The sequence below is a fragment of the Peromyscus leucopus genome, chromosome 10 (genome assembly GCF_004664715.2).
Source record: "Peromyscus leucopus breed LL Stock chromosome 10, UCI_PerLeu_2.1, whole genome shotgun sequence".
In the NCBI taxonomy this organism is placed as follows: domain Eukaryota; kingdom Metazoa; phylum Chordata; class Mammalia; order Rodentia; family Cricetidae; genus Peromyscus; species Peromyscus leucopus.
Window position 1 is genome coordinate 89,632,348 of NC_051071.1, and position 72,089 is coordinate 89,704,436.

General features: G+C 40.2%; 1 protein-coding gene across 3 annotated transcripts; it reads right to left on the reverse strand.

Moving 5' to 3' along the window:
* Positions 1-3,437: 3,437 nt before the first annotated feature.
* Positions 3,438-58,964, reverse strand: LOC114691801 (ATP-binding cassette sub-family G member 3-like). 3 transcript variants are annotated; one of them, XM_037209251.1, is made up of 17 exons: positions 58,578-58,964; positions 58,426-58,488; positions 49,019-49,240; positions 47,376-47,435; positions 46,619-46,733; positions 45,976-46,128; positions 43,001-43,137; positions 38,602-38,753; positions 35,883-35,984; positions 34,685-34,935; positions 31,924-32,006; positions 21,814-21,903; positions 20,307-20,431; positions 16,500-16,654; positions 7,355-7,444; positions 6,465-6,550; positions 3,438-4,589 (listed from the first exon to the last, which is right to left on the reverse strand). In XM_037209251.1, exons 3-17 carry the CDS (start codon positions 49,219-49,221, stop codon positions 4,436-4,438), a joined length of 1,956 nt encoding a protein of 651 aa, XP_037065146.1. In that variant the 5' UTR covers positions 49,222-49,240; positions 58,426-58,488; positions 58,578-58,964; the 3' UTR covers positions 3,438-4,435. The 3 variants fall into 3 exon arrangements, with proteins under 3 accessions (XP_037065146.1, XP_028723160.1, XP_037065147.1); XM_028867327.2 differs by lacking the exon at positions 58,426-58,488; XM_037209252.1 differs by lacking the exons at positions 3,438-4,589; positions 6,465-6,550; positions 58,426-58,488 and having other exon boundaries at positions 6,566-7,444.
* Between the last annotated feature and the right edge of the window lie 13,125 nt (positions 58,965-72,089).

The window sequence follows — 72,089 nt, forward strand, 5'->3', positions numbered from 1 at the left end:
AGAAACACAAGGGAAATAAAGACCTGTAAAAGGTGCAGATACAGCAGCATAGTCTGTAATCTCTAGGACTGCAAAGGATCTTGGGAATTAGAAGATCTAGGAATAGGCAAGTATTCCAAGAACCAGTTTCTACAGATACTGATGTTCAAGGCAGGACCCCAACATCTGTGTCTCAGCAATGTTCTTGTCAAATCCTGTACCACTGAGTTAACCTGGAGCTTAAGTGACTTTCTAATCAAAGTCCCCCTGAAATGTCACAAGGGCTATTTCATATAACAAGAACCCTGTCTTCATATCGCAACTATAGCCAAAGCCCCCAGTCAAGACTCCTGAGCCATTATTTCTTACCACAGAGAAGTATCCACCTGTCTGGGCTAGGTTTATGACAAGTTAACACAAACCAGAGTCATCAAAGATGAAGGAGCCTCAGTTGAGGAAATGCCTCCATAAGATCCAGTCGTAAGGCATGTTATGTCTTCTATAAGAAAGAGGCTGAGCAAGCTACAATGAGCAAGCAAATAAGCAGTACTCCTTCATGGCCTCTGCAATTAGCTCCTGCCCCCAGGCTCCTGCCCCGACTTCTTGTCGTGATAAGGAGTGATGTAGAAGTATAACCCAAACAAGCCCTTTCCTCCCCAGCTTGCTTTTTGGCCATTGTGTTTCATTAAAGCAATAGAAACTCTAAGACACTATCCATAAATCTTATTTAATGAGCTCATCAAAGACATTTTAATAGTCATTCATTTTGTGTGGGGTTTTTTGTTTCCTTCTTTCTTTCTTTCTTTCTTTCTTTCTTTCTTTCTTTCTTTCTTTCTCTCTTTCTTTCTTTCTTTCTTTGTTTTTTGTTTTGTTTTGTTTTGAGGTTGTGTCTTTTTTAGCCCAGGTTAGTGTCAAACATATGATCTACCTGAGGATGACTTTGAACTCCTGATCTTTCCACCTCCTAAGTGATGACAGTATAAGCATGCTCCACCACACCAAGTTCACTGATCTGTTTTAACCCTAGAAGTAACATAGTTTTTTTAAACATATTTTAGAACCATGCTTTTAAAACAGAATAAATATATTTTTAAGGACCAGATAATGGCCAATGATGGATTCATTGGCTATTACATTTGGTGGATGGTTGCTTATGTTCTCACTGTAAAGATGAAGATACAAAAATGTAAAGAATATAAGATTTTCTGGGACAAATTCTCCTTTTCCAAGAAAAAGAAATTTGATCGATTTCCTCTCATGATTATTATCAATGAGATGAAGTAACATGCAATATTTAATAACATTACTTTGGAGATTAGACTCTTTTCCTTATAATTTGGTTTGTTAATATCTTGTGAATTTAAAAAATATAACCATTGCTGATTTACAGAATAAAAGAAACCAAGTAGAAAAAAGTCATTAGATACTCTACACAAGAAGTTCCTTTTTTGTATTCATAATTTTTATTTTAAAAACTTGACAATTCCATATATGTATAAAATGCATTTCAGCCATTCTCCCTCCCTCCCACCTTTCTGCTTAATCTTCCAACCCCTTCAAATGCCACTCTTTACAAGTCCCTTTCTCACATTCAATATCTTTGGATTTGACTCACAGAGCTTAACCAGAGCTGTTTGTGTGACCCTGGGTTTTAGAATATCCAGTGAAGCCTAGCTGGCTCTCCTGTGAGTATACATGTGAGATCAATGACTGCCTCTACCCATAATCTACCAGTAGCAATAGTTCAGCAGAATGGAGTATGGTCCTGTTGAGTCCCTCTCTGAAACTTGCTATGCTAATGAAGGATCCAGTCTTGTGCAAGCAACTGTAGATGTTGTGAGATGGACCAGAGTGACAATGACTGTGTCCTGCCCACAATATAGCATTTCCTGCCCTTCTTCTCATCTTCTGGCTCCTATACACTTTCCACCCCCTTCCACACTGTCCTAAGCTTTAGAGGAGATGGTATACATTTCCTGTTTAGGGTTAAACACTCAAGTGTCACTCACTCTGGTACCTGAAGCAGCCATGAGTCTCTGCATTCGCCACAGTTCATTACAGTGGGAATGTTTTTGGGTAAAGTTGACTGTAGCATTTGTCCATGAGTAGAAGTTTAAATATTTAGAAGACAGTTAGTAATCACATCTCTTTAAACAACTGTAGAAAATTTCTAGCATAGAACCTACAACTCCAGTTACTGGATTTTTGCCTGGATTTACAGGGGAATAAAGTTTTGATGTTGTAGAATCCAGCCTTCAGCAGGCCAGGGATTAAAGGTGAGCCATGGAATCTAAGGACTAATCACTCCATTGATTCTTCTATCTGAGAGTGTAAACCTTAACTCTCTGGAGCCAGTGAAATGGGACACACACACACACACACACACACACACACACACACACACCTCCAACATGTCAGGTTCAAACCTAGGGTGTTGATGGGTGGCAGCCTTCAGCAGGTCAGAGAAACTGAAGAGAAGATGCAGAGCAGGTGAACTACTAGACAGACAAACAGACACACTAGGACTTTTCTGAGGGTCAAAGCTTAGATCTTCATTTTATTATTGTTTCCATTGCTTGATCTACTCTATCCTTTTTCTATCTGTTCTTCTACCCTGACATTTCCCTTCTTTCTCTTTCCTAGTGACTTCCTTCTCACTACTTCCTGATGACTTCTTTCTCACCACTTCCTGATGACTTCCTTCTCTCTACTTCCTGATGACTCCCTTCTCTCTACTTCCTGATGACTTCCTTCTCACTCCTTCCTGATGACTTCCTTCTCACTCCTTCCTGATGACTTCCTTCTCACTCCTTCCTGATGACTTCCTTCTCTCTACTTCCTGATGACTTCCTTCTCACTCCTTCCTGATGACTTCTTTCTCACTCCTTCCTGATGACTTCCTTCTCACTCTTTCCTGATGTCTTCCTTCTTACTACTTCCTGATGTCTTCCTTCTCACTACTTCCTGATGACTACCTTCTCACTACTTCCTGATGACTTCCTTCTCTCTACTTCCTGATGACTTCCTTCTCACTCCTTCCTGATGACTTCCTTCTCATTACTTCCTGATGACTTCCTTCTCTCTACTTCCTGATGTCTTCCTTCTCACTATTTCCTGATGACTTCCTTCTCACTACTTCCTGATGACTTCCTTCTCTCTACTTCCTGATGTCTTCCTTCTCACTACTTCCTGATGACTTCCTTCTCACTACTTCCTGATAAATTCCTTCTCACTACTTCCTGATGTCTTCCTTCTCACTCCTTCCTGATGACTTCCTTCTCACTCCTTCCTGATGACTTCCTTCTCACTACTTCCTGATGTCTTCCTTCTAACATCTTTATTTCTTCCCTTACAGATTATATACCCCAGAATCTTTCCAGCAAAATAAAAATTACAATGTGGTTACATTCTATTTTTAACTGAATGCTTAAAATGAATACAAGTATAAAAAAAAAACATGTTTCCCATTTCCCTTAATGAATTAAACATTTTACTCATTACAGGTTAAAAAACAAATTGTCCCCAAGCACCCACATACAGGTAAACATTTATCTTTTAGAATTCTCATAAATCAAGAGCTTTTCAGCCATAACTGCTTACACAGACAGTAGTTTTATAATTGTCAGAGAAACAAATTACTAGTTTTACTCTTCATATTTTAAGTTCTGCCCAATTATTTTAACTATCCAATTCTTTGTTTTCTAGTTACATGAAGTATTAAAGTTTGTTTTAGCTATGATGCACACCAAAATCCATGAACACATTTCCCAATATCAAAACAACTTGAGTTAACTCCTGGGACTTGATTATTTTCCTTAATCATTAACCTAGGCCACAGTCAATAGGGCTCTCAAGAAAACTCATAAGTCCTAGCTGTGTGACACTTCCTTTTTGCTAATTTCTATGCTCTGCAGTCCCTGCTTTATCAGGGGCAGTGGCAACACTATATCCTACTTTTACCTATATTAATATTCCCACTAAGCTAACCTCATAATAATGTCTTACTTCATTTGGTAAAAACTCTTAATCATCAAAATTCTGTTTAAACTATCACTAATGTTGTATAAAATCATTTAGTTCAGTTAAACAGCACAGCTTATGAGGAAATCATCTTCGTAATAATCCACAGGTAAAAATGCCCAGTAGAACGAGGTATTTCCATGAGATAATCACACCACATTAAAGGCAGTGGGGATCCCCTCCCCCCATTCACACCAAGCCAGATAACAGAAAAAAGTGGCAGCAGCAAACACGTGAAGGCACAGCACTAGCAAGAGACATTCTGAAGCCACAGCCCTCAGGGCTTTTCCTAGCCAAGATTCACCCATCAGTGCCTTGCATTCTGGTGGACCAAACTCCTGAATTCAAGTGTTCCCTGATGTTCCTCTGACATGGCCACCAGCAAAGTTTTATTTTTTCAAATGTCAGATTAATTCAAAGAAAGTGGAAGAGTGATTTAAAAATGTCTCTTTTTCTTAAGAGCTAATAACTGCACATAGGTAATTGATAAGAAGATAATCATTATACAAGCTAAGGCCACTTGATTCTTCCAGAAGCCCCATGATGACAGATCAATGCCCTGGATTATCAAGTATTCTTCACCAGTACATCTGTAATTCAACACACACAAAAATAGTGTCAAAGTTTATTCAGTACATTAACTGTTGCTTCTTTTTAAGAACTCATAGTTTGACCACATCTTTAAAATTTTCTTCTTTATATTTAATTGATGGTAGTAATGATGTACTTAAACTTTTATTATATATTATGACAGTCTAACCTATTTGAATCAGGTCCCTTTGTTAATTTCAAAATCAATCCAAAGAGGTGTAGCTATCACATCTACTTAAAAGCATAGAGAAAGTAGGCTCAGTAAACTGGGCTGGGTTTAGAGAGTCACACTAAAATCCAACTTTGTTGTCTTCAGGGTGTCACACATTTCTAAATCTGCAATGCTGCCCTCTCCTCAACAGGCAATGGCATGGATGAAGGACTTGTTTCTCCTGAAGTGGAAAACCTCAGCTTCCTAATGACACACAGACACTCTAAGAGATCAGTCTTTGTGTAGTTCTGCTGACTCAGTAGACACTCATGCAATAAACACAGCATCAAATTCTAGACCGAGGACCATAGAGACTAAGGGTTTCTGCCAGGAGTCAGTCCATTGCTGTCAGATCCTGTACTAAGAGAGCTCAGCTATGGAACATCCCCAGTAGTTCATGGCTACAAAGAGAGCCTGGGTAGCAGTTGGAGCACAAAGGGATGCAAAGGCCTTTACACAGGTTAGAAAAGCAGCTGCTGCTAAAAGTTCTGGATATACTACAATCACCACCTGTGTGTCTCCATCCCTGTGTGTCTCCATCCCTGTGTGTCTCCATCCCTGTGTGTCTCCATCCTTGTGTGTCTCCATCCCTGTGTGTCTCCATCCTTGTGTGCCTCCATCCCTGTCTGTCTCCATCCCTGTGTGTCTCCTCATCCCTGTGTGTCTCCATCCCTGTGTGTCTCCATCTCTGTGTATCTCTTAGGATTTAAAAGTTCCCAAGTCCACAGAAAGGGCAGATTTATTCTTTCTCTTGTGAGGACAATTCTTTAGTGAGTATGAGGTCTGTGGATGGCCTGTCTCTGGTTTCACTTTACCCATCTCCATCCTTCTGACAAGAAACTGGTAAGGAATTTGTTTTAAGATGACAGACCACACGAAGAAAGAGGAGATGTAGGAAATAAGATATCCCCCCATATTTGTTTTCTTATCTGTAATTCAAAAATAACTCGAGTTACTATTATTCATTATTATTTTGAACATCCATTAGAGATTTAACATATAAGCATGTTCCTTTCTAACTTATATATCAAAATCAAATCAATGACAGCAATCATAGAAAGGGAAGGTATTTTAACTTGAAAATAATACACTTTAATTTTATTTAAAAAAAACTTTGTTTCTATTTAAATGGTATTGGAAAAATGATACTTACTTGAGAACGTTTAAAAAAGTATATTTTTCAACATACTGAAATATGTATTTCTTTCATTGCAGGACATATCCTCTGATAGGATATTCTACACACACACACACACACACACACACACACACACACACACACTGTAATCTGGCAGGCAAAGATTACTCACTTTAGCCTTGCTGCCCTGACATTCTTGGCCTCTGCTCACAGGTACCATAATCTATACATGTAGAAACTGAGTGTCCTTGCTAAACTATCAGAGCAGTCTAGGTCAAGCTCAAATGTTCTGAAACAAGGAACTAAAATCCACAATCAAGACACCAAAACCATTTTTAAAAGGCTCAAAGAACCCTTTCTGCACATTATCTACACCATGGAGCAGTAGGATCAAAACACATCCATTTGTGCACTGGTTACAATGACGTACTCTAGGGAACTGGAGTGTTAATCCCAAAAGGATGGTTTCCCCTCTAAGTCTAGCAGCATTCTATGTCCCCATTATAACACTGAACTCCAGCTTACATTACATAGTTATGACATCTACTGACTTCTACTGTGTTACGTTCTGGACAGAAGTTTTGTCCCAGGAATGCACTGTGCTGCAAAGCCTGTAACAGAAACAGGAACAGAGAAAGGCAAATAGTTTAATATTTTTATAAGTTTCCAAATAATAAACAGGGCTCTAACTTCATGTTCAATCTTGACAGCAATTTTCAAAAAAGAAAAAAAAATGAAACAAACAAAACCCTACCAAGTTCAGTTTCCCAGAAAGCAGTGCCCCTCCCCCACACTCAAGAGACTTAGGATCAAAATGATGGTGTTTCACAACTACTAAGATGTTGACTCTCTAAGGAGATTATCTCAGGTGTTTCCTTCTCTGCAGAGTCCATAACCATGTAAATACTGTAATTAATAAATTCCTATTGATTTATAGTAACAAGATATTCTTGCTCGTTTTCATCAAAACCAGTTGTGATTATAGGAGTAAGATAGTCTGTTAACACACACTTTACTAGAGAGAAAGCTTCACAAAGTCTATGGGTATCACATGGTTTCTCTTTCTTTTAATTTCCTGATATAAAGTATGTATCTTAGTCCCTTATCCTTTCATTATTTCCTTATTGGGTAGAATCACAACTGTATGTTTTTCATCATATCATCTGTCTTTCCTCTTTTCTCTGGGATTTTTCTCACCCTTTATTTCCCTCAAATAACATTTGACTAGGGAAAACCCCAGATAACTCACTGACCTTTGGGTAGAAGTACAGGAAAGTTCTCATCTTTTGCACCTAGAAGGAAAATCCTGGGGAGCTGCTGGTTAGAAATTACAGATGGGGCAAGGACTTGGTTGGGATTCATTTCAGTTACTACAGCTGAAGACACCAAGTACAGTGACAGACAGGACAACTTACTGTAAATCCATAATGAGGAATGTTGAAATACTGAATCCATGAGTAGTCTTGCAAGAAGTTTGTGTAAAATAGTGATAGACCTGAGATAAACTACAAAGAACAGAAACAACAATTAGAACCAGTCTAGTAGTTAAGAATTCTAGACAAGATCTCTATCTTCAAGACTCCTTCATCCTTCTGATCATTTCTGTTCAGATCAGCTCTTTAAAACATTCTTTCGGTCAACTTCAAACAGAATTCTTCACTCTTTGCAAAGCCAAGGCTCTTTATGGTTTTCAAAAGAAAGACCTGCCACCCCACTCTGCAGGAGCCAGACCCTCAGATGCTTATGTTGTTTGTCTTTAAAAGGGCATGTAATGTTTACACACACCCTTTAAACTTCAAATATATTCATCCTTCATATTTAAAGTCCTCTTTAGATTCCTCATCATATCTAATTTATGTAGATATTATGAATGATGAACAAGGAAGAACAAGGGACAGCTCTGAAGTTCACATAAACCTTGTCCTATCCACTCTCAAGTACAGTAGAATATGCAAAACAATGACTGTGTGCGTGCATGCAGACTGCACCTGACCAAATGCTTCTACAGAAAATACAACATTTGGCATTGAAACTAGTTTTAAGGTCTCATTTAGAAACTTTGTACAATAACCAGTTGTCTTAGTTCCTTTCCTGTGGCTGTGATAAAACACCATGACGAACATAGTACATTTCTAAGTACAAATTAAAATCTAAATGGGAAAGAGATGACCGAAACAATCTCATTCAGAAAAACCTCAAAAAAAGGGGAAGAGGAAGGGACAGTCTTGGAATAAATCTAACCAAATGAAATACTTGTACAAAAGCTTTAAGACACTGGGGAAAAAAAGAAATCGAAGATACTAGAAGATAGACAGAGCTCCCATACTTATAGATTGATAGGATAAATATGAAAATATCCACCCTAACAAAAGCAATCAACAGATTTAATGCCATTTCCTCTGGTAGGGCCAGAGTCCCACTCAAAGGCAAAGGACACTTGAACCTGGGGATGTCCTGCCACACAAGTGTAGCAATCCCTCCTTGGGCACATGCGCTGTGCAGTTAACACAGTTTACCTAAGTATTCAATTCTCTACATCAGTTTTATAAGCACATTATCAAAAGTAAAAAAAAAAAAAGTGAACTCTACCAACATTATGTCCTTTAGGTAAGGAGGTATTGTTAGGTTCCTTCTGAGAATTAATTTTGAAGGCTGCCTGGATGATCTAATGGGGACAATTTGGAACACATGTACTTGTCTATCTAAGAAAGATTTCTGTTTGTTTTTTTTTAAAGTAAGGATAAGACTATACACTCATCAAATTGGACTGTTAGAAAATCTATTTTAGTTACATTAACAAGTTTTGATTATCATTTAAAAATTAATAAATAATACTTTTCAATCTTAATTTTAATGATTTTCCTTGTGCTGAGCTTGTGCATTTCCCCTGGGCAATGATGTCAGCAGCCTTTCTCTTGGGTGTAAAGTGTCCCACCTCTTCAACCTTCTGGACTGTGCTCTTGGTTAACCTCACAGGAAAGGGGCCTCCCAGGTCTGTTTCAATTTGTTTTCTGGGTTTTTTTTTTTTTTTTTTTGACTTTTTAGCAGTATTTGGTCCCCAAGCAGGAAAGCACAGGCTGGAAATTCTAGCAGAGGAGTCTAGGTGAAAACTTTGTAACCTAAAAAAAGCAAAAGGGAGAAGAGAGCTATGACACAATTGAGAAACTGATTTTAGTTTCCCTAGTGGGAAGGGCTGTGGACTCCCTAAGATAGGAGACATGTAACATTCAAGTGGAGAGCGGCCCCCAGCCCTTCTAAGAGCAACTTTAATCTTAAACAAATCTATTTAGTTCTGAGTTACTCTAAGATAGTCTTCATTATTCTAGCAGCAGCATGGGGAAGGGAAGAGGCCTCTATCCATCTGAGGTGGTGTGCATTCCTACCAGTGTATACTAAAGTTTTCTTTTAGTTGTTACTTGATTCTCTGGTATTTGTGGAATTTCATCTGGATTCCTTCAAAGTGCTTCAGTTCAGATCTCCCATGTGGGTTCTTAATTATTTCCAACCCCCTTTTTTCTCTTTTGGCAAGTTACACATCCTTAATACATACATCTGTTTGGCACACACCTGATTAGCCTCCAGCTAAGTTTGGTTTCTATTGCTGTGATGAAGATACCATGACCTGACCAAAATTGTGGGGAAAAGGGGGTTTATTTAGCTTTCTCATCCTGACCTCAGTCTATCATCAAGAGAAGCCAAGATGGAAATTCAAGGGGGGAAACTGGGGCAGGAGCTGAAGCAGAGACCATGGAGGAATGCTGCTTACTGGCTTACTCCCCATGGCTTCCTCAGCCTGGATGGTCTTCCCAGGGTAGTGCTGCCTGCAGTGGGCTGGGACCTCCCATATCAATCATTAATCAAGAACCCATTTCCCCAGTCTTGCCTACAAGTGATTCTGAAGACATCATGTTCTCAAAAGAAGTCTTCTCCACCCTCACCCCACCCCTACCCCACCCCCATTCCCTCTTTTTGAGACAGGGTTTCTCTCTGCAGCCCATGCTGTCCTGAAATTCATTCTGTAGATCAGGCTGGCCTTGAACTCACAGAGATCTGCCTGCTTCTGCCTCCTGAGTGCTGGGACATGGTGATATTGTGTCCCCCAATATATTGTGTACCCTAATAAACTTATCTGGGGTCAGAGAACAGAACAGCCACTAGACAGACATAGAAGCTGGGCATGGTGGCACACACCTTTAATCCCAGTACTTGAGATCTCATGTCTTGCTTGGAAAAGAAATGTGCCTTTAATCCCAGGAAGTGATGGCAGGAAGCAGAAAGGCATATAAGGCATGAGGACCAGGAACTAGAAGCTTTTTCAGCTTTTTCAGCTTTTAGCAGCAGTTCAGCTGAGATCGATTCAGATGAGGACTCAGAGGCTTCCAGTTTGAGAAAACAAGATCAGCGGAGAAGTTGGCAAGGTGTGGTTGGATGTGGCTTGTTCTGTTTCTCTGATCTTTCAGCGTTCACCCCAATACCTGGCTTCAGGTTTGTTTTTATTAATAAGACCTTTAAGAATCGTGCTACACTGGGATTAAAGGCATTCTTCACCACACCCAACCTTACATTTACATTCTTATGACATTAAAAAAAAATCTTACTTTTTAAAACTTCCATGGGACATGTTTGTTTGACTATTGAGAGTAGGCATTGACAAATCAACTCTGTATCATCATGGCAGAGAAGAATAATAAGTAGACATCTTTTAAAACCATAACAATAATATGCTGGTTTAGAGTTTTTGCTGCTGTTGTTGAAATCCTTTGGTGAGTTTAATTATCTGAGTAAGAAGCCTGTTAGCTCCAGGAAAAGGATGGCATTGTTTTTTCACATTTGAACATGTTAGAGGCCATAAGATTTTGCTAGAATTTGAGATTTTTGTTTTATTGGTGCCTACATTTTAACACGTTCTTAACATATCAGCAATAGGAAGAGGAGCTAGATCCATGGAATGAAGGTTTATTGATTGATCATTTATTTTAATAATCAAGAGTTTGCATTTTCTTATGATCATAAAAGAAATAGGCAATAGCAACTTCTTTATTGTTTGTCTATAGCTTGATGCAGACAATATAGTTCATAAAGGGCTCTGTAGGTTTCTGTCTGACAGTGGAAGTTGTGAGTGGGTATTATAAACAGGGACTTCATTTTAAGTACTGGCAGTCATTGGCCTCCACAGGCTAGCTGGGAAGCCAATAATTGACTTCATTTAGTAAACATTTAAATATGGCAAGTGAAGGCCTCTAATCCCAGTACTAAGGAGGTAGAGACAGGAGGATTGAGATAGAAACTTTTAGTTCTAAGAACCAGAATGCCAAGGCTTTCTTTACAGAAACTAGTCTACAGTCCAAGCAAACAGGCTTGTCAGGAGACACTGAGTCCAATTCTGAATATGATGGGGTAGAACTTTCCATCAATTTCTATTTGTCTCCTGTCTGTGGTGACTTTCATCTTGATTGGGTATGGGCAGTGAGTTAGAAATGCTGAAATATGGGAGAGGGGACCCTGGAGACATGGGCTTAAGTTACAAGTATGCTCAAGGATAGTGACCAACACAAAAGACTCTTTTTTGCAAATCTTTTCCTTGGGGGAAAGAAGTACACAGGGAACAATGGACAGACAACTACAACTACTGGTTGGCAGTGACCAACCATTCATTTTCTGATTGTATTTATGTCCTGTTCTATGAGATGGGAATCATGTCTGACACTGTGGCTAATGGGGTCCCAGGGCACAGAGGAGAATCTACTGTTATTATTCCAAATAGATGTGGTATTAAACTGACTTCTAATGAGTTGTACTGACATTCATGGATTAGAACATCTCAGACCTTCATCAGAGAAGCCTCCTTTTGCAGGAGACAGTGATTAATGCAGATTAACCACAGGTCAACATACAGAGAAGAGAGACTACAGAGGATCCAGCGCTGAATGGAACATCTGTATATCACACCCCTCCTCCCAAGGATCAAGGATCAGAATGAAAGAGGCTAGAGGGATTGTAAGAGCCAGAGGCTGTGGGCAACTACAACAAAACAGGGTTCTCCTGACACTATTGGGCAGTGACACATAGGAACGCAGTGCAGTGTGACAACATGGGAACACATGTACAAGATCAAGTCAGAGAATATCCCTGCATGGAGGGAGCTACCTGAGGAGCTACTAGCAGTTGATGGCTGCTGGGAGAGTGAGTCAGTTTTCTTTAAGCATGTGGCCCCTGGGGGTCTACCCATGATCCAATAGATGGCCCTAAACAGAAGCACATATGGGCAGTGTTAAGTAGACCCAGGGTTTTACAGAAAGCAGAACAAAGAATGAGTCAGCGAGGGGAGAATGGCAAGAGTGACAGGAAATGTAGCTGTTACTTTCTTGTTGCTGTGACACAACACCATGGTCAGGGAACTTGTAGAAGAGAGAGTTCCTTTGGCCTCAGGTTTCCAGAGTGACAAGAGGCCATCTTGGCAGGGAGGCATGGCAGCAGGCAGCGGGCTAGGAAGTGGGAGAGGAAGCTGAATGCTCACATCCTCACGTGACAGTGCAAAGACGAGAGGGAAGAGGAAGAGGGACTGTAAGCTAGATCCATAAGAGTCTGTTTAAAGGGTATCAGAGTTTTATTAAGATATGAAATGGGGAAATACACTCATGAATACAGGATGTGGTAAATCCAGTTGCAGAGTTCTTGGAAAGCTGAGGACCAATTACACGCTGCTTTATGCCGCCTGACCGGGTCTTCACCACCCAAGGGAGTGTAACCCCCCTTTCTCTTCCCTTTTATGAGGTCACATAGGCAGACAAGAAGCATTGCCTATATTGGGCCAGATAGCCCAAGGTCATGGGTGGAGCAAATACCAGTACTGTTCCCCTTTTTGTCTAAATAAGAAGGTTCTAAACCTAATACAAAACTATATACAATAAGAAAAATTGTCAAATATTGTCCAGGAGAAAGAATAATAACATAAACAAAAATGGAACTACACCAACAAGAACAACATCAAGCAAGAAACACATACTAAATGTCTAGACCATAGGTAAATGGCAAATTACAGAGATTACATCAATAGCTGTCCTAATCCTGAAGAATCTCAGTTTTGCCAAGATATGAGAGGAATGTAACTGTAACCATCTACTCTTCAACCCCATCAAAGACGTAAGAAGGAAAATAGTATTACCGGAGTAAACAGGAAGTACAAGCAAGCAACTTCTGAGAAATTCAAGAAATGGCAGAGACAGCTGGCTTCCTGGACAGTCACCCAATGTTTCTCTGCAATGTTGGGGCATACACTTTTGAATACAGGCCTAGAATATCTGACAGGCCATTTTCAGAAGCAGGAAATTTTTGAAAGACTGTCTTACTCTGTCTTGGCAAGTTTCAGAAGTCACATTTCCTTATGTCCTATTTGTCCAGAATGGACAGCGTGCTTACTGTCAGCAGTTGAGGCAAGGGCAGTGCCATGCCCAACAGGCCATTTTTGTCAAGAAGACAAATTTCATATGGAGTGTCTTCGATGCCCAGCATCCTCTCTGGAGTACATCAGTGATGCCAGGAGCAACTGTGTCTCACGTCAACAGTGTTCTAAGTTATTAAAACATTTAAATGCCATATACTCCAGGTCTGTGAAGTGTTTGAAGATATCCTATCCATCTGACATATATATCTATATATCTCAAAAGCCTAACTAATGTGACTATAAGTATGACAAGAGTGGGTAGCTATTGACCTGCAATTCTTATCAACCTAAATAGGTTAAAGACTAAGATTTCACATTATGAAAATAAACAATCAGTAAATGGATGTACAAGGTCAATGATCTTGAATTTGTAACAATATACAAAATATCTTAATCAGAGGTAGAAATGTATAGTTCAATGCTGTGGGATGGTCTGTATGTCAAATATGTTGCTCTGATTTGTCAATAAATAAAACACTGATTGGCCAGTAGCCAGGCAGGAAGTACAGGCGGGACTAACAGAGAGGAGAAAAGAAAGAACAGGAAGGCGGAGGGAGACACTGCCAGCTGTTGCCATGACAAGCAGCATGTGAAGATGCCGGTAAGCCATGAGCCACGTGGCAAGGTATAGATTTATAAAATGGATTAATTTAAGATGTAAGAACTAGATAGCTAGAAGCCTGATCCATTAGGCCAAACAGTTTAAATAATATAAGCATCTGTGTGTTTATTTTATACATGGGCTGTCGGAATGCCGGGGCTTGGCGGGACCTGGAGAGAAAACTCTCCAGCTACAGTTCAATATGATAACAATATCCTTAATATGTATCAATATACAAAATATCCTGAACAGAAGTAGAACACACATACAGTATGACTAGTATAATTTATATTTGTATCAATATACAAAGATTTTAAATAGGAGTAGAAACATATATACAATGTGACAAGTATAGTTTCATATTTTTATCAATATACAAATTATCTTAAACAGAAGTAGAAAAATAATTTTACATTTTTATCCATATAGAAAAATCCATACCAATGCAAATTATCTAAAGCTGATAGTTATAACACTAGTTTACAAGTATATACAATAATCTACCTTATTATTCTATCCTATCTATCCCCCTTTTTTTTCAAAAGAGATTCCTGAGTATAAACTTTATTGTTCCACCCCCAACCCTATTACAACTTATAACCAAGCCCTAACAGATGACAATTATCCATAACCCTGAGAAAACAAAACCTGTTGGGAGAGGGAGAGGGGCTGCCCCCTCCTGCATTCTGCTGCCCAAGCCAAGGACCCAGAGCCTGTGCAAACCCATGAACCAATATGTCCCAGATCCCACCAAGGAAGCCAGTTTGGCAGTATGAGCTCAGTGACCTTTGGCCCACCAGCCTCTGCCAGCTCTAAACAGGCTCCAGTGGCCACCACCTGTTCACTGCAGAATTCACTGGTATATCCTCCTCCCCTTTTATTAAGGGATACAGATTAAGATTACAGGGGAAAGGCTCAACTCCCCTCCTCTGGCACAGGGTCAGACTTTGTCTATCAAGTCTCTACCTCTCCAACAATACTACCAACTGCAAACCAAGTGTTCAAGTCCCTGAGCCTTAGGGCACATTTCTCATTCAAAATTCCACAGAGAAGGATTTGGGAGGGAGAAAATGGCATGGACTTCATAAAAGCATTTTATTTGCTTTTAATAATCTGTCAAACAAAAATTAATTATAACATATTTATTGAGGATTTACATTACTGGGTAGTCATACATATAAGGCCATGTAAATAGAAAATATAAACAAAACTTAGTACTTTCTCAAAGACATGAACCTGCTATTGCCAAGCTACAATATGCTCTTGCACTAGAAGAAAGGATATGGATATTAATATACAAAGTCAATCGTTCTATTTACTTGATATGCTTTTTGGGAAAATGTGGGATCTAGATTCATTTATCAGTTAATTAATTTACATTAAGTCTGTATATTATGGGTATGAAAGACTAAGACTGGGTAACCAATTACAGAAAGATTAGCAGAAGTATGCTAATTCAGGAGACTGATTAGTACTTAGGAGTCTAGAATCTTCCACTATTTCTAACACATTTCAGAATACAAGTGAGCCCTGAGATAGAGTCCTCGTGCTGGACACTTACATTGATCATCATTGTAGAACATTATTTTAAGAAGTGTTACATTTGTTTATGCTGTGGAACATTTGTTTAATGAGGCAAAGATGTGTTGCATTCTTTTATGTTGCATTTGTTTAACTCTTCGCAGTTGTGATGCTTTGCCCGTTTAAACCACCTGATCGATCTAATTAAGAGCTAAACATCAGGAGAAAGGTGAGGTTGGGCTGGCAGGCAGAATAAATGGGAAGAGAAATCTGAAAGGCTAGAAGAGCAAGAAAAAGAAAAGAAGAATGCTTGAGGCCAGCCACCCAGCCACCTAACCAAACAGCCAGTCACAGAGTAAGAGTGCAAGTAAGATACATAGAAGAAAGAAAAAGAAAAAGCCCAGAGGCAAAAGGTAGATGAGATAATTTAACTTGAGAAAAGCTGGCTAGAAAGAAGCCAAGGTAAGGCTGGGCATTTATAAGTAATAATAAGATTTAGTGTGATTTATTTGGGAGCTGGGTGGTAGGCCCCCAAAAAGCTAATAGTAAAGAGTAAAAAACAACCAACTACAGATCATGATCTTTGCTTTCCCATTCAGACTACTGAATAAACCAAATCACCTCTGCTATGGTTAAAACAGCATGTGAGTCTCTCATACCAGCATGAAAGAAAGGCTACAACCTGGCTTGCTGTGGAGGAATCAGCCAATCATACCACTTTCTTGAAATTCCAATTTATTATGGTTTCACAATATGATCACAAGAAATGTCTGGTAAGAGATCACTAGAAAGGGCATGTTAACCACATGATAGAACTGATATCAGAGCAGTAGCCACAAAGCTCAGGAAGAAAGATGGCTCCTTATCTCCTATAGACCATAATAAGCTTTAGCATAAAGCCTCATGTCCCAAATACTGATTTGTCAAGCAGGTTACATGTGCAAGAGGGAACATAAGAAAATTTTCCTCCTAGAAAAACACAATTCACACTCACCAGCATCAACATAAAGTAGATGACCACAAGTACTGTTGATACAGCTGCTGCTTTCTCCCCTGCCCCTATTGACAGTGGCAGGGAACTGGCAGAATAAGCCAGCATCATGATGGTAAAAAACATAGCGAAGAAACCCTTCACATCTGTTTCCACTCCTTAGAAAGAAAAAAGTGGTGTCAGTTCATCTACTTAATAGAATTATACATATTTTAAATAATACTTTAATAATCAATGCGACTATTAACAGCTTCATAGCCACCTAACTTCTCTTGGTCTCCAACTGCTACCAGATCTTATGGATGCTAGGAACCAAATTTGGGGACTTTGGAGGAGCAACAAGTCCTCTTAACCAATGAGCCTCTCTCCAGTCCCATCATATGGCTTTACTTTTATACTTGCCACAAAAATACCTTTCCATATAATACCTGTTCTCTTTTAAACATAATTATTAGCAATATATAGTATCCTGACATGGAGAAAAATTACTGCATTCTCTCACAGGAGAATTGGCAATAAAACACATTCGTGTTCACACTTTTCTCTGTGTTTATTATAATTGCATTATTAATGAAATTGGGATCAGGACAGTGCCAGTTAGTTTTGGTTTTTTTTTTTTTTTTTTTATCAATTTAACACAGGCTAAGGTCATATGGAAAGAGGTAATCTCAACTTAGAAGATGTGTTCATTAGCTTGAACTGTAGGCAAGCCTGTGGGGACATTTGCTTGATGAATGATTTATGTAGGGGGGTCATAGACAACAGGATGAAGCCATCCCTGGACAGGTGGTCCTGGGTTCTATAAGAAAGCAGGCTGAGGAAGCCATTAGGAGCAAAAGAGTAAGCAGCTCCCCTCAGTGGCCTCTGCTTCACTTCCTGCCTCCAGGTTCCTGCCCTGAGTTCCTGACCTGACTTTTCGCTGGTGTCCATGTCAGAGGAGCAGCAGGTGGCAACTGAAGTTTAGCCCACCAGGAGTCAATTCCCTGATGGGTGAATCTCAGATAGGCGAGGCCCTGAGACCATAGACACCAGAATGTCTTTTGCTTCTGGTGGGTCTTTACATAATTGCTACTGCTGTCTTTCTGGAGGATTTGGCATAGTGCGAATGGTGAGGGGAGACACCCCATTGCCTATAATATAGTGTGTTTATCTCATGGAAACATCCTGTTCTACGTGGCATTTTTACCTGTGGATTATTATGAAGATAATTCCTCCCTATGCTGTACTTTCTAAATGACAATAATAATGTTAGTTTATGCAGTGTTTTGATGAATAAAAATAAATTAAAAAATAACACACTGCTAGGGCCTATGAGTTTCACTTAAGGGGCTGCATATAATGCAGTGTAGGCTGATGATTAAGGAAAACAATTGAGGCCTCAGGAGACAGGCTGGCTCTAATTTTCTTAATGCTGAATGATGCAGTCACAGGTTTTGGGTATGTGCCATTAGGTGATACACAGCTTTAAAATAAGTTCAGGTTAGATCCAGATGTTTTGATGATAGCTTTGAGATGAAAAACACCAGAAAACAATCTAAAGTTTACAAGGACACATAGCTGAGTTATAGATTCATTGGCTTACGGTCAAGAATACAACACAACCCAATTGTTGCTAGCTGACATACATTCTTAGCTAGGTTTGGTTGGTGATCAAAGGTGATGAGTTATTCCTTGTGCCGATTTTTGCCCTTAATTTCCTGATCTAAGAAACTATTGATGAATGGGAATGCAACCCAAAGATTTAAAGTAGAGCTGACTGATTCTTTTTTATATATAAAAGTTCTGGTTTGTGATTCCTTATAAGATTACCTTTCAAGGTAAGTAATAAAGTTAATGGCCCTTTCTTTGTAACTGCAAAACTCAGCCTGCCAGTAAAAGACCTGACTGAGAAGAATATCTTGCTTGTCTATGTGGCTAATCTATAACCAGTTACTTGAATATGAATGTACATGGGTTCCTGGGATAATTTGTTTTTCACCTGTAATATGTAAAATGTTTAATCATGTAAGGGATATGGAAAACATGCTGTTTTTTTTTTTTTTTACTTTTTGTTTTGTATTCATTGTAATCATTCACTTGAAAAAAAGACTGTAACCACATTGTAATTTTTATATTGCCTGAAAGATCTTGCTGGGGTAGATAAGGTGTAAGAAGAAGAATAAAGATAGAGTTATATTGCTAGAAGGAAAACATCAAGAATGAGAAAAGAAAATCACCAGGAAAATGAAGAATAGAAAATGCAAAGGAAGAATAAAGAGGGGGCCTGAAGGAAACCATCAAAGAGTCTTTGAGTGTCTTTTTCCCTAACATATTCAGATAAAAAAGTTTAGAATTGCCCAACTCTGTGGATTCCCTTTGAGCTCTGGACTGCTAGGGGCTTGTACCTCAGGCAGAATTATCTTCCCTTTGAAGTACATTGAACTGTAAGATGAAAGAAACCCTTCCAATTCAATATTTTTCTGGGCATGGTGTTTATCACAGTGCTAGAAACCTAGCTAAGGGAAGGATTAAATAACATTGCAGTGGTTTTAATATCTAGAGGGCAGGAAGTGCTTCTAAGTTTAGTTTTTCCTAGGAAATCACCAGGTAACTATGGAGGAAGGCAATGAGTTCCACAAGCTGATTTGTAATCTTTATGAAGTTAATGCTATGAGTCATGAAAAGCCTGTGTTTTTATAATAGTCACAAGAATGCAAGTTATATCCTGGAGGACCTGAGTTCCATGTCCAATTGTTTTAAATGTTATCATTATTATTATCATTGTGTGGATATAAGGGTGCTCATATCATGGTGTACATGTGCCATAGTGTGTATGTGGAGCTGAAGAACAATTTTCTGGAGTGATTCTCTCTTCCACTGTGGATTCTGAGGATCAAATTCAGGTTGTCAGGCTAACAGGACAAGCACATTTCCCATAACCATCCCATGGCCTAAAAGACTGGTTCTTAATAAGAAATCTCATTTAAAACCAAGTCTAGGATTTATCAGTGCTTATCGTGTGTGTGTGTGTGTGTGTGTGTGTGTGTGTGTGTGTGTGTTTGAAAAGTAAGAAAATTCTAAACAATTAGTCTAGGGTGAAGCTTAACCATAATGTTCAAATGAATTTGTACACATATTTCAAATAACTTTCAACAAACCTCAAATTCAGTATCCTCTCTCTTTGTAAGATTATGTAGCATAAGACACTGTATACATTTAAGTTCTTGTATACACATACATATGTATGAGATATTATTCACTTTTCTATATTTTATTTACATATAGAGACACTAACACAGAAACAGCAAAAAATATACAGCTGGGCTGGAGAGATGGCTCACTGATTAAAATCAAGTGCTATTATTGTAGAAGCCCTGGATTCCATTCCCAGCACCCACATGGTGGCTCACACCCTGTATCTCCAGTTCAAGGGCATCTGATGTCCTCTTCTGACCTCACCAGGCACTGCATGGACTTAGTGCACACACACACACACACACACACACACACACAAATAAAGTAAAAATAAATCTTTTACAACAAATATGGAGAGATCTCTAATAATTGATCTTGCTCCATTGGCACTGTCTCAAATGTGTATGTCATATCTACATTCATTATAACACACAGAATCTCTAGTAAAAACACAGTTTCATAAAAAGCTCTTGTAGTATTTTGTGAACAAGTCTTGGAGACATTCCTCACACTCAACACCTGTTTTAGATGGCACACAGTGGAGACGTGATTTTCTACTTTAGACTTGCCACAGTTGTGCAAACCAAAACAAGCTCCCCCAAGAGTAAAGACACATTCTCTTCCTTTGTCACTTACCTGCTATGCTGAATACTATAACAGTAAATATAATACTTGGCAATAACCTCCTGGGTACCAGCTCAGCCAGCAACTTCCCAAGGAAATACGGTGACACTCTGTAGTATCCACTGGTATGCTCATGTCTACAGAGACAAAGGTCACGTTAAACATCGTTAGATTAGTCCAGAAGACACAGGTTTGATGCTGGCAAAGCTGACTTCTGCCTTGACAGGGAGCCTAACAGGACAGTGTCCCCTGTGCTCCAGGCTGACTCCCATACATGTCCCCGTTTTAGGGACCAGCATCTCAAGGCCATCATCCTGATGACATTCTCACTTGGATTCTCCCCATTAGAGAACTCTACCTTGTTATGCCCACTCTGGTCACACAACAGCCCCTCCAGGAAAACAGCCCAGTGTGCCTCTCCTCAGAGTCTCTGCCCCTCTGAAGGTGGCTCCCTGAGGAGCAGCTCATTCCTACCTCACCTCAGACAGTGGTCATGGAGACTTCTCTCCTTCCAGTTCTCATGAAGAGGGTGACACTGTCACTCTGAGGTCACAGTGCAGCTCCAGGACACTATCATTCTCCTCTTCTACTCTCTTTAAGACAGCCAGATACCAAACCTAATCCTTTCCCTTCCTCGCCCTTTCAAATCCCAAGTTCTTCCCCTCCAGGGTCTTCATTATATCTCTGACTTTTTTTTGACACAATGTCACCAGTGCAGGCTGGACTTAAATTCTGTATATAGCCAAGTACGACCTCCTGCCTCTACCTTGGCCCTAAGAGCTGAGATTACAGGAATACAGCCATGTTTGGGGTTTGTGACACTATGAATCTAACACAGGATTTCATGCACACAAAGCAAGCACTCTAAATACTGAGTGAGGCCCTCAGCTCCTCTCTGATGACTCCTCTTTATGGCCTGTACTTGGAGGCAAATCTTGGCCATCTTTGAGAGCAGAGCATCCTAAGCATAGGCCTCCAGGGAAAGGTTCTTCCCTGTTTAAAAACACAGGAGATAAACAGCCCTTTTCTACACAGCTGCTGTCTGGCTCTTTCCAGCCCCCATCAAGAGGAGACTCTCATTCTTGTGCAACTGTGCCTCTCCAACCCCAATGTGCTGCTGAACCCCCACACTTAAGCTCTGCGACACCCCTGACATCTTTCTTTGGGGAGGGCTCATAAATTTCCTGTGATTTTCAGTCACCTACTACTGTGTGATCTGTATAATGGAGATCTGGTGACCACACCTCAAATTTGAAAATTTCACTGAACAGCAGACAACTCTGCTCTTGATTTCCCACCCATTTTTCAGTTAATATTAGTAATCTCATTACATATTTCAAATATCATGATACCACATGGTAAACACAAAATTTCACAATTTGTTTATTTTCATCTAAATGTGTAATTAAAAGGGGGGAATTACTGGTAATTCATGAGATAACATTCTAGGTCCAACTATGAATGTAGTTCACTTGATCCCCAGACCTGGATGCCTGTTTCTGGAGCAGGAGCTACTCACAGAAAGCGGTCCCTGTCAATCTCAAAGAGCTCCCCAGCAGTCACACTTGTGATGGTCTGGAAGACTGTGAAGAAGAAGAGCAGGCCAGCTCTGCCAGGAGAGAATGGAGGCAAAAACAACAGTAAAGTCAACATTAGGATGGCTTCTTTCCCAATACACCTTGTTATGTACATTAAATAACAGTACACAGATCTATTCTTACAAAAAAAAAAGGCTCTGCTGTAAAGAGTGCTTGTTCCTTTTGCAAAGAACCAGGTTTGGTTGGCAGCACCCACATGGTGAATCACAACCATCTGTCACTCAAATTCAAGGGGAGCCTGTGCTAGCTAGGTTTCTGCAGATCTGACACAAGCTAGGATTACCTGAAAGGAGGGAACCTCAATTGAGAAAAAAAATGTCTCTATAAGATCCAGTTGTAAGGCATTTTCTTAATTACTGATGGATGGGGAAGGGCTCAGCCCACTGTGGGTGGTGCATCCCTGACCTGGTGGTCCTGAGTTCTCTAAGAAAGAGGCTAACCAAGCCATGGGGAGCAAACCTGTAAGCAGCACCCTTCCATGGCCTCTGCAGATTCCTGCCTGTTTGAGTTCTGGTCCTGGCTTACTTCAATGATGGACTACTACATTGTGGAAATGTAAGCTGTATAAACCCCTTCCTCCTCAACTTGCCTCTTGGTCATGTGTTCTGAATTTAATTTGCATTCTATACAAATTTGCAATACCAAAACAATCTTCTGATGTCTTTCAAACTTATTCAATTTACACCTCTTTAGTGAGTTTCTTTTCTGAATTCCTTAACAAGGAAAACTATAACTATCTAATATTCAACTCCCTCAGAGACCCAAGAAGGAAACAATATTACCTAGTAAGACAGGAAGTGGAAACAAGCAACTTCCAAAAAGTGTGAGAAATGGCAGAAACAGCTGGCTGCCTAGACAGTCACCAGAGGTTTCTCTGCAATACTGAGGCATCATCTTTGGCCTATAGGCTTAGCATATCTGACAGACTCATCTGTGAAGGAGGATTTTCTAAAGAGCCTTCCTACCTGTCTTGGCAAGGATCGGCAGTCCTTTGTTTTATGTCCTGCTTGTCCATTTTGGATAGCATACTGTCAGCAGTAGATGCCAGGGCACTTTCTTGCCTAGTGGCTAACTTTTGCCACAATGAAAGTAAACTCCATATGGAGTTTCTTCAATGCTCATCACCTTCTCTGAAGTAGATTGGTGCTACCATGAGCAGACATGTCTCATTGTCATAAAAAAGGGGGAAAAATCTGTTATTAAAACATCTTAAATGTCATATTCTATAGATCTCTGAAATGTTTGAAGATGACCTGTCTATCTAAAATATATCTCTGCTTGACCTTCAAAACATACCTAATATGACTACAAATTCAATTGTAATGACTAACTACTAACTTTCATTTCTTTATATTCTAATAGTTGGTAATAATAACTTTTAAGGATTAGCAAATTGCATTATATTGTTAAATGAACTGTATAGGTACAATACCTTGAACAAGCTTAGAAATATATGTAGAATACATATATATTCTAATAAAATCAATCTCAAATTTGTATCAATATACATACTTAGTATACAATATACAAAAATCCAATCCAATGTAAAATATTTAAAACTAGTAGTTGCTTTCTAGAAGTAGATTCAATAATCTACCTTTTTTTAGCTATATCATATCTATATTCCCTCTTTTTTCTTTTCAGAGTAGATTCAATAATCTACTTTTTATCCTATTATTTCTATATCTCTTTTTTCAGAGTAGATTTAATAATCTACCTCTTATCTATATCCTTTTTTTGAACAAGAATCTAGAATCTAATTTCCTTTGTTTATCCTTTTTTCCTGACCATTAACAATAACAGCTTGTAACCAACCATCGTAAACAACGACAATTATCCAAAACCTATAGAATGACCCAAAACCACCCACCCCACCTCTTGGGAATGTGGGCATCTGTGGGATGACTCATCCCTAACAGGCTTGAGGGCCAGTGGACCCAAACCAGTAAAAAAGATACTTTCTGAGAGCCAACCTGGGTCTGTCTAAGGGCCTTAGCAGCAGCAGCTGAGACATGATCTGGAGATGACCTGGACCAATGAGAGGAAGCCATGTCATATCAGCTGATGCATATTCATTAGATCTTCCTTCAGGGTGACATGGAGGGTGTATAAGGCTTGCCTACTTCTGAATAAACAGAGCTTGTTGTTTTGACATTTTCCCAGAGTCTGTGTGGTTTGACTCTGTGCCTACTTGGCTCCCTCCCCCAAAGGGAACAACAGCACAGGACCCTGCCACATCTGGTGCTGAAACCCGGGACATTTGGTGCTTGAATGGGTTTGTCTCCCTTTCCTCCTGCGCAGCACTGGTTGAGCAGCCTCCTTGAGCAGTGTATTTCGGTGAGTAGGCCCCTCTGCATTGTGCACTTTCAGTCCCCTCAGCATGTAAGCACTGGGACCCCCTTTTTCTTCTTGTTGTGAGTCTGTCTGTACAGTAGAGTGGCACATGCTTTTGTTCAGGCTTGCCTGGTGTTTCTATATAAGGGCTGGTCCTTCAGGAAACAACAGCAACCATCTGACTAATTTTAGTTGTGTGTGTGTGTGTGTGTGTGTGTGTGTGTGTGTGTGTCTGTGTCTGTGTCTGTGTCTGTGTCTGTGTGTGCATGCATGTGCTTGTGGGTTATGATGCCTGGAGAGATGGCTCAGCAGTTAAGAGTGCCTCCTCCTACTCCAGAGAACATGTGGAAACCTCATCTTTAGATGACAGTTCTTTTCTTGGCCAAGAAAAGGAAAGTGGTCTCAGAAGTCTCAGAAGTAACCCTCCAATTGTTTTTATGCCCATTTTTTTTTTGCTATAATCACTGACCTAAAGTTCTGCTCTACTGAGGGGATCATTAAGGCCCACAATAAACACTGTCAGGAACAATGTAACACCAACTTATCTATCACATTCATTCCATCCATGACTGACATTTCCTCTGCCTCTGCTGACAAGGAGATGGATGAGAATAGGTGTAAAGGAAAGGAAAGGGATGGAGAGAGAGAGGAAATGATTGAGGCAGCATCTAAGCTGACACCAGCAGCCCCTCTCTCTGCTCCCCCCATGCCATAATGGATCTCTCCTAATTTGCACCTTTGGAGGTCTAATTTTTTGTAGACCTATTTTTATATCCTAAATAATTAATAGAATCTCCTCTTTGTAGCTTTTCAGGAGCAATTAGTAATTCCCAACAAGGCAAAATTTTCTTTGGTCCTTCAAACATTCTTTCTAAAGTATCTGCATTTGAATCACCTAGTAAAATATCATCCACATAATGATAAATTATAGATTTAGGAAATAGCTTACATATTACTTCCAGTGACTGTCATACAAAATATTGGCACAAGGTTGGATTATTTAACATTCCCTCTGGGAGAATCCTCCATTGATATCTCTTAACTGGCTGAGAATTATTATAAGTAGGCATGGTGAAGGCAAATTTTCCTCTGTCCTTTACTTGTAAGGTATTGAGAATAAACAGACTTTTAAATTGATATCTATTAGAGGATATCCTTTAGGTAACAGAGTAGGCAAAGGAATTCCAGTTTGTAGAGAGCCCATTGGTTGAAATACCTTGTTTGTTAATTGCTCTTAGATTTGTTACCATTCTCCTCTTACCAGATTTCTTTTTAATAACAAATACAGAAGAATTCTAAGGGCTGGTTGATTCTTCAATATGCTGAGCATTTAACTGCTCTTGTACCAACTCTTCCAAGGACTGTAGTTTTTCTGTTGTTAAAGGCCATTGCTGAAACCATATCTATTAACCATTTTAAAGGTAGAGCTGTTGGTGTCTTTGGAAGATCAACAGCTATTCTGCCCTGTTCTTGTACAATCCGGATGGCTGGTGACTGTTCTTTATAATAATATCTAATATTTTTCTCAGAAACATGTTAGTTTATGGTTTGTTTCTAAAGTTGGAGGAACGTTAATCTAGGTATTCCATTGTTGTAATAGATGATGGCAGCATACATTCATAGCTATATTAGCCACATGTGGCTTTTATTTTTCTCTACATTCTTCTAGCCTTATACATTCAGCCTATCTTGTGCTCTGCTTCACTTGAGATAATGTTCCAATCCCTAACAGCTGAACAATTACCTCCTGAAGAAGCCAATTTGGATGCCAAGATTCTGGTGCAATTATGGTGACATCCACACCTGTGTCTACAAGACCCTCCATGAGAATGTTGTTTATTTGTATTTTTAATTTTGGTCTTTGTTTATTTATAGAAGTTTGCCCCAAAAAATCGCATTATGGTTTCTCCTGAATTTTCTGTTCTCTCTGTTATAGCTATTCTATCACCCCAAGCAGTATGGTTTTTTACAATAGGCATTTGGTTATTTAATTACTCTGAGAAGGGCTTTCTTCTACAACGGCAAAAAAGTACTGAACTGAATTTGCCATTGGGGCCTGCAAGAGGCCCTTCAGGGAGTTCCTCAATGGCAAAGGCAAAGGATTGCCTTGTCTGTCCCTTGTTGATCTACATTCATTAGTACATAATGAATGTAATAATCCGGAGGGAGGGGCACTCAGTTGCCATTATTCCTTGAAGAAATATTGTTTCTAGGAATACCATATTTATAGTCCCTTTTTAGGTGGCCTTGTTTACCATAATTAAAGCATCTGACATTATTATTTTTCTACAAATTTCTTAAAATCACCACTCCTATCCATGTATCATCATGGTCAAAAGATTCAATATTAATTGTGTCCCTGATCCAGTCTTCCAAGGGTGCTGACCTTTCCTTTAACAGCCTAATTACCCTTTCACATGTGCATTAGTGTTCTCAAAAGCCAGAGATTCAATTATTATTTGTCTAGCTTCTGAATTTGGTATCATTCTATTTATTGCTGAAAACAATGTTTGTAAGAAATCCGTGAATGTTTCTTCTGGGTCCTGTATAACTTTTGTAAATGATTTTCTTCTCTGATTCTTCAATTCTGTCCCATGTATTCATGGCTGCCATGTGGCATAGAATTAAGGTGTGGTCATCATATAAAGATTGTCTTTGTATATCAGCATAATCACCTTCTCCAAGAAGTTGATCTTGGGAAATTTCCATAACCCTAGCCCTACACCATTGTTCTATAGTCTTTGCCTCCTCTTTCCACCAGGTCATCCATTGTAACTGTGGCTCAGCCTCTAGGACCACTGTAACCAAATCTTTCCAGTCCTGAGGGATAGTTCTATTACAAGTTGACCAGGAGTTTAACATCTGCTTTACAAATGAAGAATGCACACCATATGATACTATAGCTTCTTAACTCTCCTCAAATCTAACATTTCCACTGGAGTCCAGTTAGCTTGCACACACCCTTGAGCATTTGGCAGTTCCTCTAAGGTTATCAGGTAGATTAATATTTGCTGTCTGGTGTAGCTAGAGTTTTCTCCAGTCCTGCCTGGCCCTTGGTCAGGACAAATCTCTCTCACCCATCAGTCCCGCAGCTGCTCAAACCAAACCAAGTAAACACACAGAGACTTATATTGCTTATAAACTGTATGGCCATGGCAGGCTTCTTGCTAACTGTTCTTATATCTTAAATCAACCCATTTCTATTAATCTATAAGTTGCCATGTGGCTCGTGGCTTACAAGTATCTTCACATCTTCTCATGGCAGTGGCTGGCAGCATCTCTCTGCCTCAGCCTTCCACTTGCCAGAATTCTCCTCTCTCCTTGTCCTACCTATACTTCCTTCCTGGCTACTAGCCAATCAGTGTTTGATTTATTAACCAATCAGAGCAACACATTTAACATACAGAACATCACACAGCAGTCTGGTAACCTTAGACTTTTTCTCTGTAACCATATAATTCAATGCTGAGATGAGTTCACCTTTAAATTCTTCTGTGTGGGATGTCATTCTGTACACTGTGAATATGTGTTGCTCTGATTTGGTTGATAAATAAAACATTGATTGGCCAGTAGCCAGACAGGAAGTATAGGTGGAATATGCAAACAAGGAGAATTCTGGGAAGAAGAAGGATGAGTCAGGAGCTGCCAGCCAGATACAGAGGAAGCAAGATGACAAGGCAGAACTGAGAAAAGGTACCAAGCTACATGGCTAAACATTAAGAATTATGGGTTAATTTAAGTGTAAGAGCTAGTCAATAGTTAGCCTTAACTAATGGTCAAGCAGTTTTAATTAATATAAGCCTCTGTGTGTTTACTTGGGGAACACAAGTGGGAGAGATTTGTCCTGACTGTCAGCCGGCTGGGACACAGGAAAACTTCCAAATACATTTGGCGCTCACTGTTGGGCATTGAACCACATAGACCTAAGAAAGCTTAAAGATTCTGAATGCACAGAAACAAAGTCACACTAGGCTTCCTAGTCTCACGGTCTCTTGCCGGTAGCAGTGAAAACTTGACTCCCGACAGCTGGCTGTGAGATGGAGTTGGCCACCAGTCACTATAAGCTAAACAGCATGGCAGGTTCCTGCCATGGTACACAGTGGTGTCTCGAAACCATGTCGTGTACTGCGTAGTGGATTTAGCTTTTGCTAGTAAAACAGAAAAGAAAAGGAAAGGAAGGGAAAGGAAAGGAAAGGAAAGGAAAGGAAAGGAAAGGAAAGGAAAGGAAAGGAAAGAAACCAAAGAAGAAATTTTTTCTGGACTACATGCTGCTGGATGGAGGCATGGACCCACTGCCTCCCAGAGTCAACAGAAAGCATGGCTCCCAGAGCTGGTGGTGAATTACCTCTGCCATGTTGAGAAGCTAAGATTGGCAGAGTCCTGCAGTTTAAAGCAATCGATTCACAATAAGACAGATTCAGATGGGATAAGCCCTAAACAGTGTGTAAAAAATGTATATAGGCTTGGAAGAGAGAGGAAAAGGAATATAGAAAGCTTTATAAAGAAATAGAAAGTTTTAAAACATAAAGTCTTTAAAGGGAAAGTAAAAGTAATATAAAAATAAGCCATGTAAAGATGGAAATCACACAGAGAGGCTGTATTATATTGTCTTTGGGATTTTGAAATGCAGAAAGACATTTAATTATACAGGCTGCTCAGTTTACCAACATGTATATTTTAAAGGGATCTTGACTTCAAAATTTGAATCTAAGGATATGTTGCATTGGAAAGGAGGCTCTGTTTTTGTTTCCACAGAAAGCAAGAGGTTATGGGTTTGTTCCAGGTTATGATGGATCAGATTTGATAAAGCCAGACCTCCTGAACCTTAACAGATGGTACCTATCAACAAAGGTTATAGCCAGTCTTCCCAGGACTTGACCATTATGTCAAATTTTCTCAGAATCACCATAAGACTACCAGTGCCCACTATCAGCAGGAAGTAGCCTAGAACACATTGCCTACATTTCCAAAAACTGACTGTGGATATTTGTCTTTATTTAAAGATTGGTTACAAATTGTTATTGACCATAATCAATATCTTTCTAACGAAAAAGGGGGAATAGGATATGGATATAATAGGATGAAAGGGTAGATTATTGAATCTACTTTTAAAGAGCAACAACCTCTGTAAAATATTTTAAATTGCTATAGATTTCAGTTTATTACAAATTTAAAGTTAATTTTGTTGTACTATATATATATATTTCTACTCTTGTTTAAGGTATTATGTTTATGTAACTCATTGAAATTGTAATGGATAATTAAGAAATACAGATTAATAATTAGTCTTTTATGATAATCACACTTGTAGTCATATTAGTTAAGTTTTCTAGATATACACAGATATATTTCAATTAGGTAGGTAATCTTCAAATATTTAAAAGACCTACACAATATGGCATTTAAAATGTTTTTAAAACTTTGACTTTCTGGACATTGAGACATGTCTGCTCCTGGCAGCACCAATCTACTTCAGAGAAGATAATGGGCATTGAAGAAACTCATGGAGCTTGCTTTCTTTGTGGTAAAAGTTAACCACTGGACAAAAAAATGCCCTTGCATTGACTGATTGACAGTATGTTGTATAAACTAGACATGCAGAACCCATAGGAAAGTGACTACTGAACTTTCCAAGGCAAAATGGTCCTTCAGGTTCTTGCTTCATAGAAGAAACTGCCAGACATTCTACAGCACACAGAGAAAAAAATGACTAAGAGACTAGGCCTATGGGCTGAAGATTGATGTCCCAACATTATAGAGGAACTTTGGATGACTATCCAGGCAGGCAGCTGTCTCTGTCATTTCCAGAATTTTGAAAGTTGTTTACAATGCATTTCCTGTTTACTTAGGTAATATTATATCCTTCTGAAGTCTTTGATGTAGTTGAAGACTAGATAGTTATAATTTTCCTTGGATATGATAAAAGATAAATTAGATAATGAAACTTTAGACTCACAAATATAGGATAGATATAATATTTTGTTTAATTTTTCCAAATGCAAATAGACTAGATATTGTAACTGTAATTCTTGCTTGATGACTGTTCTATTACATGTAATTTTACTAGATTAAAGCTAAAACCTTCCTTTTTGATTAGAAAGAAAAGGAGAAGTGCCGTGGGATGTCGTGCTGTGAATATGTGTTGCTCTGATTTGGTTGATAAATAAAACACTGATTGGCCAGTAGCCAGGCAGGAAGTATAGGTGGGATATGCAAACAGGGAGAATTCTAGGAATAGGAAGGCTGAGTCAGGAGTCACCAGCCAGACACAGAGGAAACAAGATGATAAGGCAGAACTGAGAAAAGGTACCAAGCCACATAGCCAAACATAAATAAGAATTATGGGTTAATTTAAGTGTTAGAGCTAGTCAATAGTTAGCCTGAGCTAATGGTCAAGCAGTTTTAATTAATATAAGCCTCTGAGTGTTTATTAGGGTCCAAGCAGCCATAGGGCCACAGGAGCCGAGCAGGACCAGGAAAACTTCAGCTACACATAGGTGATTCACATGTCACAAACAAAAATCACTGTAACTCAACAGCAAGGAAAAATGAGGACCAGTGAGAAGGTTCAGCAGGTGAGATGACTGCCGCCGTTCTTGATGACCTTGAGTACAATCCTGAAACCCATGTGGTGGGAGGATCAGCTCTTGTAAACTGTCCTCTGGCCTCCACATGCATGCTGTATGTAGGACACATATGCCCACATACATATACACACTAAAGAAATAAAAATTTTAAAATAAAAATAAAGTATTCCTATTACAAATTGGAAATTGCAGACATTCACAAAACATCCAATCAATTGTGATTTATTTTTTCTTAGATAAGTTATTGAAAACACGAAAGAACATAAGTTTAGGGAAGGAAATGGACAGATTTGAGCTCTTGTATTGTGCTGGTGAGGATATAAAATAGTACAGTGCAGTTGGAGACAGGACAGCAGTTCCTCAAATAATTAACCCAATGGTCATGTGATTTGGCAACTCAAGCTTTCTACCTTGAAGAGTAAAAGTCCAGAGCTCAAACCAATGTACTTGCACACTCAGCAACATGGTTCAGAGCAGCCAAAGGTGAAAACAAACCACATTTCCAGCCATAGATGAATGGGAAGCAACACAGCATACACACACACAATGGACTACTATTCTGCCTTACAGAGCCCAAGAAATCCCCACACATGTTACACTTTGTTGAGCCCTGAGGACATCACACCAATGGAAACCACTACCCAAAACAAACAAAAACAAAACCCAAACAATGGCAAAATGCAGATACTTGTGAGACTCCAGTTCACGGCTCTTACATTAGTCATATTCAATGACAGAAAGTAGAATGCTTGGTACCAGGAATCGGGAGTGGGTAGTGTGGGAAGTCTTCTTTCAGAGCTATCAGATTCCATTTGGGTAGATGAAAAACACCCTACATTTAGAGTGTGGGGATGGTCACATAACATGAAGCTACTCCATATGCTAAAACTGGTAAAATGTGAATGTGTGGTGTGTATAGTTTCATACTATCTACATATAAGCACATGTGAAAAAGTGAGTTCTTCCACTCGGCCTTCAATGTACCAACACACTCTATCACATGATAAAATGTTTACTCTGTTCTTGTTAGGAAATTCAATTCTTAATCAATTTATATGAATTTGAACAAAGTGATAGCATTTCTCAAAATCAAGATGAAAGTTTGCTTACCTGATCTGGACTTCATTACAATCATTTCTTAGGACACGGAAAATGATACCCACAATCACAGACAGTATGGCTATGATAAATGCCTTTCAAAAAGAAACAGGAAAAATGAACAAATTTCCATTATAAATAGAAAGTATTCTATATATTGTCAATTATTTAATATATATGGTTTCTTAATCAGATCTCTCCAGTGAGGTAAACACTATAATTTGGCCAGAGTCCCTGAAGAATATGAAACACACATATTAACAGATTGCTTGTATGTTAAACTGAAAACTAAGGTCTCTGCAATCTGAGGCTCTGACAGCACAGACCCTAGAAAAGCTAAGACTTCTCTTAGTCCTTTACTAGGAATGGCCAGTGAAGGGCTCAGTTCAGGTTCTGAAACATGGATGACACAGGGTGGAGAGAATGCAGGCACCTGGGGAGGTTAGGGGACAAACCAAAGTAAGAGACGAAAGTGTTCACCTAAACTGAGATCTCAACTCTGGTGCAGCAAACATGTGCAGTTTCTACTTCAAGTGCTTTAAAGAACTCAGGCTTTCTTTACTCTATAGTTAGAAACAAGTTCACCCCAGGCCAGAGGACAGCTCAGTGGCAGAGTCCTGCACAGCATACACTAGACCTAGCCCTGATCCCCTCAACTGCAAACCAAATAACAAAACTGAAAATGACTCACAACCCAGTTCCTGGCAGTGGGATTTTGTGTGCTAAGAAAGGGTGAGCTGGTCCTCGCCTGTGTCACCTCTGGAAGTCTGTGCCTGTGTGGGAAGGAACACTATTGCTGTCACCACTGTGTTCAGACAGAGTCCTCTGGTCACCTGATGCCCCATTGCCCCTCATCTCTGTCACTGCTGCTCCATAAACCACAGCCAGAGCGGCCTGTGCTCAAGTCTCATCTAAGCTGCCAACTCCTCCAGACCCTCATCTACCTCCATCCACTCAGTCTGTGCAGACAGTCACCAGGACCTGCACTGCTTTGGTTTGGGGTTAAAATGGCTTTGGAAGGTACTTCACTTAACAAAGGAGTAAGGCTACATACATAATGCGGTAACTTATTTGAAGGAGTCTAACTATTATTCCTCCGATGATGTTGTAAAAGAACATTATGATCTAAGGAAAGCATCCTCCGATGTAATTTGATAAATTAGAAACCAATATCCCATGGCTTGGAGATAAGGCTCGGCAGTTAATAGAACTTGCTGCTCTTGCAGAAAACCAACAACCAAATGTTGCAGTTCCAACAACCAAATGACCCCTAACAAACTTCAATTTTTGTAGTTTGTAACTCCAATTCCAGAGAATCTGATGCCTTCTTCTGGCCTCCATGGGCATGCACATGATGCACAGATATACATGCAGGTAAAATATCCATACATAAAAAATAAATTAAAAAATTTATCATTGCTATCATTGCTAACAAACACACACACATACAAACACAAACGCACACGCTTCTTACCTCATGATATTGCCTCACTGTTAAGAATGTAACTCACTTTTTTCCAATCCTATTGAATCTTTTATTTTTTTCAATAAGAAGGGATATAAAAATGCCTCTTTTATGACATAAAATCCCAAGAAAGAGACCAAAGTGTCTGGAGCAACTGACAGTACAACTCAAATGGTAAGACTATCCACATATACACTGGGAAGGGAGCAGCATTAAAATATGAAAAGGGCAGGACACATGTTAGGAAGTAAGTGGTTTCATTACAGCCAACAACACTGACCTTTCAGTGTTCAACAGAAACTGAATGCCTGACAATAAAATAACAACACACTATCAGCAGAACTGACTATAAGTTCTGGTTTACAGGGACAGGGATGTAGGTCCATGGTAGAGTGATTCCTCTCATGGCTGAGGCCCCAGGATCAAACACTAGCACAGCAGAATCCTCAACATCATGAAATAAATATAAATGAATAAGTGATGGCCCAGTGAGCTGGAAGAACCACATTTCTGTGTGACATTTATGTTAAAATAATAGAAAATCTTAAGGCATGATGATCCTTGTTACACAGCCGGTTTAAAGAAAAGTGGAACCTCACTTCCTCCCAGTTCCCAGTCAGCTGACAGGGAAGAGCACTGTTCAGTTCAGTCATATCTGTGTGTGAACTGCACTCTGAGTGGCTTCTGCTTTCACACTGGACTCCAATAAGGGAACAGCACTCTGCAATGGGCTCATCTCTCAGGCAGTGCATGCAGAGGCTCCCTCAGAGGGGATCAATGGTCCTGTTTCCTCATCCCATGATTTCAACTACAGATCAGCCCCCTTTCCCTCCCCAGTCACCTCCACCCTTCCTACTCAAACTTTCTCCAGAGTCCCTTCTTTCATCTGACATGCTACAATTTTATGTGTTTATTCAGTTACCATCCATCCACCCACATGAAAAGTTATAGCAGGACAGGAGCCTTTGACTCCCTTACTCATTCCTGGACCTAAGCTTGTTCGATGCACTGGTGAATTAGACAGGTGTGAGGAACTCCCAGGTGTGCTGAATTTCTTGTTGATTTCCCTGAATTAAATTTCCTACTGGGATTAGTCATTATAGTTCCTCTAAATAAAACAACCACTAAAAATGCTTTCTATAAAAAGTTAATCATGTTCTACTTGCTTTATTGAACATATGCCGAGTGGAAATGACAAATATATGGAACAGAATAGTAGATAAATGTGACCTGAAGTAGACTGACTCAGAAACAAATTATTCCCACTTGATTTTTTCACAATACAATTACAATAGTTCATCAGATTACCTGAATCACAGTGACATCTGGAAAACCCAGGCAATTTTTTAATAAATGAGAGAAATTCCATCTGAACTGATGCCAGAAAGGGGTGACACACGTGATCTGCTCCAAGGCTGAGCTCCTCCCTGTCCTCTGTTCCCCCAAGAGTAGATCCAGTTCAGTTCTCATTTCTCTGTATAAGGAGGACTGGACATACATGTTGGCTAATTTTTCTGTGACTTGGTGCTGTCTCTCAGAAAGCTCTTTGTACTTGTCAGCTTAGGGATAAAAGTAGATAAAGACAAGAAGCAGACAATAATTTAACTGATTTTTCTATGATACTTTTCATGAATAACACATAAATTATGTAGCAGTTTTTCTTTGAGACAGTCTCATGTACCCTAGACTGGCCTCAAAGTTGCTATTAAGCCAAGGGTGACCTTAAACTTCTCCAGGTCCTTCTGTGTCTGTCTCAAGGGATGAGTTGACAGGCATGGACTTCACACACAGTTATGTGGTGCTGGGAACCAAACTCAAGGCTTGTTGCATCTGAGGCAAGGACTCTACCAGCTGAGCTACATCTTCAACTCAACACATTTTGAGCATAATAAAATTACTCCTGTGTAATTCCTTAACAGATTAGAAGAGTGTCCCTAACTGACCTGACTACTGTCATTATCCTATGGACAGGACACAGAAAACTGAATGATCTTTTCCCATCTGGACCCCAAGGCTTCAAAGTCTTCCTTCCCTTATGGATCTATGCTTTGTAACATAAAAGTCTGGTCCCTACTCTCTACTGCATGTGAATGTGTATGCAAATGTATAAATTGCCAAGTATCATGTTTTTAAAATGTTATAAACAAAGTCGGACATCGTGACATAACCCTGTAATACCTATATTTGGGAGGTGATGCAGAAAGAGCACACATTTAAGGCCAGCCTGGCTACATAAGCAAATCATATCTAAAACAATAACAAGAATAATATGACAAACAATAAGTACATTTACTTTCTAACAGAAATTTCCTTTACAACTGACAGTATCATATAAATGGTCTATTATAAATTAAATATAAAACACCAAAAACAACAGAGAGAAAACTTATTAGCTAATTTTAAGACACTGAATTAACATATAAAGCTACTATCTAAAGAACCACACTACTATGTTTTAATGCAATCAGTTAGGAAAAAAAAATATGACTCTAGAAGACTCACATACCATCATGGCCTTCTTCTTCTATGTCTAATATAGCAGAGAAACCTCCATTAATGATGTCCAGGAAGAAGTCTGCAGGGTTGTTGTGGGAATCATATTCATAACCTACAAAGAAGTTGGCCAAGAACAATCCTGAGGACCCTCTTCAGAGAGTGGGATGGGGAGGGGAGTCAGAATCTAAGAGCTTCTTCCTCTTCTTGTCTCCCCCATTAACTTATTCTTTCCTCGTGCATATACACTCATAATATTTCGAAAATATCTGCTTCCCAGTATAATATAAACATATATGTACATACACATTTATGAGTATAGATATATGTTGATGTGTATGTTCTACATACTTATGTGAACTCTTTCTATGAAACAATCATTTGAATTTGGCCTACATTTTTATTGGACTCCAAAGACTCACAAACGTTTACACTTTTAAATGACAAAGATTAATCAAAAACAAAGAGTGATACTGAGAGCTGTGGTGGTATTGTGTTCCCCAAAATATTGTGTACTCTAATAAATTATTCTGGGGTCAGAGGACAGCCACTAGACACAAAGGTTAGAAAATGGTGGCACTCACACCTTTAATCCTAGCATTCCAGAGATAGAAATCCCTCTGATCTCTGTGAGTTCAAGGCCACATTGGAAATAGTCAAGCATGGTGACTCACGCCTTTAATCCCAGAAAGCCAGCCTTTAATCCCAGGGAGTGGTGGTAGAAAGCAGAAAGATATATAAGGTGTGAAGACCAGAAACTAGAAGCATTTGGCTGGTTAAGCATTTGGCTGGTTAAGCATTTGGCCTGGTTAAGCTTCAGGCTTTCCAGCAGTAATTCAGCTGAGACCCATTCCGGATGAGGACTCAGAGGCCTCCAGTCTGAGGAGACAAGACCAGCTGAGGATCTGGCCAGGTGAGGTTAGCTGTGGCTTGTTCTGTCTCTCTGATCTACCAGCATGGACCCCAATAACTGGCCTCGGGTTTGATTTTATTAATAAGAACTTTTAAGATTCATGCTACACAGAGCTGCTGGTACAATGGCCTTTACAGAGGCCACAAGAATATACAGCAGATGGCAATTAATAATTCAGGTGTCAACCCTCCAGGTGAATAACTCTCTGATGGAGGAATCTCGCTAAGCAAGGTTCATGGCCCCAGACTCTGAAAGCCAGGTGCGTCTATCTGTAATTTTTCTCATGTGCCACTATGTTTCTTCCCTAAAAACAGCTGCAGGAGTTCTCCCCAGTGCCTATGGACATGGTTGTGTCTGTCTGTAATTCCACATGTGCAAAAACATCTGTGGTATCTCCCCAATACCTGCACTGTAATTTATGATCTCATATAATATGTACATGTGATATCATGATCACATCTCAATCTTATGGTCACTTATATCTGTGGACTGCCTGAAGATCACTCATCATTAAGCTGTATAATTTTGATATGTAGAAAATATACTAGGATATGCTTCAAAATTAGATCTATTATTCCATGAGACTGTAAGACACTTAGGCCCTGTTTTTTTATCACTAGCATAAAGAAAACAGCAATTTCTTCTCAGTTCTCAGACATGCTACATACAATTGGCTGATTTTGAGTCTCAGAGCAAATTCAAACTAGACAGAATGCTTCCTAAGATAAACCTCCAGGGAAAATAAACAAGGAAATATTCCCAGGTGTCTATTTGTAGAACCAAGCCCAGACACAAAGCAACATTGGTGCCAGTTCCCTGCTTGATAAGTCTGGCTGATAAAGACCTACTCCCTAAAAAATTCCTCAGCAGCTTGTCTCACTGGGCACTGTGCCCCGGCCTCAGGTTACAGCCTTGCATGTGGGCATTGTCATGGTTAATCATGCCCTCAGATGTAACTTTTTTTACTTTCCATGGGATGGATATAAGAGGAGACAGAACAAAGAACAGGGGAGAAGCTAGAGAAAAATAAAGAAAATTCCTCGGTACGTGTGTGAATCTGATTCCCTCAGACTACTAAAAGTTATCCCTAAGTCCTACTACTCTGAAAGCATTCTTTTTGCAACTCTGGTTGGAGTTCAAGGAGCTGGTCTCTCAGGCTGCTACAGAGTGATGGAAAGCAAATATTTAAACCTATATTTGGAGATATAATCATTCATAAGTATATTCATATTTAACTAAAATGAAACTGATGACATGAATCATTAAAAAATATTTCATCATCTAATCTGACTATGAAAAAAAAAAACAGGCAGATACAAAAACATGAGTCCACAGAAGCCAGACTTAAGCCACTCTAGCCCGCAAGCACTGCCTAAACCTGAAATGCAAAGTTACTACTAAGTTAAGTAACATATCCACAGCTCCTCAGAGTCAGACCACACTAGGGGAAAACTGAAAACCACCATGTGTTAAGTGAGCAAGAACAGGATGATGCTGGGCTTTCCAAAGCTGTTCCAGTGACAGATAACTGGACTTGAGGACAGCATGTTAATTAAGAGGGTCACCACAACTGGGAAGCAGGACAAGAAGCTCGGGAAAAATACTATAACACAGGCGTGACACGGGACAGCAGAAAGAAAAGAGACCTGAACCACAAGACCATGCTGCACAGCTAACAGATCCTGTCACCAAACTAACCAAAGGTATTTAAAATGGAGAAGCCACACACAGTAAGTCTGCACCAGGGTCAAGCAGTACTCCCTGTTCTCTTCGCAGATTCCATGAATGAAGGAGCTCTCACAGCAAAAGCCAGCCATACCTGTGGATGTGAAGTACTCCAATGCCTCTTGTGCTGGCCCGTGATACATGACTTTTCCTGAGGCCACTAAGGTGAGGCTATCAAAAAATCTGAAGATGGAGTACTGAGCCTGATAAATGGAGAAGATGACTGTCTGTCCCCGCATAGATATCCTAAGTTTAAAGAGGGAAAAATCATAAGTCATTGGACATCGAAAACTTGAAATTCTCAACAAAATATTTTATTCCTGAAGTTATACTCTTTGATCCCATTTCAGCTTGAATTTTCCTTAAAAACATCTCCTCTCACTTGTATTATGCACTCGATAGATGTAGATGAATTTTTAAACAGTCTTATTAAATAAGAAACACAGAGCCAAATACAGTTAATAGCCAAAGAGATCAGAACAAATAGCCATGCCTAGCCTTAGCTTACCACCAGCAGTAGCTTTCACAGAGAGAGCTTCTTCCTGTCTGACCTGTGCTTTTATTGCCTTCCTGTTCTACCTTGTCATTGGCTCTAAGCCCAGTCATAAGTCTTCCTCATCACTGCCTGTCTATACAGAACTCCAGGTCTCTATGGTTGGTGCTGGGATTAAAGGTGTGTGTCACCACACTTGGCTGTGTCCTTGACCACACAAAGACTCTGTCTGTCATTTGATTGAATTAATGGTGTCTGCTACCATCTCCTGACTTCTGTTTATGGCTATGATCTCCAGGCAAACTTTATTAACATACATATAAAATATCACATATCAGCACAAATAAAATATCACCACAGATAGAGAAACAAAGCTCCAGGCTTTTATTTAAAAGACTAGGACTTCGAAAGTGTGGGATATCGGTAGTCCAGGGTCCACTAGAGTGTTACTATGTAGATCCATGAACAGTCTTCTCAGACACTGAATCACAATGCTGGAGAGTCAATGCAAGGAGTCCATATCATGAACAGACAACTAGGGTGATGGGCAGGTTCACTCAAGCCTGAGAACCCATGACAGAGCAAGGATTACAGCTATAATTGTATGCACAATTCCCTTCAATCACTTTCACTTTCTGCCTCTTCAGGAATTGGTTTTCATTGTTCTGATAATGTGATTCACATTACTAACCACTTGTTCTCCCTGCTAAACCCTTCAGCAAGAACCTCATCTCAAATTTCACAATATCAGCATAAGGCAATTCTAATACAATTCCCCCTTCCTGTTGATAAGACTTAAAAGATCAAGCAGCAGGCCAAGGGGTCATAGTTAGTGAGTTGCAAAGCTAAAATTTGATCATTGGTTTAATTCTATGATAGGAAAAAATAAGCTGAACTACCATTTTAGGGAGTCATATCTTCTGTTAGAAGAAACAATAACCCAAAACACTGTTTAAAACTCTTTGAAAACATTTATAAAAGCTGGGTATGGTGGCATATGTGTCCTGGACTGACCAGCTCATCTAACACCCAAGCACACACCCAGGACTTTGAGTTTGCTCAACCCATCATCTACCCAATCTGTGACCTGCTGTAGCACATGTAGGGACTGATCCTGCAGAACCATAGCTGCAGGATCTCCATGACTCAGGGTAGCAGCAGGATATCCCAGAGGAGTTCCAGTGAGGGTCCTGCATTGATGGTGTACCAGAAGCCAGAGGCCTTGAACCTCACCAACAACTGGTTATACAATTAAAGCTGTTTGGACAGAAGGGTCTACTCCATGACATGCTGAAGCTCCCAGTGCCACTAATACAAATGAAGAGGTGATGGAGGGGCAGGGAGAGACAGAGGAGTGAAGTGTTTGTTTCTGTTTCTTTTATTCTGTTGTTTTTATTGTTGCTGTCTTGCTTTTTTATTGTATTGTTTATTTAATTTTTAATTAATATTTTTACTTTTTTATTTTTCTTAAACTTTCCTTTGGTGGGTGCTATAAGGGTGAAGTGTGGATATGGGAGAACTGACTGGGAGTTGGGTAGGATTGGGGTGCATGATATGAAGTTCCCAAAGAATCAATAAAGAATTATGTTTATTTTCAAAGCTGAGTATGGTGGCATATCTGTAATATCCCAGCACTTGGGAGGATCAGAAGTTCCATGCCTACCTAGGTTACATGAGACCCTGTTTCATTAAGACAAACAGAAAGAAGAAGAGAGAGGGAGCAAGGAAGAGAGGGAGGGAGGGAGGGAGGGAGGGAGGGAGGGAGGGAGGGAGGGAGGGAGACAATAAGAGAGAGTGAGAGAACCAGGCATGGTAGTGCACACTTTGATTTTCCAGCAGGACAGGGGTTATTGACAAGATAAGGAGCAGAATAATGTCATAACAGCCAATTGTTTTCCCTGTCAGACTGTTAATGAATCACAAAAGGAAAAATTGTAATTTCATGTGACATAACCCAGAACCACCAGCATGATTAGATGATCAAGATTCAAGCCAGGGAAGTGAGATGGATCATTGGGTAGAGACACTTGGTGCCAAATCTAAAGACCTAAGTTCAGTTCCCAGAACCCTGCTGGTGGAAGGAAAAAGTCAACTCCTTGAGTTGTCCTCTAACCTCTACAGGTATGCTACACATGTACACACACACACACACACACACACACACACACACACACACACACAAAACACACACACACACACACACACACACACACACAAAACACACACACTAAAAAAATGTTTTTAAAAAAGTATTCTACCACTAGGATGCACTTCCAGGAGTGTTGGGGACCAAGAAGAACAGAGCATATCGGGTACTGAGTCTGCTCCAGAACACTGGGAGGAACCACACTTAGGATGGCCCCATGCAATGCACTAAGGCCAGTAATGGTATAAGACTCAGGGACAGAGAGAAGTGTTCTGCAGTGGAAAATAACAAGAACTTGATCTTAGAGTGTCCTGAAGCAGACAGGAGAGGGGACAGACAGGGAAGGTGTGACACCTGAGGAATCTACAGACTGGAAGGTGACAAGGCCCCAGGTGTTGACTTCCTCACTGGGAAGGTGCAATGGTGGATGATGTGGTTCTTGGAGGGATGGGCAGGAGTGTTTAGAGTGATGGACCGTGATGTCAGAACAAAACAAAGAACAAGGGGAAGGAAGGACAGACAGAGAGTACAGTAGAGTTCAACAGCCAGAGCCCCAGTCATGGGAATGGGACAGTCCTAGTACGGTTCTTGGGGTTATTCAGTCAGTGTGAAACTCTTACTAATTTTTAAAATGAAAAAATCTAACTCTTACACTTTTTCTATAAATGTTTCTGTAGCTAGAGTTATCTCCTTTTGCACCCAGGTCCACAGCCACACAGACCCAAATAAACACACAGACACTTTATTCAAATTGTTTGGCCTAATGTCTCAGGCTTCTTGCTATCTATTTCTAATATATTAAATTAACCCATTTCAATTAATCTATTAGTTGCCACGTGGCTTGTGGCTTACCAGTACTTTACATCTTGCTTCTGATGGCAGCAGCTGGCAGTGTCTCCTGACTCAGGCTTCCACTCCCCAGAATTCTCCTCTCTGCTTGTCCTGTCTATACTTCCTACCTGGCTATGGGTCAATCAGCATTTTATTTATCGACCAATCAGAGCAACATATTCACAGCATATAGAACACCCAACAGCTTGTTTCATCCCCTGCTATTGAAATCTTAGTCCTTACAGTGGTCTAGGTGGTCCAGGCAATCTACATTCAATCCAACCAACCTGCCTCACCTCAATTGGGAATTATGTGGAGGGCTGAATTATGTCCTTCCAAAGACTCATTTGAGGAAGACTTCACATCTAAGAACTTAGAATGTGGTTATAATTGGAGATAGAGTCTTTTAAAAGGTGATTAAATTTAAATGAAATTACTAGTATGTTCTAATGTAACTGGTATCCATTTAAGAGATCAGGGCATAGACACATGAAGAGGAAAAAGACACCATCCTCAACTCAGTGACCAAGGCCTCAGGAGACACAGCCTGTGGATACATTAATATGTGGCTTCCAGGATTGAGAACTGTAACAAATATAACTTCTGTCAAGTCACCCGGTCTGTCTTTAGCAGTGCACTAGCTACTTTCCATTCCCTCAGGCCACTGAGTTCTTGTCAGCTAGGTCTATTTAATGTTCCAGACACAGCAAACATGCTTTGCCTCAGAACAAATGCATTTTCCCCTCCATACAGCACTCTGTTCAGATCTCACACCCAGCTCACTTGACACTTGCTTGATGGTTATGGGGACATTGATTTAAAGCAGTGCTCCACCTTCACCACAGCCATCTTTCCCTATGCTCTTGTCTCATTGTTCTTGATGTGTGTTCCTTGTTAATTGAAGTTTCCCTCTAACAAACAAGGAAGAAACTCTGTTGCTTACTTCTGAATCTCCTGCACCAAAAATACATACAAGTGACCAGGTATTAAGTGAATAAAACTTAATGTTCCTTCAGCACTTACCTTCTCAGGACCGAGATGACATCTGTTGTAGTGCTCAAGTCTAAGCCAGTGGTGGGATCATCCAAGAACAGAATGGGATGCTCAGTGACCAGCTCCATTGCTATACTGGTCCTTTTCCTGAGCTCTTTAGATCTAGGCTAGAGCACCAATGATCACCATTATCAACAAGTACAACCCACAGTCATTGTCATTTGGTGAACTTGCCTGTTCTAGCAATAAAAGGTTTTGTCATGTCTTTATCCTGAGAAGCAAAAATATGGACACCTGGGAGAAGAAGGACATTTCTCTTTCCCAAGTGAGTAGAAAGAGACTCAGGTCAGACTTGACATGAAGCCCATGCTAATGACAGTTACTATTTGTTCTTTATCAAGTCACATGTTCTAGGGTAATGAGTTATCACACTCCAAGTCTGGCACAGTGAGATCTCTATCTAAGGAAGAATGAAGACAGGACAGGAGAAGATGAAGTATCTATAGTAATTTAGTTATCATTTAACGTTCTCCCAACACACACACAACATAGACACTCTACACAACACACACATGTGCACACACGAATGCAGGCATACACACATACACCTGTTTTAAAACAAACATGAAAAGTATATTAAAATTCTTGCAGTATGTTATATTTCATTACTTCAAGAAGTGAGTAAATACCTTCATATGTTGCTCCTAATAAATAAGTAAACAACTTAGGGTAATGACTAATTATTGTTAAAAACAGAACAAAAGAAAGAACTTTATTGTAAATATAAACATGCAATAAACAGAGCCAAAGGAAACAAAATTCTGTTGCTCAGGAAAAAGAGAAAGCATGGTAAATGTGAGCTTTTCTATTGTTCTTCCCAACAAGATGAACATCTCATAAATGACTGTAGAGAAGTATTGTGGGAATCAACACCCAGCACCTTCCTGATCCCCACTGCCTCTAAGAAGGAACCACCACAGGAGTTAATCCATGAGAATCATATTCTGGGGAGCCCATTTCCATCCATACCACCAAATGTCTGCTCAGCAGACATCTATGTATAATCTTCTCAATGAGTTGATGTCACTGTGAGAGACAGGATGGTTTGGAGGACACAAGAAGAGGGAAACAACCCTGATATTGAAAAACTCTAGGCATATAATAAATTAAATGCCTGATTAAGTTCAGTAAACAATATAATTATAAACATTTGGGGACTGCAAATGGTTATAGACCTGTCAGGCTGAGGATATCAAGATTTTATTCATTTTGATAGTTAAGAATGAAATTGTTAAAGATTAAGAATAATTAAGTATTTAGTAATAATGTATTACATAATAGTCTTTTAAAATATGTTAGTAGAAACTAGTTAGCTATGACATAGTTAGCTGTGAAGTTCACCACTTTTCTATTACCCATCCTGATCCTACACAAATCCTCACAGGAGTCACCAGGTCTACTCTGTTGCTCTTGCTCAAGTTTGTATCATTAAAACCTAACACAGGAGCTGGGAATAAATATTGACAGAAGATAAAGAAGGAGGGAGCGGGGGCAAAAGGCTATCCTAGGTTTCCATCCAGTTACAAAGATAAAATGATCTTGAAAAAGTAAACAAGGGGTGAATGTAGATGAATTCTAAAAGTTCTTATTAATAAAAGCAAACGTGGAGCCAGGTATTGGGGTGAACGCTGAAAGATCAGAGAAACAGAACAAGTCACAGCCACCTCACCTCACTAATTCCTCAGCTTATCCTGTTTCCTCAGACTGGAAACCTCTGAATCCTTATCCAAAATGAATCTCAGATGAACTGTTGCTCAAAAGCCTAAAACCTTAACCAGATTCTAGTTCCTGGTCCTCATGCCTTAAATAACTTTCTGTTTTCTTCCATCACTTCCTGGGATTTAGAGGCGTGAGTTATATACCTGGTTATTTCCAGTGTGGCTTTGAACTCACAGAGATCCAGACGGATCTCTGTTTTTGGAATGCTAGGATTAAAGGCGTGTGTGCCACCATTTTCTGACCTCTATATCTAGTGGCTGTTCTGTTCTCTGATTCCAAATAAGTTTATTAGGGTACACAATATTTGGGGGAATACAATATCACCACAGGTGAAAGGTTTTATTTCAGCATAAAATTTAAAAGTACAGTCAACCATTGCAGAGAAGTCCAGGCAGGAAGCCGATGCAGCCGGTTACATCCAGTCAAGAGCACAGAGAGGATGAATGCATGCAAGCCTGTCAGTGTTCAACTCACTTTCCCCATTCTCATGACACCCAGGACCCAAACCCAAAGAATGGTGCTGCCTGAGTGGGCTGGGTCTTTCCACATCCCTTAACTCAATCAGGACAGTCACCTACAGAAATGCCCACAAGCCAACTGACTACAATTCCTCATTGAGACTCTCTTCTAGATGATTCCAGGTGGCTCCAGACTGTGTCAAGGTGACAGTTAACACTAGCCACCACAGACGGGATGAGATAAAAACACAGAAAGGCTACAGAAAATAACAAGCACTGAACAAGTCAGAAGGAAATGCTAGAGAGACCAAGTACAACCCTGGAGGGAATAAATGCAGAGTGAAACACAGAGCCAGAGTCCTCAATCCCACATCATATGTCAGTCCAGAAAGCATTCTGAAACAACAAAGGGACAAGTCCTCGGGGAAGAGACAATAAACAGAAGAAAGCCCTTGTCAGATTCTCCATGAGTCAAGAGTTTAAGGCTGAAGAGGAGGAGGCTCATGTGAGGAAACTTGGAAATGGCCATGTGAGGAACACTTTTCCCTCCTGGATCACACTCCATTCCCAGGTTTAACCATTGCTAAGAAGGCTTCCCAGCTCAATCTCCACTGTACATCATGTAACCAGTCACTTACTCATTAATACAGAGAGCAGCCACCTGGACCACACACATTGGAGGAAACTGATGACTGAGGGTCATGTTGTCAACATGGGATTTTTGGTTTTTTTTTTCCCTGAATTTATCAAGATGTTTCTTCACATTACCTTGACATTTGCCACTTTATCCAGATGCAGAAGTTCAAGGACCTCATCAATTCGCCTTCTTCTTTCATCTCTCTTTACAGTCATTGGGAGTCGAAGAGCTGCTGAGAACTCTATATTTTCTCTCACAGTCACCGTGTGCATCACCACATCATTCTTAAGGTTAAATAGTATTTCAATTAAATATAGTTATCACTAAGACAATCATTTGAACAAATGTAACCTAATCCTCATATAAACCACACACAATGTAATACTCTACTGAAAGATAAGCTTCCAGTGTTACTAATCTCAATCCAGAGCCTGAAGCAATCATTTCATGCCCCCTCCCATTTGCCTTCCAAGAGATTTAGGTGACTGCTACCTGCAATTATTTGCAGAAAACAGCTTCTAAGCAGTGGAAAATATCAAGGAATGGCAAAATCAGACAACAGTAGTCTTTGTAGAATTAAATCACAGCTATAGTTACTAATGCTGTTCCACAGCTGTCAGACTCCAATCCCTCCCCATCTTCCTATTTAATAATGCCAGCCTTGGGCTAATCAGTCATTAGGAAAAGCTGGTGTAGAGAGAGTTAGGACTGTTTTATGTCACTAACCATACAGAAGCAGGGGAAATTGAAAATTACAAACCCACCAACACTTACTTGTGGTACATAACCAGAAGTACATTTGAAATTAGCAGGTCGAGGTTTCCCATTTATCAAAATATCTCCTGATAATCCACTTGGATCTTTCCTTGCAGCTAAGACATCCAATAACCTACAACAGGTAATATATGTTGTGTAGTTTACTTTCTCCCTTCAGTAAAAGCTATCACTTTTTAGCTACTCAAAAAATAAAAATTCTGCATATCGTAAGTTTAGCTGAAATCTCTCTCTCTCTCTCTCTCTCTCTCTCTCTCTCTCTCACACACACACACACACACACACACACACACACACACACACACACATACACACACACACACACACACACACACACACACACACACACACTGCTTTCAGCTCATTATGTGCTCTAATACAGTCCAGACCACATGACCATCCCTCCCTGCAATCTGACCTTGGGACTCAAACTCATAATGAGCTGCTGTATTTTGAAAATTAGGCCTAGTGATGATTTCTTGTTCCCAGAAAACTTTGCTTCATCTTTCGAATTTTAATACTATCTACCTCACATTAAATAATAATATGACCCAATACCATATACAATCACTGTATCATTCCCTATCAGTAAAGTGGACCTAGGAAGACTTTCTGTTCTTGGTAGAAAATTGAATGCACCATCCTGCACATTATCCACAGTGCATGGGACCAGATATATATATACTCAGAGATATACTCAAATAATACATAAATAATGCCTATGGAAGTGATTTTTACAGCTTTCCGTTATACTCACCAAGATCTGCTGCCATCTTCAGGTCCCATGATGGCATTGAGGCCAGGTTTCATGATCCCACTGTAAACACAAAGTCATACTGGTTGATTTTCTATTTAAAGAAAGTTATATTCGCTTAAGTGTCTACACTGAATATTCTATTGAAAGTGGATAGAATTGTACACACATAATTAGTACAAACTCATAGGAAAAAATTTAAATATTAATATCGGTCTATTATTTAATGAAAGATGTTGAATGTTAGTGGTGACTCATGAGGAAAATGCCTCATATATCACAAAATCCTTTTTGTTTATTATTTAAATGACTTCTATTTTTAAAACATGGTGCATCTAAGTTCAGCGTTCCTTGAAGCAAGCAGCAAGTTCTCATGAAGACTCTGTTACACACATGGGCTTTATGTGTCAAGTACACAACAGCTTCTTGTTCATGTTTGATGATCAGTATCTTCATACAGCCCTGCTTGCTGCCTCGTAAACCTCATCACAACAAACCAATGATTCATGGGATATCAGTAGCAGTGTCATTACTATTAAAATAGTGTCAACTAAAATCAGTGCATTGTAAATAGAAATTCAAAGACTAGTAAAAACCTCTCTAGAGGACAGGAGATCATTGCCAAGTTTAACATTCAAAACAAAACTAATCACCACCTTAATCAAAATAGGAAAGTGATTTTGGAAATAGAAAATAGGAAAAATCCACAAAATGATGACTTCCTTTCCTGATAAAGTGATTAGAATACTCTCAGTTTAGAACTGGGAGATATCTCTCAAGTACAGGACATTCTTCATTGATGTATAGGTACAGCAAAATACATATCAGAAAATGGATTAATTCACAGTAGTGAATATTCAGATTGAAAAAAGCATATTCTTATAGAAAACTTAGCTACGTTCTTATTTCTTATTTCAATCCAGACAAATGTGTCAATCCTTTGCCCTGCCCATCCCCCTTTTAGTAAGAAAATGATGGAAGTTCTGGTGGAGGAGCAGAAATGACCTGTGCCACAAAACAGAGGTCATGGTTAGTGTTGTGAGGCAGACTCTATACAGACTGAGGGGGAAATCTTGGTATGTGTGTTCTGTTCTCTGGTATGACAAGTTGAGGCTGGAGGATGTTTCAATAAGTGAAGTATTTGCTGTGTTAGGGGGAGGACCTAAGTTCAACATCCGGAATTCACATGACCTTGGATGCAATAGTGGGCACCTGTAACTCTGTGCTCTATGGAGAGATGGGAGATAGACAGGAGAATCCCAGGACTCTTGCAGGCTGCTAGCCTGTCATATCCAGCAGTGAACAGTGAGAGACTCTGTCTGCAACATGGTAGAAGGTGAAGACCAATGCTCAAGGTTGTCCTGTGATGGCCTTGTGCCACGGGTGTGTCATAGCATCCACACATCTGCACATGTGAACTTGTACACCCAAATACACTTATACACACATGTGAACAGATATAAGCACATATACTTACACACCCATATAAACAGATATATACATGTACACACATATACTTAAACACACACTAAACAGATATATACACTGAACACAAACACACACACATACACACACAGCTTATTGATAATAGACAACTTGTTGAAAAAGTTATAAAATATGCTGATATCTTTAGTTCATGCACATACTTGACATTAGATAGTCTTTCTTTCTCCTCTGTTTTTTTACAAAATGGAAAGCCACTCTGCACTGTCTCTCGATAGTTGATGTTATGAAAACTCAACACAGCCTCTCCAGTCAATGTGTCTGGGTCACTGGTGTCCATACCAGGAAGGTCACTGGGATTTCTTTCTATCATCGGGATTGCAACAGGGTCATTATTGGAAGACATCTCCAGAGGTTCTTCCTTCCTGTAGAAGGAACAGCAATAGTAAGTTGATTGTCCACACACACATCATTATTACACAGCACAGGACACTTTAGGATTGTTTTAGACTGTATAGTCATAGGCTGATTCCTTCCTGATGAACCATCTATATGGCTGCGATTACCTAAGGATCCAATGAGAAGCAGACATATCTGAGTACAGATACTCCCCTTAGGTACCAACTTCCTAAGAAATAAATGAGCCCTAATGAACAGAGTATAAATGTTATTCACAATTCATAAAGGAAGAAGGGGACAGATGAAGTGGTAGATTTGTCTTACTTCAAAAGCATATTATATATATCCAGAGGGAGAATACATGACCACCATTACCACATCTGCTTTGTGTTTGGGGGTGTGCATGTGCACACGTATGCAGACGTGGGAATTTGTGGAAGACAAAATCACATAGAAGATACACATGCAGAGAGAGCTATTCTGGAACAGCGTGGCCAAAATACACAGTTGGTTCAAGGCACAGTGTCAGTTCAAGATACAGAGATGGTTCAGGGGCAGATAGCTCCAAAGCACAGAGCTGACTCCAGGCACAAGAGGTCTGAACAAATGGGAGCTCAAGTGAGCCACTTCACTTATGTGGTCACAGTGAGCAGAAGTCCTGGGATAGAGTAGAGAGTCTGTTGCCTTTTATCTAGGGACGCACACATCAGGTGGTCTGATGATGACTCAGTGGGTATGATCCAAGTGAGGACATGACAGCGCTCATTGTAATAAGTTATTTATTGATCTATATCTTACTGTCTGTGCTGGACACTTGCACACATAAGGTACAGAGTCATTTTGCCTCAGCATCTGCTTTCAAAATGAAGCAAACCACTGCTGTATAAAATGGAGTCACTCAGGGCAAGGCACACTCTGAAAACTACTGTCCTATACAATACAAAGGAACACAGATGGGCACAGACCAAGCTCTGCACACTCAGTCTCTCTCAGTGCTGGAACCAGGAGATTCTGTTCTCTGAGTTTGAGCTGTGGTGGGAATCCAAAACCATCAAGCACATGCCATGGTGCACTGGGATGCACTGGGTGGTGGGCAGCCATGAGGCACAGCCGTGCAGGTGGGAATGACTGACAGACACACTCCTGGTTCAGGCTGTGGAGGCCTGAGGACAGGCAGCCCTGCCTCCTATACCGGGAATGACATGGCTCCTGTGAATGACTGCTGAGCTTGAGAGTTCTGAGCAGGTGGCTGGAAGATTCTTTGGTTTGTGAAACTGCCTCATGTTGCAATTTGTGTGCAGCAAATGGGCTGAGAACTCGGAACCTGATTGAAAGGATTATTCAATTTCCACAGCTTCTTCCTTATTGCATGGTGGTTTGCTGCTGGATATGATCTGAAAATGCTCAGGCACACAGCTCAGCTCCCAGGATTTCTCTCCATTGAAGAACTTCATTCTCTGTTTTCAATCCCACTTCCCCCAAAGACCTCTGGAGACAAGGCTTTGTTTAGACAAACCCACAAACGGAAGTGTCTACCTGGACTACAGGCCACATGACCTCTGGGACTTTCAGTGGCAAAGAACATACAAAGATAGTCAGTCTTAGAGTGAATGATGCTCTGTGCTTAAGGCACCTGTGTCCTGTGTCCAGCACCAGCCGGGAAGGCGGCAGCAGAGAGGGACGGTACACACCAAGTATGACCCCAATGCCCCAGACCTGGCAAATTCTATGAGAGCATCAAGAGAGAGGCTCTTCCGAGTCTCTGTCTTCCAGATATTAAAATATGTGTTCTTTTCATATAGCACATTATTTTTAAGATTTAAAAGTTTTTATTCTTTAAAAAATCCTTGTCTTGTGTTTACTTGCTGTTGTTGACTATGAAGGAGGGTCTACTTAGATGGTTCAGACTTGCCACAAATTTGTGATCCTCCTACTTACCTTCCAAGTGTCAGGATGGTAGGCCTGCAGTTTATCTATTGTATTTACATTTTTAAACTATGTATCCATATTGTTTTTAATCTCTTGTTCTTTTCTCTTCTGCTCCTTTTTTTTTTTTTTTGGTTTTTCGAGACAGGGTTTCTCTGTGTAGCTTTGCGCCTTTCCTGGAGCTCACTTGGTAGCCCAGGCTGGCCTCGAACTCACAGAGATCCGCCTGCCTCTGCCTCCCGAGTGCTGGGATTAAAGGCGTGCGCCACCACCGCCCGGCTCCTTTTCTTTTTTCTAACCTTTCTTTCTACACATCCTTTATTCAACTATCTTGTTATTGTTGTTTTACCTTTATTGGTTTCTAAATTCATTTTTATATAAATTAGTTTTGCCCATTACTTTCATTGTGCCCATTATGATAACTGTGAGGAAGTTGGCTCTGATATCATTGTTACCGATATCAGAGGTTCATTTTCTCCTTCCTGACCGGTGCTGAGGATTAAGCTCTTGGCAGATGAATTCTTACTGTGTGCATACTCACATCAATGTGTAAAACATACTCACTCCACAGGTGCACTAACCACAACAAAACACAAGGATATGAGACAACTAGGTTATACCACTTCCTCAAAAGATCGTAAGTTGTCAGCAATTGAATCTAAACATACTTGAATAAGTAGAATGTTGATGAAATCATTCAGGAGATTAACTTAGAAAGGATTGCAACTTCAAAAAGATAGACAACTGAAGGAAATAAGCATAACAATATAGGATATTAGTAATAAATGAAGAGAGAATTTTTTAATGGAAATTTTGGAAATGTTTACAGATAATTTTTTTAATTCAGGAGAAAGAACCAACAGACTAAATTAACTGAAAGATAAAAATACCAGGGCATCAAAGACAAGGTTGGGTTGAAGATTTAGCTCAGTGGTAGAGCACTTGCCTAGCAAGCGCAAGGCCCTGGGTTCGATCCTCAGCTTCCAAAAAAAAAAAAGACAAGGTTAATGAATTACCATATTCAGAGAGGAATAAAATAAAAACCTTATGATGACTTCTAGAACATGACAGACAGACCAAATAGGAATGTTTTTATTAGAATAGAATGCTGAAATAGAGACTAAAGACACAGAAAACCTGTTCATCGAAGCAACATCCTAAAATACTCTATCTATTGAAAGATTAGGATGTGCAGGTACAGAGGTAATTTAGACCACCACATAGATTGATCAGAAAATAATCTTGTCATATTACACTCTTGGTAAAATTCAGTGAGTTCAGAACAAGAAAAGAATGCTGGAGCTACTAAGAGAAGAACCATGATACAAACAATGTACCTGATTGGCAAACCAGTCAGAACAATAGCACATTCCTTGACAGAAATGCTAAAGGCCAGAGTGTGGAACTACATATTTTGAGCACTCAAAGAAAATAACTGACAACCAATGTGACTACAGCAAATTTGTCCTTTATAAAGACCTTCAGGATGAACATAACTAAAGCACTGCTGACCACTGAGGCTGCCGTGAGGAAGACACTCACAGGAAAATAAAAACACAAAGGAAGAAGACAGAAAGCTACAATTCCAAGAGCTCAGGAGAAAATAACTCCTGTAGGTCTCAGGAATTAGCAGTATTGACTCAGTAAGTGTGCTGGTTAGTTTTTTGTCAACTTGACACATGCTGGAGTCATCTGGGAGGAAGAATCCTCAGCTGAGGAATTGCCTCCATTGAATTGGCAAGTCTGTGGGGCATTTTCTTGATTGATGATTGATGTGGGAGAGTCTAGACTACTTTGGGGTCCCGGGATGTTTAAGAAAGCAGGCTGAGCAAGCCATGAGGAGCAACTAGTGGTGCTTGTAGAGACCAAAAAAAGAAATCTCAAGTCCCCCAGAACCAGAGTCACAACAGTTGTGACCTGCCATGTGGGTCCTGAGAATTGAACGTTGGTCCTCTGGAAATGCAGCAAGTGTGCTGAACCATCTCTAGCTCCTGGAGTTTCTTTCTTCTTGTTAGTAATGTATATATTCTGTAATCTGTGGTTTTGGAAAACAGTACTTAGTAAATTTCGGAGGCAGGTAGTTGCTTATAAAGTTGATATTTGAGTGATGAAATTTCCACATTTTGCTCTGTACCCTAGTGTGGGAATCCTAGCTATCCATGTGAATTGTGTACTGTCCATTTAGAGTTGTTCAGCACATATGACACTGCTTGAGTATGCTCCCACCTCAGTGAGAGAAACCTTCTGGAAGCTTAGAGGACCATGCACACCCTGGGTTCTGTTACTTATCTGAGTGACTACTAAAATGAACAAAGCATGCTTGCTACACTGCCAGGATTATGGTGGGATTAGGAAGACTGAGGCTGAGGACTCTGACCCTGAGACCTCAAACTTGGAGCTCACGAGATGGGAATGGTTGTAGTGAAGCTTACTGTCTCCTTTTTTCTGTTTGTGCCTTGGTAGTCCCCACCCCTGACAGTTTTGCCATAAAACCTTCTAGAACTTTCAGATTCTCGTAGTTAATAGGAAAATATTTCAAGTCCAGTGATATCTATGTTGATATTTTTCTATGATTTAAAATTTGATGCCTCAGCATTTTACTAAGAAAAGTGCTCTTAAATAACCTGAGTGACTGGTCTCCTAGCCAGAGTGCCCCAGTCTCCAGGCCCCAGACCCCAGGGCACATCCCATGTGCCTCGCCCTTCCATGTCAGCCCCAGCAACTGCTCAGCAAGTGGGACTCCTACAGGCAGGCCACTCCACCAATACCACCACCCATTGGACTCTGTAACCTACAAGACACACCCCACTGCCCAAACCTACCTAACCCACCATCCTCCCCCTGACCAAACATCCCCTGTGGTATCAGTGACCCCCACAGGCACAGACACCACTGCACCAATCAAAGGAAGAGCCCCAGCAGCAGGTCAGCGGTGGCACCTGGAGGCACAGGCACCACTGCACCAATGGGAAGAAGAGCAGCCCCGGAGGAACAAGCACCACCCATATCAGTTGGAAGAGCGGGCACAAACAAAACCTACACCACTTGGGATAACAGACTCCATAGACACAGGCACAACCCACACCAGCCAGAAGAACTGGTCGACAGCTGAATCTAGGCACCCAAATGCACAAACATCAGCTGAGACAACCCTACTTGGCCTGACAACCAGATAATCACCAGAACCTTTGGCCATTCAGGCCAAAAGACAATAAAAGAACAAAAAACCCATCCAACAAAGACATCACAAAAATCAACACCTGTACCTATAATTACCCCAATCCCAGATGGGTAGACATCAGTGTAAGAATACATTCAACAACATAAAGAGCAATATGGTACCACCAGAACCTAGTGGTTCTACAACAACAAGACCTTAATGTCCCGATGTAGAAGAAGTAGAAGAAAATGACCTTAAAATATCTTTATGAAGATGATAGAGGCCCTTAAAGAGGAAATAAAATTTTTTCTTAAAGAACTTGAGGAAAAGACAAACAAAAAATTGGAAGAAATCAGTAAATCCATTAAAGAAATCCAAGAAAAAACAATCAAACCTGTGAAGGAAACAGTTCAAGATTTGAAAATTAAAATAGAGACAATAGAGAAAACACAAACAGGGAATTCTGGAAATGGAAAATCTAGGTAATTGAACAGGAACCACAGAGGCAAGCATAACTAACAGAATGCAAGAGATGAAAGAGGGAATCTCAAGTGCTGAAGATCCAATAGAAGAAATGTATCAGTCAAAAAAATGTAAAATCCAACACAAAATCTTAACACAAAACATCCAGGAAATCTGGGACACCATAAAAAGACCAAACCTAAGAATAATAGGGAGAGAAGAAGGAGAAGAATACCATCTCAAAGGCATAGAAAATATAGGCAACAAAACAATAAAATAAAACTTTCCCAACTTAAAGAAGGACATGACTATGAAGATAAAAGAAGCTTACAGAACAACAAATAGACTGGACCCAAAAAATGTCCCCTCACCATATAATAATCAAAACACTGAACATACAGAATAAAGAAAGAATAGTAAGAGCTGCAAAAGAAAAAGGCCATGTAATATATAAAGTGCAGACCTATCAGAATAACACCTGACTTCTCAATGGAGACTCTGAAGACCAGAAGGTCCTGGACAGACGTTTTGCAGACACTAAGAGACCATGGGTGCCAGCCCAGGCTACTAGACCCAACAAAACTTTCAATCACCATAGACAGACAAAATAAGATATTCCATGACAAAACCATATTTAAATAATACCTATCTACAAATCCCGTTCTACAGAAAGTACCAGAAGGAAAACTCCAACCAAAGAAAGTTAGCTGAATCCAGGAAAACACGGGCAATAGATAACCTCACACTAGCAGATCCCAAAGAAGGGAAACACACATACACTACTACCACCACCACCACCAAAACCAAAAAAAAAAAAAAAAAAAAAAAAAAAAAGCCCACAAGAATTAACAAGCACTGATCATTAATATCCCTTAATATCAATGAACTCAATTCATCTATAAAAAGACACAGGCTAATAGAAAGGATATGAAAACAAGATCATCCTTCTGCTGCATATAAGAAGCATACCTCAAATATGAAGACAGATATTACCTACGAGTAAAGGGTTTGGAAAAGGTCTTTCCAACCAAACGGACATAAGAAACAAGCTGGTGTCGCTACCCTAATATCTAACAAAAAAAAACCTTCAAATTTAAATTAATCAAAAGAGATGAAAGATATTTCATATTCATCACAGGAACAATCCCTCAAGAATGAAATCTCAATTCTGAATATTATGCCCCAAATACAAGGGCACCCACATTTGTAAAAGAAGCTTTACTAAAGCTTACATCACACAGCAAACCTCACACACTAATAGTGGGAGACTTCAACACCCCATTCTCTCCAATGGAAAGGTCTGCCAGAGAGAAAATTAACAGAGAAATAAAGGAACTAAAAGATGTTATGACTCAAAAGAACTTAACAGACATCTATAAATCATTCCACATAAACACAAAAAAAATCCTTCTTCTCAGCACCTCATTGAACCTTCTCTAAAACTGACCACACGCTCAGTCACAAAATAAATCTCAACAGATTCAAAAAAAATGGAATAACCCCCTGTATCTTATATCACCATGGCTAAAAGTTAGAATTCAACAACAACACAAATTACAAAGAGTCAATAAACTCATGGAAACTGAATAATGCTCAACTGAATCACCACTGGGTCAAGGAAAAAATAAAGAAAAATTAAAGCCTTCCTACAATTTAATGAAAATGAAGACACAACATATCCAAATTTATGGGACACTATGAAAGCAGTGCTAAGAGGAAAGTTCATAGCACTAAATGCCCACATAAAGAATTTGGAGAAATCTCAGAGTAGAGACTTAACAGCACGCCTGAAAGCTCTAGAACAAAAAGAAGCAAACTCACGCAAGAGGAGTAGATGACAGGAAATATTCAAACTGGGGGCTAAAATCAATGAAATAGAAACAAAGAGAACAGTACAAAGAATCAATGAAACCAAGAGTTGGTTCTTTGAGAAAATCAACAAGATAGACAAACCCTTATCCAAACTAACCAAAAGGCAGAGAGAGAATATCCAAATTAACAAAATCACAAACAAAAAAGGAGACATAAAAAAAAGACACCAAGGATATCGGGAGAATCATCAGGTTATAGTTCAAACATCTATACTACACAAAATTGGAAAATCTAAAAGAAATGGATGATTTTCTGGATAGGTACCACATACCCAAATTAAATCAAGAACAGATAAACAATTTAAATAGACCTATTACCCCTAAGGAAATAGAAGCAGTCATTAAAAGTCTCCCAACCAAAAAAAGCTGGCTGCACAGACTGGAGATCTGGGTTCAATCCAAGAACACTATGAAAAGGGGAACACAGTGGCATGCCTTTGGAATCCCAACACAGGGGAATCACCTGGGAGCTGAAGGGCCAGCTAACCCTGAGGACCCAGCATGGAAGAAAATATAGGAGAGATCGCTTCACAAGTTGAAAGAAAAGAACTGACTCTCAAAAGTATCTTATGATCTTCACACACAGTGTAACACACACACACACACACACACACACACACACACACACACACACACACACACACACCAAGAGAAGCTGTGGTAAAGCATCTCTGGACTTAAATACGCAGGGTAGGCTATGGAATTATGTTTGCACACCTCTGAATATATCCATAGCCACAGAATTGTGCACTGTAAATTGGTGAGGTGTATGTTGTTAATTATACTACAATAAAGCCATTCCTGAAGAGAAAACGTGTGAAGTCAAAGTCATCTAGACTATTATTTCTTGTTTCACATCCTGAAGTGAGCTGCTTCCCCTTCTTCTGCCTGAGCTGTGAGACTGACGGGCCCCTTCTTGTTATGGTCTCACAAATTCAACTTAGGTTCTGCTCCTGCAGAGGACCTGGAGTCCATTCCCAGCTCCCACATGGGGACTACCAACGGTCTGCCACTCCAGTTCCAGGGGATTCAGTGCCCTCTCTGGCCTCCAGGAGCACCAGGTATCCAAGCAGTACACTTACATACATGCAATCAAAACACTCATATACAGTAAATAAAAATGAATAAATCACTTAAAATGTAACTCAATTCAGCTTTGAGGGCCCCTAAATGTATTTATGTTGATTCCAGTGTTCTTTCTCACAACAATTCTCCATTCTAGTTTGTATTTTATTTTCCTCTCATCCTGCCAAATGCTCCACAGATCCTTAGACACAGTTACGTGCAGAAAAGATTCCGCATGCGTGTGCATTTTAACACAGGTTGATTGAAGAGAATGCACTGTTGGAGAGGCCTGTGTTAACACCACAGGAAGGGCTCTTCTGTGCAAATGCCCAGGCCTGGACAAATGGTGCTCAATAAATATGTGTGACTGTTAAACTTTCTGTGTGTGTAAAACTAGACTAGCGATTACATTTCTGGTGTTACACAAGAAAAGAAGATAGCATTATAGATACACAGTCACCGAAAGGTTTACAATCTAGTTATTTTGGCCTTTAATTTTTCTATCTGTTCAAAGTTTTTCCGTACTATCTGAATAAGAGTTGTAAGAAGTTGGTGAATATCTGTATAGCAAACTAGAGATTTTTGGAGCATTTTTAAATTATGAGATAAAGAAAAAGAATAAATTTTTCTGGTTCCTAAAAATAACAGTGTTAACAAATTCCTTTTGCACTTGTGGTAAATTCACTGCTTGACAAAACTTTACCCACTCAACATCAGCTTTATTTACCTTCACACATTTGGAGATCAAAGGTTGTACATCCTCAGCCCGCCGCTGTGGACACCATACCCTCTGCAGACAGGTGACATGACCAGTAGTCTGCATTTCACACGTGAAATGAAGCTGCAAAGGATTTCCCAGCCCTGCCTGCCCACACTCACCAGGGTCAGATGCAGGGGCCCAGTCTGCTTGTGCACAGGACAGGAGGAGAGCTGCAACTTCTCCCCAAGGCTCTGGCTTCTGCCCCTCAGCGTCCTGGAGCCTCTGCTTCTGGGCCACCTTTTCAGCCATACTTCAGAGGCCACAACCTGGGCGGCTCCCAAAGAGGAAAGGAAGTAGCCTGCCGGGACACCACGGGGTGGGATCAGGGGGCATGGGAGAGGGACACCGTGGAGGAGGAGCCCTGTGAGTCCCTGAGATTGGGCCTCCCCAGCTCAGGGCGAGCTTCCAGAGAGCTGGGCAGTCTGCACAGCGCCAAGGGTCGGGCCCACACCAGTGCTGAAAGATGAGAAATCAGCATCCAGAATCCCAGGGGAGACAAAAAGAAAGTAAAGGTTTCGGGCGGGGGCGGGGCGGGGGCGGGGGGGGGGCGGGGAGTGTTTAGCAGAAGGGGAGGGGTGCGGGGTGGGGGAAGCAGGAGGTAAATATCTGCTTAACATAGAAAGGGACAAACACGGGGGCCAGAACAGCCCAGGATATGGCTTGTTAAGCGCCCAGGTTGTCAATGTAAATTGATTTATAGTTTCATTTTATATCTGAAGAAACCAATTGAGAAATAGTTCATTGTTCACGATTGTAATCCCTATAACCGAGAGACTGAGGCAGGAGGATTTGGGGTTTGGGTGCCTTAGCTAAATATTGAACTCCATTTCTAAAGAACAAGAAGAGGAGGGGGGGACTAAGTGTAGACTGTGACCCTGCAGTCAGATGATGCAGTGTGTGCAGTACAGGACACTTCCAAAATCACAAAGTTCAATGTTGAAAACAAGTCAGGTTCATACTCTAATAGTCTCTGTAACATTCCAGCATGAAGCGGGGAGGGTCACAGGAGCCTCCCCCTCCAGCGGAGGAGCTATGGACAGTTGATGACTGCCAGGAGAGGGAAAGTAGGTTTTCTTCAGGAGTGTGGTCCTTGGTGTGTTGACTATCCAGGGGATGATTCTACTCCATGTGTACATGGGCAGCACTGACTGGACTCGGTGGGTCATTGAAGAAGGGGGGGAGAGGGATGGGGAGGGAGGGGGAAGGGAGGGAGGGATAACAGAGGATGGGGGAAGAAGTTGTTGGGAGGGGGATTTCGGGGGGAATTCTGTAGTAAGGTAGCAGTAGAGGGTAAGTGAGGCTGAGTATGATTAAAACAGATCCTATATATGAAGTTCTCAAAATTGTTAAAGAATAAAAATTGTAAAAGTTTTTTATAAAGTTAACTTTTATCCGAGTACAAGATACACACAGAGAAAGTGCAGGCTGGGCAGTGGCCGGACTCTGTAAGTATGAGGACCTGATTTCAGATCCCCAGCACCTGAGTTCAGATCCCCAGCACCAGGTGAAAAGGCTGGTAGTGGGAGGGGGAGCCAGGGGGATCCCAGGGGCTTGCTGACCAGTCATCCTGACTGAATCAGAAATCCCGGGTTCATACCCCAGGTTCAGTGTGAGAGTGAGGATAACACTATTGTTGACCTCCACAGGGATGCACACCCACATACAGCCACACATGCACATACATACAAAATCACAGGAAATCTGACTAGACAGCTTGATGTATAGTTACAATGTGACATATTTGTATTTGTGAAACTCAGATTTTTTATAAAACATCTCTAGTACTTCAGAAGGAGGAATAGGAGCACACACCTATAATCTCAGGACTCAGTCTGAGGCCCAAGGTTTGCAAGTTGAAGGACAGCCTGTGCTACATAGAGGGTGCTGGTCAGCCTGGGCTACAGAGTGAAACTGCTTCTGCCCTCTACCTTGAAAACAAAGGAGCAGAAAGAAAAGAGAAGAGGGGGGAATGGAGAAGGACAGAGGTGGGGGAGAGGAGGGGGAGGGGAGAGAGCAGCAGTGAGACACACAGGAAAGGCAGAGGACCACAGGGCTTCCCTCAAGCTCCATCATGGCCGCCCTTTCCAAAGGTCACTGTGTTCTTCCTTCTGTGCGTTTGTTGTCTACTTCTAGTTAGTTTTTACTTCTGTTGTGTAGTGGTGCTGGTACCTAACCCAGGGCTCCAGGCCTGCCCCAGGTGTGCCAGAGTCACATCCCCAAATCTGAGGGTTTGATAACTATGTAATCAACTTTCTGGGTGATTCTCTTCACCCCCCATTCCTAACCTGGCCTTACTCTAAACCGGAGTGGATCTGGGACACCTGCCTTACACTTCTGTGGCACTCTTGGATCAGCAACTAATAAGGAGGGATCCCACATCTGTACCAGAATTTTTGTTTAAGAACCCATGACTCTGGGAGCAGCATTACACTCATACAAGTCACCACCCTTCAAACTCATTTTAAATTATTTTTGTTTAATTGACTTAAAACTTGTACATTTTCACACATATCTTGTTTCAGATGAAGTTCCCCCCACTGCCTTCCTCCACCCTTACCCCCAAGTGAACCTTTATACTCCAGTGTTCCCTCTCTATTTTCATATAACACTTATGTACTGTCCTCCCCAGCAATGGCCCCTTTCACACTTCCTGGCCTCTACAGGCATCTGACTTAAACACAGAAACCTAAAAACTTCAAGGTAGGACCAACATTTGAGAGACAACATTTGCATCCCCAGGCCTGGATTACCTCACTTGGCATAATATTTTCAAGTTCCATCCATCTTCCTACAAATTTCATTTTCTTTACAACTAAATATAATTCTATCGCACACTTGTACTGAAGTGACTAAGGCAAAGCCATCCTGTCCTGACTCCATTTTGGTCTCCTCAGACTCTTTTCAGCCCTCTACCCCCAACAGTGATGACTGCCTTGGAAACACATTTGGGATTCCCATGACCACCATGGTCCAGATTTATTAACCAAAGTAATTAGTGATATATGAACTTAAACTAAAATAACCAAAGAAAGTATAAGTCAAAATGAATTCTCAAATTCTCATGTTGTATCTGAAATATCCATGTTCTGTCAAACAAATGATGCAAGGTAACTTTTCCTTTCATCCAACATGGATGGGATTGTAGGTTCTTCCTTTAAAATACTGTACCTCTGACCTTCCGTACCAGGAGACTTTGAACCCACTCTTGGTCAATGGCCAAAACTAAAGGATTTTATAAACCTAATTGTCTACATTAGTGTGGTGGTCTGTATCTTCCTCACATGGATTATTTCAGTGCTACATTTCCATTAAGTTTATCACCCCTGCCATCTTATCACTGAACATCTAGACTAGTTCCATTTCCTCTAGTGTCTAGAGCAGCAATGAACACAGAGGGGCAAGTATCTCTGTAAGGGGAAACAGAGTCCTTTGGATTATGTGGGGGGAGAAAATCCTCACCAGCTTCACTCTTGACAGGGGAATAATAGCCAGAATACAGAAAAACCTGAAAACATCAAGAAACCAAATAACACAATAGGCTATGGAAATAAACAGAGAGTTCTCACCAGACGAAACACAAAGAAAAGAAAGAAAAAAGAAACAAAACTCAATGGTTAATAAATATTTTTTAAAGTGCTCAAATCCTTACCCATTGGGAATTTGTAAATTACTTGATTTGAGGTCTATTTCACTTCAATCAAAATGGATATCATTGAGAAAACAATTGGCACCAAAGATGGTAAGGATGTGAGAGAGGAAAAGCCCTTCCTCTCTGTTGGTGACAGTGTAAACCAATAGAAGTGCTGTAGAAATCAGGGAGGAAATATCTCAGGGACTAAAAATACAACTACCATATAAGTGAGTATATCCTGTTCCCCAATTCTATTCCATTGATTGGCATATCTATATCTGTGCCAATACTGTACTGTTTTTAATACTATGGCTCCAGTGTATATCTTGAAGTCAAACATGATGATACCTATAGAATAATTCTAAGATGTTTTTCTATTTCTGTGAAGGTGGAATTTTAGTGGAAATTATATTGAACCTATAGACTTTTTTTTCTGGAACAGTGATTTTCACAACAGTACTTTTTCCAGTCTACATGCATGGAAGGTCTGCTTTCTGGGATCTTTCTCAATTCCTTTTCAGTGTTTTGAAGTTTTTATTGTGGGAATCAATCTTTTCCTTGGTTAGGTTTCTTGCAAGGTGTTTTGTTGCTTTTGAGGCTGCTGTGGTTAATATTATTTCCTTGATTTCTTTCTCAATCCGTTTGTCATTGATTACAGGAAAGCTACTGATTTTTGTTTATTAATCTTGTGTTCTACCACTTTATTAAAGGTGTTTATTAGCTCTAAGAATTTTCTGGTGGAGTCTTTAGAGTCTATTAAGTGTGGGCTCCTGTTATCTGCACATAAGGACACTTTGACTTCTCCCTTCCTATTTGTCTCTGTCTTTCTCTTGTCTTACTGCTTTAGCTAAGATCTCAAGCACTGTACTGAACAGGAGTGGAGAGTACAGACTGCCCAGGCTTATTCCTGATCTTAATGAAATGCCTTGAGTTTTTCTCCCCTTATCATGATGTTGACTGTAGTCTGTATCATGCTGAGATGTGTTTCTTTCATTCATATTCTCTTCAGGATTGTTTTCATGAAAGGGTGTTGGATTTTGTCAAGGTCCTTTCCTACATCTATTGAAATGATCACGTGATTTTTGACCTTGAGTTTATTTATGTGGTGTATTACATTTATTGATTTGTGTATGTGGAACCATCTCTGTATCTCTAGAATGAAGCCAGCTCAATCATGATGAAAGACTGTTTTCATGTGTTCTTGAAATCAGTTTTCAGGTATTTTATCAAGAATGTATCTATGGTCACCATCATTTGATATTGTTGTACCTTTGTCTGGTTTTGGTATCAGGGTAACACTAGTTCCATAAAATGACTTGGGAAATATTCCTTACTTTTCTACTTTAGGAAATCTCTTGAGAAAATGTACTGTTTTACTATGAAGGCCTTGTAGAATTCTACAGACTCTATCTGAGCCTCGACTTTTGGAGCTGGTGTATTACAACTTCTATCCCATTTATATTCTTTATCTCCTCTGTGTATAACTTTGATAGGTCATAAATGTCTAGAAATTCATTAATAACTTGGAATTTTTCTACTTAGTAGAATATAAGTGTATAAGATATGCCCTTAAGATTTTCCAGATTTTATTGGTGTTTGAAATAATATCTCCTCTTGCTTTATAATTTTATTAACTTTAATTGTCTCTCATTTTCTTTTGGCTAGTTTGGCTAAGGGGTCATTGACCTTGCTTATCTTTTCACACAACCAGCTCTTCATTTCATTGTTTGCTGTTGTAGTATTTTATTTTCTGTTTCATTTCATTCATTTCTACCCTGATCTTATTTGTTTACATCTGTTTCTGTTGGGCTTGATATGTCCTTGTTTGCCCGAGGACATAAAAGGTGCATATTCAAACATTACTTTAAAAATAAAGATGGAGGAAAGCATATAGCAAGACAAGAGGGATTCAAAGTTTAGATCAAATGTCATGTCAACAGTATCTAACCTTGTCTCACATGAATAACTATTGGAGAAATTATTTTGGCCACTCCACGTAGTTAAAAGGATATTTATTTAATGGCATAACTCACAAATTAAGTAATGGGTAGGTCGCAGGGTCTGGGGAAGGTGTAATGCAGTCCAGCGGTGTTCTCCGGAGCTCTGCACAGTCCACCTTCACCATTCAGCGTCCCGGCACCGAGAGAGCGCACAGAGAGAGCGCTGGCCCATCCAGCTCTCAGGTCCCCAGGTGCCTCCCCTCGCCCCGCCTCGTAGGCGTGACATTTGCCAGAGTCTCAATGGGGGTTGGAACTTCCAGATCCAAGCTGGAATGGCTACCCACTACATCTCCCCCTTTTTGTCTAAATAAGAAGGTTCTAAACTAATACAAGACTATATACAAAGGAATGGTTATCAAATATTGTCCAGAAATAATGAGGGATAATGACCTAGATAAGATGTAGCTACAACCAATGCAAACAATATCAAGCAAGAAACACATACTAAAATCCAGAGAAGTATAGAGCATAGGTAAACGGCATGTTATAAAGATCATTCAAAGGTGTCCTATCCTAAAGAACCTGAATCTAATACTTAATATGTTCTAACTAAGATATTATATATGCTAAGTTGTAACTATAACTGATAGTCTTTAATCCCATCAAAGACCTGAGAAGGAACATTATGGTACCTGAGAAATGGTAGATGGATGCAAGCAACTTTCAGGAATCTTGCAAAAGTAGACCAAGACCAAGACAGCTGGCAGCCTGGACAGTCACCTAATGTTTCTCAGCATTGTTGGTGCATTCAAATTGGCTACAGGCCTAGAGTATCTGACAGATCATTTTCAGAAGAAGGATTTCTGAAAGACCATCTTACCCTGTCTTGGCAGAGTACAGTGGTCGCTTTCCTTGTATCCTGCTTGTCCAGAAAGGACAGCATTGCATTTGTACTGTCAGCCATCAAGGCAAGGACAGTTCTTTGTCCAGTAGGCCATTTTGTGCCAAAAAGACAAACTTCCAAATGGAAATGTCTTAGAAGCCCAACATTCTCTCGGGATCAATTGGTGCAGCCAGGAGCAATTGTGTCTCATGTCAACAGAATTCTAAGTTATTTAAATGACATATTCTCTAGGTCTATGAAGTGTTTGAAGATTACCTGCCCATCTGACCTATGTATCTATAAATCTGGATAACCTAACTAATGTAACTATAGAGATGACAGGCATAGGCGACTATAAATCTATAAATCTTATCTACCGAAATAACCTAAGGACTAAGGCTTCACGTAAATAAGGTAAACAGTCTATAAGCAAATGTATGGTGAAGAACGATGACTTCAAAATTGTGACAATACACAAGATATTTATAACAGAGGTAGGAATATACAGTGCGATATGCAATATGACAATAATCTTAAATATATATCAATATACCAAATAACCTAAACAGAAGTAGAACATATATAAAGTATGACAGATATAAATTTACATTTGTATCAATATAAAAATGTTTCAAATAAGAGTAGAAATATATGTACATTATAACAAATATAGTTTTGTATTTGTATCAATATACAAATTATCTTAAACAGGAGTATAAAAATAGTTTACATTTGTATCAACATATAAGAATCTATAACAGTACAAATTACAGTGCAAATTATCTAAGGTTGTTATTTTACTAAGCTTGTTTACTAGTATTTACAATGATTTACCATCATATCTTATACCTATCCGTTCCATTTCTTCTCCCCCCCCTTTTTTTTACAATACTGAGTTAATATTTTCTTTCACCCCCAACCCTATAACCATAACCCTGAGAATTATGAAACCTAAGGGAGAAGGGGTGTCGTTTTCTTAGAATTGTTTCCTGCCGTTTAGGGGGTGATGTTATCTCTGTTGGGTACTGTGAGAAAGCTCAGATAGTTAAATCTCAGTTAGACTAACTGTAGGTTCTGCAGCAAGTCTTAGAGTAATGGGTAAGATTGTCTGAAATTCTGGCAAGAAGTGTAGTATGATGATGATTACCATGGCATCATTCTGGATTGGGTAGAGTTGTTGTTGTTGGGGCCCCATCTTCCTTCTGGAGACTTCTGAGATTGCTATTGGAAAAACTTATTTGTTATCAAAAATGGGAGGTTTGGATTTAAAGAGGACATAGCATGTAAGAAAGGATTCTGAGAAATCAAGAGTAAGCATGGAGAGAATTAGAATTTAGAAGACAATGGTCCCTTTTTATTGGTTTCCTTCTGTCTCACACCAGAGGGCTCTTCTGATACGGGACTGAAGAATCTCTCAAACTTTTCTTTTAGCAATATGCTTGGGTTTAGAGAAGGAGTGAGCCAATTCCATCTCCAAAGCCAGCTTGGCTATAATTGAATTGGAACCACAACTTTTCTAGATTGATAGAGAGAAAGATGTTAGACAGTGAGATTTTACTATGTGTAGATTGGTACCAATAGATTCTTCCTTTCTACTGTAAACATCCGGATATCCAAGGCCTTATGAGTTTTGGAAGATGGATATTTCCATTATCCTGGAAAGACAAAAACAGAACCCTACCCCACCCTTTGATTGTTAAATTTTTATTACGACTTGTAGAGATGTCACATTGGTGGATGATCTTTTACTTCTCTTCATCAAGGGGTTTTTCCTGTTCAAATCGAATTTTTATTAATTTTGTTGGTATCCATAGCTTTTCTTCTCCTGCAGAAACAAAGTCAAAACCCCTTCCCCAACGTAGAACATATCCAGGTTTCCATTCTGAGGTCAGCACATCCTTAAAATAAACTGGTTGGTTTAGCTCAGGAGTTTTGTCTGTTGTCCAATGTCTCTCCGCAGCTGTTGTTCCTTTCTCATTAGCATTGAGAAAATTCAAGGTTAATAAAGCATTATGCAGTCTATTTCTAGGAGTCATTGTTACCTGTTGCTGTTTATTTAGCATATCCTTTAAAGTTCGATTGGATCTCTCTATGACTGCTTGGCCTGTGGGATTGTGTGGTGTACCTGTAACATGCTTTATATTGTAATAAGCAAAGAACTGTCTCATTTTATTGGAGACATATGCTGGGGCATTGTCTGTCTTTGTGGATATCACTCTATATAAATAAAACACTGATGGCCAGTGACCAGGCAGGAAGTATAGGTGGGACAAGGAGAGAGGAGAATTGGGGGAACAGGAAGAAGGAGGAGAGACACTGCAGCCACCGCCAGGAGAAGCATCGTGTAAAGACACCGGTAAGCCACCAGCCACATGGCAAGGTATAGATTTATGGAAATGGGTTAATTTAAGATAAAAGAACAGTTAGCAAGAAGCCTGCCACGGCCATACAGTTTATAAGTAATATAAGCGTCTGAGTGATTATTTTATAAGTGGATTGTGGGACTGCGGGGCTTGGGGAACCTGGAGAGAAGCCCTCCAGCAACAAATAACATACAATATATTCCCAGATAATGACTTTTTCACTATATCAATATTACCTCATAATTGGGAGAATGAAACTCAACTCTGACCTCCTTATAGTCAGTTGATTTTTCCAAGTCCTTATATTAAATAGTTTTTGCTAAAACTGGTATCACATTAGATAAATGAGTCTTTATTACAAGTAAATAATGAAAATCTACTGCAATTCTTAGTGAGCTTTTCCTCAGGGCCCAGTGAGGAATGGAAGGGGATGATAATCAGCAGGCAACTCTAGACACCCAACACCTGTTGATACAGGTTCCTGAGTGTGTCTTTCACCTCCTCTGCAGACTCCAAGGATAAACATTGTGGAGGCACTTACTCCATTCCTCCACTCTGTATTACAGGATTCTGGAAGTGATTGACAAGGTCAGGACCACAGAAGGCCACAGAGTCATGACAGGACACACAGCGATCACTTCCTCCCAATGCTGAGGCAGTTGGGAGGTTCTGCTTTCAGTGTTGCTCTCCTGGGATTTCGGTTCTCACACCTGCTCTCCAGCCAATCAGTCAGGAAAGAAGGACAGGACAGCTGAGGAGAGAGAGAGAGAGAGAGAGAGAGAGAGAGAGAGAGAGAGAGAGAGAGAGCTCAGTCAATAAAGTGTTTGTTGCACAAGCATGTGGACCTACTGATCTCTGGACACATATGCACAAGGTGGGTCAGGTGGCCACAGTGTAACTGTAGTGCTGAAATAGTGTTTTTGCTTATGTCTGTGCATTACTAGCATGCCTGGTGCCTGCAGAGTTCAGAGAGAGCATCGATTCCCTAGAACTAAAGTTACAGATGGTTGTGAGTGTCCATGTGAGTACTGGGAATAGAACCCAGGTCCTCAGGAAGAACAGAAAGTGTTCTTAACCATGAAGCCATCTCTCCAGCCATGGCTGAGAGCTTTTAAAATCAATTCCAAGCATACACTTTATTGTTTGGCAGGAAAAGAGTACCATGAAAAGAATCCTTTCACTTTCTCAGAAAATTAAACCTATGCAATTATTTCCGAATATTGACATTCATTTGTTTTCTTTGTAAATCAGCATCATCATCATTATTACTATTATTAGAGTATGGGGGGAGAGAGATAGAGACAGAGACAGAGAGAGCACAGAACAACTTGGTGCAGATGTTTACACATGTTCTGGGATCAAACCAGGCTTTTGCAGCATGTGCTTTACTCACTGAGTTATCTCAACAGCTCTGGTTTTGCTTTGCTTTGTTTTGCTTTTATCTTAAAATTTACGGTCTTTTAGGACTTAGAATGTATTGCTCCAAAATCTTCTGGTTTTCAAAACTTGCAAAGTTTCCACTGAGAAATCAGCCATTACTCTAGTGGATTTTCCTTCCTATGTGACTTGTGTTTATTCTCTTGCAGCTTTCTGGGCACTCTCTTTGTTGTGTGGACTTTAACTATGATAGGCTGTGGGGAGTCTCTTTTCTGGCCTTGTCTCTTTGGTGTTCTGTGTACTTCGTGTTTGTATGGGCGTGTCTTTCCTTAGTGTGGGGCTGGAGAGATAGATGGCTCACTGCTAAGAGCATTGGCTGCTCTTGTGGTGGTACCGTGTTCCCCAAAATATTGTGCACCCTAGTAACCTTATCTGGGGTCAGAGAACAGAACAGCCACTAGATACAGAGGCTAGAAAATGGTGGCACACACGCCTTTAATCCTAGCATTCCAGAGGCAGAAATTCCTCTGGATCTCGGTGAGTTCAAGGCCACATTGGAAATAGCCAAGCATGGTGACACATGTCTTTAGTCCTAGGAAGTGAGCCTTTAATCCCAGGAAGTGATGGCAGAGAGCAGAAAGTTATATAAGGTGCGAGGACCAGGAACTAGAGCTAGTTAAGCTTTCAGGCTTTTGAGCAGCAGTTCAGCTGAGATCCATTTGGATAAGAACACAGAGGCTTCCAGTCTGAGGAAACAGGATCAGCTGAGGAATTGGCAAGGTGAGGTGGCTGTGACTTGTTCTGCTTCTCTGATCCTCCAGCATTCACCCCAATACCTGGCTTCAGGTTTGATTTTATTAATAAGACCTTTTAGAATTCATGCTACATGCTCTTCCAGGGGTCCTGAGTTCAGTTTCCAGCAACTGCATGGTAGAACACAACCATCTATAATGGGATCAATTCCCTCTTCTGGCACGCAGGCGTACATGCAGACAGGGCACTCATATACATAAAATACAAGAATAAATACAGAGTTTTAAAACACTTTTTAAAAAGAAGTTCCTATAAAAATATTACCCTCATTTGAGACTTTTTTTTTTAAACTTACTGGAGGTTTTTTTTATTATTGTTTCTGATTGTTTGCTTTTATAGGGAGTGTGTGTTTATTATGGTTTTGTTTGCTTGCTTTTGTTTGTTTTCTAAAAAGAGAGAAGAAGAAAAGCCGTTGGTTTGTGGGTGGGGAGATGGGCAGGAGCTGGGAGGAATTGGGGAACATGAAAGCTTGATCAGAATATGTTGTATGGAAAAAATTTCAATAAAAGTATTTTTTAACTTGAACAGTTTGGAAGGCCCCCAGGCAGTGGGACCAGGACCTGTCCTTAGTGCATGAGTTGGCTGTTTGGAACCTGGAGCATATGCAGGGACACTTTGTTCAGCCTGGGAAAAGGGAGGAGGGGACTGGACCTGCCTTGACTGAATCTACCAGGCTGAGCTGAATCCACAAGGGAGTCCTTGCCCTGGAGGAGATCAGAATGGGGGGGTGGGCTGGTGGGAAGGGGGCTGGAGGAGGGAGGACTGGGGAATTTGTGGCTGATATGTAAAATTAAATTAAATAATAAAATAAATAAATAAAAGAAAAACCAAACAAAAAATTCAAAAAATAAATAAATAAAAACTATAAAGAAAGTACTACAATTTTCAATGAGCCTGATGAGCGTCACGATGTAATTTCAGCTCCCCTCACAGAGTATTCTGAGTTTGCTATTTATGCACCTGTAGAGAAGATGATCAAAGAGACATAGTAAATGACTGCAGACTCAGAAGCGCAGAGATGGTTTACCTGCAAGGTGGGTGGCAGCCATGATCAGTTGTAAGGTTTTACTCCACTTTGCTAACAAGTCAGAGCACAGGCCTCATTTTGGTGTCTAGATCATTACCTCTGTATATTCCCCCAGCATCCCTCTTCCTTAGGTGTCTAGCCCTTGTGTATTTCCCCAGCATCCCTCATCTCTAGGAAATCAAGCACAACCAACAGCAACGACAGAACATCCTCAGCATACCTGTCCTGAGACTACTGGTTCTTCTTCCTCTGCTCTCTCTCTTCTTCCATTGTTTAGGTCTCTTCTCGTTTTTATATTCTTATTTATACCCCCACCCTGCTCCTAAGGTATGTCAGGAGATTTTATAAACACTAGTACAACCTTTTTTTTTTTATCAAGAATTTTCAGGTTGTGTCTTAACATAAAGAGCTTCTGATTTTGCCTTTTTACTGTGTTTTCTGTGGCTGCTCTATGACAGGTGACAGGGAGGCTGTGGGAGAGCACAGACAGTTGAAAATAACACAGCTCCCCTGGTTTCGGAAGCCCTGTGGAGACAGGCACCATGGAGGGTAGTGGAGACAGCAGACGTTAAGGGACACATTGACCGTTGTGAGACATTGGTGAAGTTCCCAGCCAAAACCACAGTCCATGAAAAGAAGCTGATCTAGACTGTGAAACATAGATATGCCCGTGGGAAACTGGTTTCTAAATAGGTTCCACAAATGTACGCTGGGGTGTGGAAACATGACTCAGTCTGTAGAGCCCTTGCCATTCAAGCGTGAGTGCCTGAGTCTGAATCCCCAGAATCCACGGGAAAGCTCATGCTGTATCGTGCATATGCTGTCTCTGTGCTAGTGTGGCAAGGCAAGTGGCAGAGACAGAACAATACCCAGAAACCTGTGGGCCAGCTTGCACAACTTGTAACAAACAACATGGGGAGCACGGACCTCCACAGCAACGTGGCACACACGACCTTCCCTTACACACACAGACAAGCACTCACACAAACACGGACACACACATCATGAGAGATACAGACAGTTTTTAAAAAACAAGAAAACTACAACAGGGCTAAAAGGTTTAATTGCCTTTGTGCTTTAATTTTGTAGTTGCAAACCTCTTTAGAGCTGAAAAGAAACCGCTTTCCTGTTTTGCTACCACAAGAAGCAACCGAGTTCCTAGAAATGCCCCAGGTACAGAAGAGGCTCAGCTGCTTTCGGTTTCCACCAGAGTTACACCCCAGGAAATGCCTTTTCAGGGGCCGGCTTTGGCAGCAATCCTGCAAGGTTGGAAGTGTGTTCAGTGGAGAGAGAGAACCCGCATAGGTCAGATCCCCAGGCCCACTGGCCTTTCAAGCTGCCTTTTATGACAGGTATAAGGCACACTTCTAAAACCTTTCTGTAATCAGACTATACATACACAGACCTGCTGCCAGGGCCAGGCAAAATGCTAAGAAATGCCAATCAACATTTTTGGTTATCTCTAACATGGTGGCAAAAAACAAAACACACACACACACACAAAAATCCACAAACTTGAATCATACCACCTGCTCAGAAATCTTAACCACTTCTATTGCCTGGGATATGCACCATCTCCACACCATGCTCTGTGGCA

Excerpts from the sequence above, each read along its gene's own strand:
- LOC114691801 (XM_028867327.2), bottom strand. The coding sequence starts at position 49,221 with ATGTCTTCCAATAATGACCCTGTTGCAATCCCGATGATAGAAAGAAAT. Across the intron at positions 47,436-49,018 it reads GAAAGACTATCTAATGTCAA|TGGGATCATGAAACCTGGCC; the intron begins GTATGTGCATGA and ends TTGTGTTTACAG. Across the intron at positions 32,007-34,684 it reads CAGATGTCACTGTGATTCAG|GCATTTATCATAGCCATACT; the intron begins GTAATCTGATGA and ends TCTTTTTGAAAG.